Below are 72089 nucleotides of genomic sequence, written 5' to 3' on the forward strand. Positions count from 1 at the left end.
ATAATTGATGGTAAAATTAAAATAAACTGTAAACACTTCGTGCGCGAGTACAACTAGTATTTGTCCGATTTTTTGGTAATTTTTGCCCGATATCAATAATGGCAACTTAAATAATAATTAATAAACTTAAAATAAATAAAATAGTTTAATTAAAATAAAGAAGGCTCCTATATAAAAAAAAACCATATTTGCCTATTTTGTCTCTATGTACTATAATACATAGAGGCAAAATAGGCAAAAATGATATTTTGCTCACTTATAACATGTTAGTTTATCGATTTCCTCGACAAATATCAACCGAGTGTCCCATCACTATAGACCGCCATGTTTAGTTCTTGGCAATATGGCGCCGGCCACACGTCTTTGTAGATATGTCGCCTCATCTGTCCTTATTCATTGATACGTACACATATTTTTACACACAGATGAAACCAATTTCGGTTTCGTTTGACAGCTCGAGATTGTTGCTCTATTCCGCTAGGTATATTAACTGTATGGTCCCTGGTAAATGCTACTGTCCTTCTCACACATAAGATTTCTTTCGCCTCAAGTTTTCAATTCAATCCTCAACTCAAGTTATAAATTACTGTCTCAACTCTCAACATACGATTTCGCGCCTTGCAAGTTTCAATGTTTAGTTTTATGATTTATCTTATTTAACACTGCCAAGCTATAATTAAATATTGTACTTAGCTCGACAAGGCTTTAAATGAACGTGGGTGCCATTGACGGGAGCGCTGCTGGTAAAGGAAAACTGTCAAACACATGTCAAAAATGACGTTTTTGTATGATAGGTCATAGAAGCAAGAAACTTAGAAAACACGATAGAAGCGTTTAGTTCCTTTTCTCGCCACGTTCATATAAAGCCCTGTCGAACTGGAGTGAACAAGACTTGTCAATATTCTGCGCACCTAGGATTCGGAGGTTAGGGTTAGGGAGCGAGCTGCTTATTATTTGTAAATAGTAGGAGTCGAGTCGCGTAATGCAGCATTATCAGGACAAATACCTAGAAACTAAAGGGGACGAAATAAAAAATCATGTTTTGTGAGAAATATTTATTTGTAGTCGTAAAAACTGTACAAATCTTAACAGACTTATATATTATCATCTATTATGGACCTTCACATGGCACTGCTTATTACAAAAACCATCAAACATGTTATGAAAAAAAAAATTCTATATACACGGTGTAGCCATACAAAAAATCAATAAATATAAATTAAAAATTTGTATGTAAATAATGTTTATTGTAGGTAGGTTTAAAAATTAACATGTTTGAAAGGTTTTTGTTCACCACTATTGTTCGATTTTCGATCACACCATACATTTATTTCGATCTAAAAGTGAGCTTGGAAAGGAAGAATATGTTACGAATGGGTCGATTGCTTACGTCTACCGAGTGTATATGTTAAAATGATTATGTTTATTATACATTTTACAATTATACATCCAAAGCACCGTTTTTGACACATTAACGCAATCTTTATAGTCACTTCCAGTACGACCATATACCTAAATGGTTCCGAAATTCCTCGTTTTTCATATTATATTTAATATTTCCTTTGAAAAACGAAGAATGCCCAAGAATTATTGGTTTAGGTGTACACAATTTTTTATAGTTCTATTTGGAAATAGCGTTCGTATTCAACATTAACAAACCTCTTAGTAAAAATTTAAGCATTTCATATTAATACATTAGTTAAACAAAATAATTAACCTAAAATGTGTTTACAAATGTTTACATATAATGTTAAGTATGTAATAACAACTTAGGGTCAACAAAAATCCACTTATTTACACTAGAAGATAAATAAACAGACAGTACACACGGGTATATTTCCATTATATTATTTGAATATTTCAAATAGACAAAACGACTCAAAAATCAAAATGCAGTCACACTATAAATGATGAAATGCAATCATTTCTCAGTTAAAAGTTTTATCATGACTATAATAAACATTTTAGTTATATTTTTTTGCGATATTTATTTTCTCATCACGTTGCATTATATTATTTATCCTTAAAATATTAATTTTAAATATAATAATATGGTAGCCGCTATATATTTTTTTCAATATAATATAAGACCTGTTTAATACTGACAACTCAACTTTTTTAATACTGGCAACCCAAACAATAATATGTCAAGTTTATTACAGTCATGATTTAGTCGGCTTGAATTAAAGATTATTTTGATCTCCAGTATCTATTCATTTCATAACTTTATATTAAGGACACTTCCCATTTACATTATTTAACAATTACGACTGAGCAATAATAATTAGAACATCGTTATAATATTTTATCAAAATTTCTTTCAAAAATATACAACACGTAAAAAGATATGTGATTTTTAAAAATACCTACAATTCACGATTACGATTTAGTGTATCGCGATACGTTTTATTTACAGATTCAGTGTTGCCTTCGAAAAAAAATATTTAAATAAAGTAAACGGTAAGACAGATTATAATTCGTTGTAATATAATAAATAATATATATCTATCAACTCTCAACAACTAAGCACTAGAAACTGAAAACAATTCGGAGTGAATCTACACGATGAAAACATCTGGGCGAGAATCGATTGACTAAAGATGCCCAGATGTCGCCACAATGCTGCGTTTGGCGGGAAAGCGATCAATCAAAGTGCGACAGCTTTTGACAGTCACAACTGTCAGTTTCTCTGTCAAAATCATCGCCATTTTCTTTAAATTCGCAACAAGATAAAATGGCGTCGGGTGGTCACTGGTCATGCTTTTTCGCTCACACGCATCACATCATATTATTCGCTCGTACGTAATATAAAGTGTGAGTGAGAAAACATGGGAACCAGTTGCTATTTCATTTCTCAACCTTTCTAGATTGGGTCTGAGACAAATATATCGTATTTTTGTCTCAGTTCCGCATAAAACCGAGTCGCCAAACGTTCACTCCTGAGTCCTAATCGAGAGTTTGAGGGTTTTGCGCGGGTAAAGCCCTGAAACTCGAGCCCTCTGTTCGGTCAGCATCGCTGTCTCAACTGACGGAGGGGTGCAGAGAGGGATGGTCGCTCAGATGGGACGCGTGAAGTTGGCGGGGAACATGCCTTTCTCGTTCGTCGATTCCTTGATGCCCATCAGCCAGCCTTCCTCCTGTAACGGGCAGTTAACACGCGTTGTTATAAGTATAATAGAAATCTCACCACTAGCCGTACCATTGACAGGAGTGAAAAAATCACGTTTGTAGTATAAGAGATAATTTTTTTTTTAAATTCTGGTTAAATACATTTACAAAACATAATATACACTCGGCTATTGATTACACGTGCCGTGATTTGTCATCTTCTCGAGTGTTAATATTTATATTATGTATTTAGACCGGGCTGTACATCCAAGTCCCAACCTTCATACAGCCAAAAGCGTCTAGCCCCACTGTGCCTTCAGCAGGCACAGTCTAAGGGTCTGGTCACACTGTTCTATGAAAAATCTACGCCATGGACTGTAACACAATTATTATGACTTTTTATTTCTACATACATTGTTATTATTAAATGAAACTCCCCCTGCCGTTTGGTTTTCATCAGCCATTTTGAGACCCAAACAATCGAACAAGAATGCCGCGTCCCGCTCTAACGACATCATTTCACGTTTGTTACAGTAGGACGCGGCATTCTCGTTTGATTTTTTGAGTCTTAAAACGGTTTCTTGGCACGGCCCCTGGCCCTGACTTTACAGTGACAACCTCTAGGACTACACCAATATACAGTAACAAATCAAAAAACAACGTCACATCACCTGTTCATCGGGATCGTCGTACTCGACGACGCGGATGACGTCGCCCACGTCGAAGCTCAGCTCGTCGCTGTCCTCGCGCGTGTAGCGGTACGTCGCGCGCACGCGGTACAGCGTGCCCGCGGGCAGGCCGGCGAGCGTCGCGCCTGGAATATAATACACTCTTAACCGACTTACCAAATAGGAGACGGTTCTACTTAATAATATTATAAACTAGATAACGCCCGCAACTCCGTTGCACCAAAACTGGTTTATCGCGCCGGAACTGTACGTTTTTCCGGGACAAAAAGTATCTCCATACCAGATTTCAAAAATAGGTCCAGCCTTTGGCACGTGAAGAGGTAACAGACAGACACACTTTCGCATTATAATATTAGTATGGATTCTTTTAACTGACTTCCAAAATAGGAGATTCTACATCCATACTAATAATTAGGGCCCGGAAAAATATGTATTAAAAAGCGTGACTTTTTGGGAATTGCGGATGTCATCTTTTGTATATTAGTGATATTATATTCGACAGTATATTATATTATTATAATCCCTCAATTTCTTTCATCCTTTAAAGGTGAACACTTTTATCCTCATCCCCTAGAGTAACTAACTACCTCAAATCGTTTCATTCCTCTAAGAGGTATTCCACTTTTAATCCCCTTAGCTCTTTAAAGAATTTAGGAAAACTTTAATCTACTTAGCCCCTTTAGGCAATAACAACTTTCGCCATCATGTTATGCCGTTAAGCTTAAATTTTCTTAGCTTTTTCGTGGATTTTAAAAAAGCCTATGAGTGGCGGTAATAGCTTATCAAGCTAGCACTAAAACGTAACTTCTCATTTATTAGCAAATTGTCCTTTTGCTTATTTGAAGTTTTACCCACCCCATTTTGTACCCCTGTCTCTTATATGGAAAATTATTGTAATAATGTATTTAAATACAATTTTAGTGCATTTCCGTTCGTATGTTATTGTTATCATTTCACAATGATACATGCAAAGCTAGCGATCTAAGGCGGTGAAAGCCACACAAAAACCATTTACATGAATATGTACAATATCTCCGGTCTGAAAACAAATATAAATATAATACAAAATATACAATATCTATACATACATAATATAAAGATAATAATTTTGTCATACCACTCATATACTCCTTGCTAGTAAGCAGTAAGCATTTTTTCTGATGTTTTAGTTTATTATTTTTTTATTAAAAATTAAGTAAGTACTGAATTATTTAACTGACCAATAAATATTATCATTGTTTAGCCTTTGAGTATACTCTATACATGCAATTATCGATAATTTAATTTTATGCCCAAAAGAAGGAATAATATAAAGGATTTTCAGATTCCAGATTTCATATTCGTTATTATAATTAATAATTTTTAAATTATTAAATGATCATACATAACACAATTACATCGCATCTTGTAAGAATTATCTCTTGTTTAATTTTTAGTACTGATATGGACTGTGTAAAATATCATGTCATTTTGATTAGAACACATGAAATACATTAATTAACACAAAACATGATTGAGAGTGACACAAAAATTTACGTTACATTATCAAGTTCTAAATCTACACAATCTTGCATTATTTTATTTTTACAACATTTTGTATTTTTTAATGTAACATATTCTAGCTACTAATATTAATTTGTAATTCAATTTATGAAATCACAAATTATAATCTGCGATTTTTTTATATAAAACATAAAACATACTTAAATACACATATAAAAACAATAAAAAAGGATATTTAATGTAATTTCGTCAATATTGAAACCTGAGCAATAATATAAATATCACGAGATCGTTGTTTTTGTCACAAAACTACTTTAAAAAAAACTCAAAAAACAATGGTATATTTATACATAATTTATGTTTATTTATATTTTTGGTCAGGCTACACAATACACTATTACCCCTAAAACAATGTGCACACTTACCCACGGGTATATCATACACTTCATCTTTTTGAACTTGGTTATCTGTCTCTTTCTGCGCGTCCTTTTCTTTTTCGCTTCCCTTCTCTTTCTCTACCGCGCTCTGATTGTCGACCAACTCTTTCTTCTCAACGTTATTGTTGGCTCTCTCCGGTGTGACGGGGGTCCCTGAGGGAATTTGGTGCTATTGGACCAGAGACTACACTAGCTTATACTACACTAGCCAAACCGTGGACTTTACATTTTGTCAGCGGAATTTATTATTCAGTCAGCGGAGTTTACAATTCAGTCAGCGGAATTTATTATCTTGTCAGTCAAATTTACAATTCGGTCAGCAAAATTTAGAATTTTGCAAGCGGAATTAACCATTCGGTGGAAATGTACATATGTGTGTGTACAGGGAAAAGTTATACTTATATGCATAGTAATTATATCCACCAGTTGGTGCAAGATAAGTGAGTATGTGAGAATAGGGTTGCCACTCCCTTAAACTACATTGAAGTTTTGCATTTAAAAAATTGTTGGTTGGATAAGTGATGTATTTCTAAATTCAGTTTTTACATTAGTAATGCTATAGCAGAATACAAGTGAGTACATTACAGGAAAACGTTGCAACGAGCAATTTAGTACATAAAGTAAATTCAACTTGGCATGCTAACTTGACTATACACAGGGTTGCCAATCGTAAGAGGTATTTCATGTGAAACCTCCAACCAAAAATTAATATGGAAGAATTTTTCACGACTAACAACCCTACACACAAACCTTTAAAAACCTTCCAGGGATGCCATGCAGATAATGGAGAGGAAATCTACCTTATCTCTACTAAAACCATGAACTAGTCTTATACCGTTGACAACCCTAATCGTAGGGTTGTCAAACACAAATACTGGAGGATGTATCACTAAACCAGAAGGGCGATTCACGACTTCCGTTCAACACAGATTCGGAAAGTTTACCGCGCGGTCATTGGTCAATGCCTAGCGCGGCGAGCTTTTTTTGGATGTCACGCACTGAAGTTTTCGAATGCGTGACTGAGGGCTCTGATATTTCTCCGAACACTAACCTGCTGGTACATCATACGTATCGTCCTTGGCTTCTCCGTTGTGTCGTTGCGGCGAGCGCGGCGGCGGCGTCGCTTCGCCGCTGTCAGTACCGTTATCCGCAGCCGCAGTGCCGTTGGCTGCAGTTTCAGTACCGTTGGCAGCAGTTGCTGTGCCGTTAGCGGCCGTTGCGTTGTCGTTGGCTGCAGTCGCGTTGTCGGCAGCGCTGTCGGGCGACGGCGGCGCGGACGGCAAGTCGCCGTTGGCTGCACGCGCATGCACACACACACACGGATGCGGTCAGCTGGTCACACTTATGTGCTCTCATGATAGAAGTCTCATTGTGATCGATTATATACCTATTTATGTATTAACTCTTAATCCATTGAAAATGTATACCAAACTGTAGTCAGTTGGCTATATTGTTCTTCTAAAATATATGTACAGTAACGTATTTACGTTATTATTATTAAAATCTCGATGAACGAGAGTTTAGGCAGTTAGTAGTTCCTATATTATGTATTACCAACTATGTATTAGGCCATTTCTTGTAGGTATAACTATAAACATGAGAGCACATAAGTCGTCCAAGACATTACATAGAGCAACAACTCGATGATTTTAGGTATTAAATTATGTTTAACTAGATACAACATTTGGACTACTGTTATTCTTATAATGTTGATTGTTATCAATGACGTCCACTATCACGTTAAACATACAGATGCGCATAATATAGCTAGGAAAACTTTATATATAAACTAAAAAAAATACTATTTAATTATGTATATAACACATCGGAGGGATCACCCCATATTTTGATAAATTTTTGTTTAGTTTTTAATAGTTTTAATAGCTTTATTAGCGCTGGGTTATAGTCAAAACGACAGTAAGAAATGAGGCGTAAGTAACAAAACAACAGTCACTCCGTTAACATTAAGACGTAAAAGTATGTAGTCAAAACCGTGAAAGAAGTCACAAATAAATCTAGTTCCCTGGCGCGTAAAAAAGGTTTTGACTATAAAAAAATCATAAATATGAGACTTATGACATTTCTAACATAAAAATGTAAATAAACTTTGCCAGTTTGCTTGACAAAAGCCAGCGGTAGACAACAATTACCATTATCACACTGGTATACAAATCGGAATTCGGAATACACTCACGACTGTCAAATCTCAAAACTGTCAATTCCCACACTGTCATTATCAAAAAATTAATAAAGTTTGAGTATTTTTTTTCCTTTTGTCAATGCTTTTCGTAATTTGAAGTTTAACAAAATAGCTTTCAAAAAAATAATTGAGTAATTCTTCAGTCCAATCCGTAAACAATGTAGTGCCAGCTTGGCGTATAATGGCGTATAAAAATGGCGTAAAATGTCATTATGACAGTTGACAGATGACAGTTGGGCATGTTACAATTTCAAAATTTACCAGCCGCTTCCGTCAAGCACGTTGACAAAGCGCATTTGATTTAGACTCACGTTGCACGGTAGAGTTGCCGTTGTGCGGCGCGATTTCAGCCTTGACGTTGTTGGCGATGGGCTTCTTGTACGAGCCGCGCTGGCACTCCGTAGCCAGCTTATCTGTAATCGCTTCCAGTTCCGCGTACACCTGGAATATTAATAAATTATGGGTCATCAAACAAATATGCTAAAACACAAATTTTCATTAAAAAATTACTTTTAGAATTGTCCTTAACGTTATTGGTCAAATCAAGCACTGACCCGACTATAGGGACCCCGCGTTAGAAACTAACGGGGTTTTTTATGGAGGTCAGGCCATTTAGCCGAAACTTTTTCGTATTCGCTTCGTTATAGAATCGCCGATCAAAATGTATGGAATTGACATAAGACGAGTCGAACGTCAACGTCATATAAACGAACGCTTATGTCAATTTCATACATTTTCATCGGAGGTTCTATAACGAAGCGAAAACGAAAAGATTTTGGCTTACCCCCCAGGAATGGCATAGGATAGGTGTTGGTTTAACTGGTCTATTCAACTAGATGGCTGCGACACATTCTATAAACGTACTTTACACGACTTATAGCAAGTACGCTATTCAATTTTTTATTTTTAAATTCAGCCAAGAACTTGGCTAGTAGGACGATAACTGCTTCTGTTGAGCAGTTTGGTCATAATGATATGACATCTAATGACAGCTTGGAATATGTTCCAAATAAAAATAATTTAAATTAGACTATAAGACAACAGAGGATGTCTCTAGCACTGTAGATCTAATTCAAAATAGTAAACTTAGTTCACTTACGCTGGTGCATCAAAATATACAAGGAATGTCAAATAAGGAACTAGAAATTGATTTATTTTTAAATAACAATAATGTAGATATTTTATGTATTACTGAACATTGGTTCAAGAAAAATGAAATAATGTTAAATTATAGTATGCACCAGCTGGCAAGTTCTTTCTGCAGAGAAAAAGCCATAAGAGGTGGTTCACTCATACTAATTAACAAGAATTTAAAATATAAAGAACGTAAGGACTTAGTGAGCCTCTCTACAGAACGAACAACTGAAATAGCCTGCGTAGAGGTGGGAAACTTTATTATTATATGTGTATACAGGCCTCCACTAGGATTATATGATATATTTGAAAAGGACATGGAGATTTTATTAACAAAAATAAGTGCATCTAACAAACACATTTTACTTTGTGGTGATTTTAATATAAATATTTTAGACAATAATTCAACCACTGTTAGATTCACTTCTTTGTTAAGATCATATAATTTGACAAATTTGTTTTATGAACCCACAAGGATCAGTGGCAACTCTGCTACATGCATTGATAATATTTTTACCAATATAGACTCCTTAAAGAAAGAAGTCTTAAACATACTAAGCTCTGATCACTGTGGACAACGAGCTATTTTCCCCATGAACAAGAATTTCAAAAAAGTATGTAAAAACAAAAGTACTTGTATTCCAATTAATGATAAACGTATTGAGAAGTTTAGGGGTGAAATTATATCTAAGATTGGAAATTTAGAATATCATAGTAGTCCAGATATGACATTTGGTAATCTTTTCAAATTAATTAAAAACCATTTTGATACTACCTTCACCTCTAAGACAGTTGGAAAAAACAATAAGAGTAAATTTAGTGAATGGGCTACACCAGGTATTATGAAAAGCAGATTAAAACTGTATGACCTTTATAATGAAAGGACTATAAATCAAAGTGAACACTTTATAAACTATGTAAGATTATATTCAAAAATATTTAAACAAGTCTGCAGGGCTGCCAAATCTATTCACATTAGAAATAAAATTAAGAATTCAAAAAATAAAGTAAAGACAACGTGGCAAATAATAGCAAGTGAAACTGGAAGAGTCGCCAGTCACAACTCAGATTTTAAATTAAATATAGATAACAAAAATATAACTTCCGACAATGATGTTGCGACTGCTTTTGAGAAATTTTTCGCTGACATTCCAGTTTCAATTACAAGTAACCTAAAGGACTCTCCTGATGATGCTATATTGTTACTTAAAGAAAATGTAAATGAATGTGATATCGACTTTAGATTTAAAGAAGTAGGTCCTGAAGACATTTTAAAAACTTTCAATTTACTAAATATTAAGAACACTACTGATTTGTGGGGCCTATCAATGAAAGTTATTAAATCTATAATCGATGTTATCGCGCCCTACTTAGCGACTATATTTAATGATTGTATAAAAAGTGGCGTATTTCCTGATTTAATGAAACACAGTAAAGTTTTACCTCTTTTTAAATCTGGTAGTAAGTTGGACCCGTCTAATTTCCGACCTATATCTATTTTACCGACATTGAGTAAAATTTATGAAAAGATAATACTGAATCAATTACTAACGCACTTTAATATAAATAATATTTTACATAATAAACAATTTGGATTTACAAAGGGACGATCTACTACAGACGCAGGCGTTGAATTGATCAGTAGTATTTTTAATGCCTGGGAGACGTCGCAGGATGCTCTAGGAGTTTTTTGCGATCTCTCAAAGGCCTTTGATTGCGTGCAACACAAAACATTGGTCAGGAAACTCTGTCACTATGGCATAAAAGGCACAGCACTCGCCCTCCTAAAATCGTACTTGTCAAATAGAACTCAGAGGGTTGAGATAAATGGTAAAAAATCTGCTGGTGCAAAAATTGAAATGGGGGTCCCACAGGGGTCTATATTAGGACCCTTCCTGTTTCTTATTTATATAAATGACCTGCCATTCTTAATTAAAGATAAACATGGGATAGTATTATTTGCTGATGATACATCTCTTACATTCAATATCAAACGGCTTAATGCGTGTTATGACGAAGTAAATAATGCTCTCTCAAAGATTGTACATTGGTTTAGTGTTAATAATCTTTTACTTAATAGTAAAAAAACAAAATGTATTAAATTCAAATTGCCCAATGTAAGGCAAACGGAAACCAATGTGCTTTTAAATGGTGATGTTATGGAGCTAGTGGATACAGCTGTATTTTTAGGTATTACACTAGACTCCAAGCTTCAGTGGGGCCCTCATATTGCTGGGTTGGCCGACAGACTCAGTTCAGCAGCATATGCAGTAAGTAAGATTAGACAATTTTCAGATGAAACAACAGCACGTCTAGTGTATTTTAGTTACTTTCATAGTATTATGTCCTACGGCATTTTGCTGTGGGGCAATGCTGCAGATATAAATACAATTTTTGTGCTGCAGAAGCGAGCTGTGCGGGCAATCTACAAGTTGGCCCGTAATACTTCACTTAGAGAAAAATTTAAGGAAACTGGAATCTTAACTGTTGCTTCTCAATATGTCCTATCAAATGTATTATATGTTAAAAAGAATATATATCAATTCACGAAAAAATGTGATACCCATGGGAGAAATACTCGTAATAAACATAAGCTTGAAATTCCGGTGACTAGACTTACTAAAGTCAAAAATTCTTTTAAAGGTCAATGTATACGCCTATATAATAAGATCCCAGAAAGCGTTCAAAATCTCTCAATTAATAGATTTAAAAAAGTTGTTAAAGAACGTTTGTGTACCAAAGCGTACTATAAAGTTACTGATTTCATGAATGATAGTACACCATGGGAATAAGGTCGCCCCCTGCAGAGCTGTTTCATTATAATATGTATAATAATTGTACATTCGTTGTATTTTATTTAGTCATAATGACACTGTTATTTTATAATAATATATTTTTTGTAATTTTCCATCTTTTTAGAAAAAGATGGCCCCGTGCGAGTTTCTTACGCCGGTTCTTCTCGCCGGGTTAGTTCCCGAACCGGTGGTAGGCATCTGTGTAGCCCCGACGTTCAGAGAATATTTGAAAAAATTTATTCTGAATAAAAATTTTTGAGTTTTTGAGTTTTGAGTTTTTTGAGTTTTTGAGTTTTTGAGTTATGTTATTCATGTATGGGCAATACACAACTATAAGATCCCTTTGACGAAGATAGAAGCTTCCCCTACCATATTCGTCAAAGGAGTTTCGGATTTTTAGGTCTATCTAGCGTTGCCTATAGGCTATACCAGCTATCCCATGTACCTTGCTGGTCTCGGCGTGGAACAGCTGCTCGGCGGCGAACAGCGTCTGCAGGTTGGTGACGTAGAAGGGCACGCGCGAGTCGTGCAGCGCCGGCAGCTCGTCGTGCAGCTCCGAGTTGAGCGACTCGTACGTGCGCCGCGCCTCCTCCAGCTGCTCGCGACCTTTGGTGATCTGTGGAGTGTGGGCAGTGGTTACAGATGATACACGCAAAAATATTGGTATCTGGCTCTGGCTGGCTGTATGCGTGGAAATAAAATATTAATATTTACGTTCAATCTTGAAAGAAAGAACCAGTTTTAAGTTTTTGTATTCAGCAATGAGCAATCGGACTTTACAACACTTGGGACCTGCTAGGCTATTCTCTAAGGAACACGTTAAGGTTGTGCTCTCCGCTGTTATCACGGATGTCGGCTGTAGAATTCGTATTCTCTAAGCTCTATTAGCTCGTCGACGATGTCTCGGCTGCGGCTGTCGGCGAGGCTGCGGCTCAGATAGTGGACTCGACTATATAATAGATACATTTTTGTCTTGGGAATTTTAGTTATTTTGTCCCGATAAACTCTATATTATTAGAAATTTTATAGTAATAATCATTTGTAGTACATACTTACTTGAACAAATTTAAAAAAAAAATTAATGCATCGAAAAAATTTCCAAAAAGTTGAAAGTACCAAGATATGAACCTCGTATTCATTGAGTTACTCGTCGCATAAAAAAACTCGCTTGACCTTCTACCGTATATGTAAACAAAATATAAAGAATGTAAACAAAAGTGCAAACCAAGGGACATGAAATAGATTGAACTTCATTTAAATACTTATAGCTTTAGTTTTACTGTTTACAACAATAATATTTCATAAGCATTGAATAGTCTTTGTCTGAGATTCGTGAAAGTTGGATTCTTGTTTCGTAAATCAATGTGGTTTTGTATAAGTGAATAAGTAATTAATATAAAAATCTAAATGTGCTGAGTAAAAATTAACTAATATTGAATACTTGGTATGTAACTATGTACCCGCGTATGTTTAATGTTTTGTACTCAGTGTTCATACAAGCTATAAGTTAAGTGTAAAAACTCGATAAAAACGCCGTTTACGGCCGTTCCCAATATTTGATCTATCTCTGGTTTTGTCCTACTAGAGATAGGAATAGCTCACAATTGACATAAAATATATGTCTTTACGGCCGTTCCCAATATTTGATCTATCTCTGGTTTTGCCCTACTAGAGATAGGAATAGCTCACATTAGACATTAGAGACATATATTTTATGTCAATTGTGAGCTATTCCTATCTCTAGTAGGGCAAAACCAGAGATAGATCAAATATTGGGAATAGCCGTTAATGTCTAATGTGAGCTATTCCTATCTCTAGTAGGGCAAAACCAGAGATAGATCAAATATTGGGAACGGCCGTTAGTATGTAGAAGAAAGTTAGAGACTAGAAAGATTTATACAAAACGTGAATTTCAAGATTTTTGTGTGTGGAGTTACAATTTTGTCATTGTCGGGAGTCGGGACTCGGGGCTCTAGCGACTTTTTGAGGTAAGCCTTAAGAGTTATTTTTATAGTGACTTTGCATTAGACTTTCGGTTTATACGTAAAAAAATTAAAACAGTACATTAATTAGGGTGTACATTCCAGTAAATAAGTACAAAATCATACAAAATCTTTGGCGACAGCCACGAAATAGTAGCTTTACGTTTGACATTAAAAGTTGTAGGCGTTCGACGAGGCTGTAATCGAAGCTGTAGGCTGTTGAGCTTAGAGAATACGATTTCTTACATGAAATGTCAAAAAGTGATTCCATATCACCCCGCTTACAGCCGCGCGGCGCTAGTATCGAACAGCCTAGAAAACATAAACAAGTGAATACCAATCTCGATCTCACGGCTGTAACAGCCGATGTGATTACGGCTGTTTTAATATTTGCTCTTAGAGAGTAGCACTGCTGATTCTGTGACTCTGATCAGACAACTTCACCGCATGATAGCCAATAACGCGTTTATTGGCTGTCATGCCACGCTAAGCGTAAACCAATGAGCAAACTTACACTCTTGAAACATACCTTAACATCATCCCTCCTCTTGGCGGCGTTGGCCTGCAGGTTTTGGAAGTTGTGCCTCTGGCTGTCGTAGTCCACCAGCTTTCTGCCGCGCTTCTCTATTTTTTTCTGAAAATTTTAAATCGTACTCTTTAATAATATGGGTTTTAAAAATGTGTGATGTTCTGCGTGTGTCTGTGAAGAATAGAGATTGCGATCAGTTAGCTCTTTGTAACAGCATTTTGCTGGATTACGCTACTTCCAAAATAGCACGCTTTAACAAGAACTTTGTACAGCAAATTACTTAGAATTAGCACTGTACAGTGTACATACAATCTATAAAACAGTTCAAAACATATTAATGTTGAATGAGAATGAAATGAGAATATGTATTCGAATTGAGAACTCATTCATCTTTTTTTTTCAATTAGCATCATTTTTTGCTTTTATTGTTATAATAATTATAATATTATGTAATTTTAAATTTATAATAATATGGACCATGTCTGAAATAAACGATTTGAATTGAATTGAATTAAGGAGTACTCACCCTCAGCTCCGGGAACTGGTTGGTGTATGTGTTGAGCGGTATGAGCACCTGGTCGCCGAGCTTGTGCGAGAAGTCCTGCCACAGCATCTCCATGCTCTGAGCCTGCACGTAAAGCATGTCGTGCCCCGACCACCCGCTCTCGTACACTTCCGTGATCGCCTCCATTAAGGACTTGGACGCCGTTTGCACCGCTGAGGATAGGTCGAGGGTTAAAGCAATAAGTAATGAGGAAAATACATAGGCTCTTCAGTAAAGCATCGATTAATTAGTATTGAGTATTCATTTTAAGTGTACTAACATAAATAAAGACAAGAAAACAAATGTATTATAATCAATGGCATTATTCACCTCTGATGCATCGTATGTAGTTGTTGAACTCCTTCTGCAGCCGGGTCGCCTGCTGGTGCTGTCGGTTGAAGTTCTGTAGGTGCTCCTCGAATATGTCGTCAAGGGTGCGGTCCACCTTACCCAGGTTCTGGAGGAACTGGAAATAAAAATAATCTAATGTTACTATTTTTTTATTTTAGGTAAGTAAAAATATATTGGAATCTTTGCAAGGAAAAGTGCTTCAGTACAACGGTAGTCCTTATTCAGATACTTCGAGAAGGACATTATTTCCTTCTAGATTTGGAATGACTGCAATATATCCACTAAGTACATGTTAGTTTATTTTGTTTTTTCAGCAGATTGATTGATGAGAGCTAATCCAAACAATACAATTTACACGTTTCTGTGAGGGTTTAGAAACCTTTCACGAGGCCGTCTGAGTAGGGCCACCCTCCGCCCTTCGCATTGGACCGTGAAGTGACATAACATGCAACGACATCGATACTTTCGGTCTCAACAGCAACTGTTGACTTAGGGTGAAGTAGCTAGGGGTGCATTTTTAGGAGCTTTTACTTCCATAATAATCGGCCAAGTGCGAGTCGGATACGCGCACGAAGGGTTCCGTACGATTATAGAGCAAAATTAGGCCAAAAAATCACGTTTGTTGTACGGGAGCCCCCGAGCCCCCCTTAAATATTAATTTTATTTTGTATTTGTTGTTATAGCGGCAACAGATATACATAATATTCTGTGAAAATTTCAACTCTCTAGCTATTACCGTTCTTGAGTTACAGCCTGGAGACAGACAGACAGACGATCAGACAGACGGACAGACATCGAAGTCTCAGTAATAGGGTCCCGTTTTCACCCTTTGGGTACGGAACCCTAATAAAAATGATGGGATTTCTAAATTCCAATTCATTGAGTAGTAGGCTCTAAGCAGTAATTACTAATTGGTTGGTCAACATAATGAAAATGTATGCCATTTCCTTTCCATAAATAAGTTGGCCCTTGCTTAGCTATAAAAACTTACGACATTTGAGAGTAAGAATGCATCTACTATCTCTATTTAATAAGCTGTGAGGTTTTGAACATTTTGTATTTATCGACATGTTTAGATACTAGTTCCCAAGTTAATAACCGACCTTTGCATACAACGAGCCCGTAACAAAGACGTAAAAGGTGTCTGAAGGCTAAATATTCTACTACTCGGAATTTACTTTGCCCTATATAGAATTTATTCGGAGTAAATAAACCAGACATTTAAAGCGATACTGCGATTCATTAAGGTAGCCGAAAATTAAAATTCAAAGACCTACAGCTCGCCTACCAAGTTCAAAAGCTGAATCTTGACCTAAATTTATTATCCGACTACGGAAAAGTCAAAAATTGGCCAAGTGCGCGAGTCCGACTCGCGCACTAAGGGATCCGTACCGTTACACTTACGGATCAAAAATAGACCAAAAATGTGTTTTTTTTTGTATGGGAGACACTCTTAAACATTTATTTTATTTAAATTTTATAATCAATCATTAAAGTACAAATATAAAGTCGAATCTTAGTAATAGGGTTCCGTTTTTAGTTTTTACCCTTTGGGTACGGAACACGGTTTATTTGCACATCGGTTTGCTCATGTCGAAATTATCAGTTCAATCAACCTACTCAGTCTTTTGCATCACAATCACCTACTGGTAGGTGTCAAAATATGGTGCTCCCAATTGGTATTCAGGAGGCAAGTGTGACAAGAACAATGCAGAGAATGTCAACCCAAGGTCACACTTGGCAGATCGTATCTCAGCGAGGTCGCGAGCTATCTGTTCCACTTAACTACCTGATTAAATTCATCATCAGCAGCAATGCTAAGAACTAATAAGACTTTCATAATTTATGAATCCCAGACATAATATGTGCTCGTTTAGCGGCACAGAAATGGCTGACTAAAGATATTCATATAAACGATCTTAAAGCTTATAGTGTTTCGGACCACAATCCTTGGGGGAGTTGGGACATTCGCTGCAAAGGCGAGGAAGAGAAACATTTTTTATAAAACATCTGAAACGAAACATGCAACTAACAAAATGGACATCAATCATCTAGCTTGTCTTGTGCAATTTGAAACAGAAACTATTAACGGAGTAATTTGCATGTTCGTTTAATGCACGCGGATAAGAGCTATTGTGGGTCATCTCGGATCAAGGTCAGTACGTAGATAGAGAAGTTGGTAGATATGGTGTCACTAACAGGTAGATACGTGGCCTGGTAACCAACAAGAGTTTCTGTAACATATCACTTGTTGTTCATAAGCAGTGTGGATTCGGATGGATCTTTTAGACAGAAAAACAGTCAGTGTTTTTAGGCTTTTATAAATCTCTAGCAATTAACAATACCGTAACAAACGTTAACCTTAAACATTTAAATTTCACTCCATATAAGCGTCTTAGAATGTTTGGAACATCTCATGTTTCTTAGCTCTACATTTTGCGCGATTGTTGACATCCTCTTGAATAATTACGATGTAGCTATCCATCTCATCCAATGATAATTTTTTTTTTTATGAAATAAGGGGGCAAACGAGCAAACGGGTCACCTGATGGAAAGCAACTTCCGTCGCCCATAGACACTCGCAGCATCAGAAGAGCTGCAGGTGCGTTGCCGGCCTTTTAAGAGGGAATAGGGTAATAGGGGAAGGTAGGGATGGAAAGGGAACGGAATAAGGGAGGGTAGGGAATCCCAATAGGGTAGGGGATTGGGCCTCCGGTAAACTCACTCACTCGGCGAAACACAGCGCAAGCGCTGTTTCACGCCGGTTTTCTGTGAGGACGTGGTATTTCTCCGGTCGAGCCGGCCCATTCGTGCCGAAGCATGGCTCTCCCACGTCTAAAAATTGATTAACGTTGACTTTATCCGAGAGATTCTTGCAGGTATTTTAATGCTACAGCTCTTCATATTTTTTAATGCATTTTAGTTCCTCAAAAAATAAACTACACATATCTAAATCAAATTAATTTTGAAGAAAAAATAGACTAAACTAGAATAGAACTTAAACTGCATAGTGCATAGTATGTGGCCTTTAAATTCCCCAAATGATAGCCAACTCGTGCCATCTAAAGTTATGTAAGCGATTCTAATCACGAAGTATTTGGACGAATCTATTTGGACAAAGAGCTATTGGGTGGTATAATGGACACCAGTCACCAACGCTTCATACAAACATACAAACCACGCCATGTGGGGACGGGCTAATTCGCCTGATCGTATGGTAATGCGACACCGAGTCATCGACCGAGGCGCGACGATCATTATATTATTGTCAACTGGACATACAGGTGTTTGCTATATATTTTCTACTTAGATATGCAATAACATTCCTCAAAGAATTTTCGATTCGCAGGTTAACCTACAACTCTAAATACTTACTTGAATTAGGACTATCTATATCGGGGAACTACCGACTCATTTTCCGTTGTAAGTAGGGCAGTACATGATTGCTATCTTCAAGAAAAGGGCAGCCGAGCGAATTCCAGTTTTTGTTTCATTATTTTTACAGGTGCAATTTTACAGTTGCAAAATAATTACGACCTAACCTTTAGAATAAAGAATTATAGATTTACAACTGCTGGGAACATCTGCCATCAAAATACCAACAAATATATTTACCGAAGATTCAGATAATGCAAAAGGTCATGAATTGAGACCCGAGTCAGACGAATGCTTGCGCACAGTAAGTGTTATGTCAGCGGTGTATCACAGTGACGTCATTTCCGCCACTGCTTCCTTTCGTTTTCGATTGTCTTTGACCGAGGCCTTCAATCGTATTGTTTTGTTTTCGGGGGTCAATAACTGGTTTCATTTACAGGTTCTTCTCGGTAGCAATTTTCATTATCGTGGCCAACAAGTATCAGAGGAAATTCACGTGCGTGATGACCATGATTCTGCGATCGTGTCGCAATACGAAGATAAGATAAAACTGTTCTTACCAGATCAATGAAGATGATAACGACAAGGTAGTTTTTGTAGCAGCTCTACTCCGAAGTATTAAACAAACAATGCGTTGCTTTACACACCTAGAGGCTAGAACCAGTCGTCATTGCTGGTGCGAGCTCTTTGACATTTGTGTAGCCGTCAGTTGTAGTTATTGTTTCTGAGGTTGCCCTATTTGATATTACATAACTTAGGCTTAGTGTTGCAACTTTTACACCTCAAATGGCAAACGGACCGACTCAACTTCAACCAGAGAAGAAGAAAACTCTTTCCCTACTTCTCTGGTTTAAATATCTAAATTTTGGTTTCTACGACTAATGTCAATAGGGCCAAATATCCTTTCATTATGATCTTCGGTGGATGTCTTATATCCACGCCCATTGTTAAGCATTTATAGCTTGTCGTAAACCTTTCGACATTGTTACATTAGATATGGAAGGTCGCGGTTACATATTGTTCAATAGCTTATTGCTGCGTGGATACGTTACAAAATAACGGACTTGTGTCAAATATTTTAGGTTAAACGTAAGTGTGATCGTCGTGGGTAGCATTAATATCTATTTCTTTTCCGTTCCCATTTCCCATTTCATAATTCCTCTCAACTTCATCCTAGGCATTTTTCGGCAGTGTCCTAATTTAGTACTTTAATTAAAGAAATTTATGGTGAATGAAAAAAAGAAAGTGGAAAAACGAGACACAATAGATATTCTATTGTGTCTCGGTCACCGGTGACCGTGTGGGGCTTGATGAATTTGCAGATAGCAAACATACGTAATTGCAGTTTATATCAAGCCCACCTTGATCACGACTAACATAACCATATTAACCAAATTATGAAGCGGGTTTTTTTTTTCTATGAATCAATTTCTGTGATGATACAATTTCGTCATAATATTATGTATTCGTAAACGATGGGCGCGTGGAAAATATACCGGCAGCTAATAATAAAATACATAAAAAAGAGGATGCGGCTGGCATTAAGCATCCTAGCATCCACAATTGGCCAATAGCGCGAAATAGGTAACAACTAACATCCTAAGTCAACGGAACACGTGGTTTCTCTGATTTCTAACGGTCGGCGCGCACAATCACCGGAACGGACAACTTATTAATCTGTATGGAGAAACTCTAATTGAGCGTAATATGTAATTGTGCCGCGATTAACGCGGGCGCGTGCGAAATTTATTAGCTGTGTAACAATATCCGACAGACTTGGCGATAAGCATCGTAGATTATCCAGTGACTTGAGGTTCTAACATGTACATTATGGTGAATTGGAAAATAGCTGCAAAGTAGCTATAATAAGACCAGGTTACGCTCTACAGTAGTCTATAGCAAACAACATTTTAACGAATATAAGTACCTACGGAAATGTATTAAATAACAAAAACAACAAGACGGTAGACGAAATTGCATAAACCTTTATATTATAACTTCCTCGTACCTAACATGGTAAAATGTATATATTATTATATAATGAACGGGTTATTACATTAATAAATAAATGCGAATATTTAATAAATAAATGCGAATATAATAATCAACGTAATACTAACAAACTATTACAATTGGGATTTCCAAATAAGATCAGCCTCTAATCAATGATCGTGATATAATTATTGTCCAGAATGTCCAAACTCTTTATTTATTTATTTTATAGTTTCTGAATAGATGATCTAAGACTTATGACGTTGTTAGATGATCCTATCAGAGCTAAAACAGCGCTGTGAGGTATATAATAATTAGATCATGCATTATTGTGTAACATTGGTATTGCTGGTGAGTGGTGACGGCGACCGCAAGCAATCTGCGGTTACAGGAACCTGATACATAACTATAGTCTTAAATAATAATGGTCTAATAAGGTAAATTGAAATAGATTTTAAACACAATTCGCAACAAAACTCTAGCTTTATGACTAAGAGAAAGAGCTACTCAAGAAAATAATTAAACATCCAAATTTCAATCTTTATCAAACGGTTAACATAAGATTTCTTTAAAATGATCACTGCAGGTTATTAATAGATATATTTAATTTGAATGAATGGCCGATACCCATATTATCTATGATGCTCTCTATAACATCTATTTTGAAACCGTATCCGTACGATATGTGTAATGAATGTTTGAAACTCCCACGTGTCTACTGGCCTCGTGAACGGACACATTTTCACCATAAAAAGGAAAGTTGTTTTTACTTTTAACCAAATTAGGTGTACACAACACATGCTTATTTCGATTTTGGTCAAAGATACACGATGATAACATGATAAGTTGCTAAGTAAGTAAGCGAAAAACAAGCAGAAAACTTAACGATAGAGGAGTTTACTGACAGAAAATAATATAATGTAGTACATATTTTTACATTGTACAAAATCTTCATATAAAGCCTTCTGCTTTACTTCTCCAACTAAAGACGATCTGTGAATATAATGTATAAATGAGTTAAAAAATATTACTTTAAGCAAAAATGCTGAATGGAGTAGCTTAAAGTTCACCTAAAAAAATTTAATTTACTATTCACCTCCTTCAGCACTAACTAGTCTTATCGTAACAGCTTCTAATTTTTAAGTCAGCACTAATTTCTTCAAGTTTTACTATCCAGTTATCTTCCATCAAATCTTTTATTGCTTTAGCGGGTAACAATTAAGGACGCATTAAGTTTTTATCTCTATAATGGAAGTTGCTATTAAATACGCAATCAGAGTAGTAAATTATTCATTTTTTACTCAAAATCATTATCTTACATCAACTCTGCACCTTTATTTTTAATCAAATTTGTAGTTACTGGAATTATATTTAAAGCTTTATAAGATATTTTTATGTAATTGTTTCTACCATAGAATAGAATAAAAAGTACTGTTACATCGGTTTTAGTCTATCCATCTTACTTTCATTCTTACAATAACAGTTGTGGTCTCATCAAATGTGTTTACAACCACAATTTTTAGTAGGCCACGACTGGACTGGCAAGCTTTTTTCTTACTATCTCAGATTCTTTACAAAATAATACAACAGTTTCTGCTGCACACCCTATATCTTACCGCTAGACTGACAATGTAGTCATTAAGTAACATTGTTAGTTATTTGACATCGTTGTCGCGGAACGTGTTTTACCGTTCGGCCTCAACTATTGATATTAATAGAGCTTGTAATGTATTCGAACACTCCATATCATTAGCATATCCACTCGGAAAATAAACAAAATAACAGAAAATCTGTTCAAATGCGGTAAATTCTAACTTCAAATTAAATTTATAAAATTAAAATTCAAAATAAGGAAAAACGGAGAAGATTTCAGGCTGGAAACCTTCACTGGGCTGGCTGGAATTCCTATCTAAGTAGATAAGCAAATTAGGTCATTGGCTTGCCTATTTTGATTAGCTTACCGTTACATGATCATTTATGCGTTGGCTATGAAATCCGCACGTTTGACTCCTGACCTTATAAACTAGTTCTCACACACGGGCTCGTTCATCTAGCAGTTTAACCTTTATAAATCTGCTTGTTTTAAACGAAGATACAGGTATGCCAAAGGTGCAAGTCAGTGTTCAAACGAAAACTTAAGTAATGAAAATCCATTACATAAGTAAAATTGTATTATCATCTGAATATTATCTACTTTTCACAAACTCTCCAAAACTCTTATCTAGATTTAAATATGACTTTAACGCATTCTATTTTCAATGCGTGAAAAAAAATATCAAATACTTTTCAAAGACACCGTTGGAGCTGTTCCAAGTCGAGCAGATTTTAGATTTGACTGTCAAGAGACCGAATTGCTTGGCGATTGTGATTATTTATAAATCGATCGGATCGAAAGCGATGATCAATTCTAATAGATATCGAATCTCTCATCGCATTATTTATAGATTTACTGGTTTGAATTGTTAACGCGTAGTGTCTCCTTAAATCGTATCTCTATTAAATCAGCACGCAATAACACTTCTGTGATATTTTGAATTACTCCATGAAGATCAAATAAGATAATATTATAAGTGGCGAATGGAAACTATGCTTGCATATCATTTGTTTTGTCCTGTTTTGGAGACATTGTTTGTTGGGTAACTAACTGTCTTTCTGCTTTGTGACAGCTTGGTGGTGATAAATTCCTATCGATACTTTTAAGAGGATTCCACACCGCCCTTTTTTCCATACAAACGTTGTCCCCTGTTTCCTCCCTGGATAATGCTAGTAGAGTTATAATTTTTTTCCTGAATATCTACGGCCACTAATACAATGTCCCTATGTTTTCTTTTTTTTCATAATTTTATTATTAAATAAGATATGAACATTCAAAAACCCAAAAAAATGGCCAGATTTTCCGCTGTGTTCAAACGTCCAGAAAACAGATTTGGATAGATTATACAAAAAAAAGCAAAACATAGGAACACAGCTCAAGCCCTTTTTTAATCTTTAATGAAAAAAGTACTTAAATCGGTTAAGTTTTGGAGAAGGAATCAGGGGACAACGAATCGTTGATTTTGTGGATTTTCTGCAGTTGTCTCTATCACGTTCTGCGGTATAGGCTTGAGGTAAGGGAGACAGCTATAGATATTACACGTACTTTTTTTTCATTTCTCTAGCCCCTGGTGTATCCTCTTAACTAATAGCTTTACTAGTAGAATCCGGGTTAATTAGTCGATTGGCAAACACAATAGTCGTAAATTCAACTATACTCCGTCCACAAGTGCACACCTCTCGAAATAGTTTCTGATTCATCTTTGGTCTAACCGTGTCGTGTCTAGCGGTATTTTAAAATATACAAAAAACTTATTGCTACGACGAATTATATCTGGCAGCCACACCTCACTTTAAAAGTTTACGAGCTTGAAAACAGCAATAAATATGCCCATGGATGTGGTAGAGTCCTACTCTACCACATCCATGGGCATATTTATTGCTCCTTTACAATCGTCTTACTAAATCGTTATCTGTTGAGTGCTTTAAATTGATTATTTTTTGTCCTTTTATAAAGCTTGTCACGTGTGCAACGAAGATGCTGCTGTCTTCAATCCGAAACTTCTACTCTATAATACTTTACACATGCTGCACAACCTATAATAGTTTCTTCAACTTGCAGATTTATTCAAAACGTATTTCCACATCCAAATCAAGTCCCTTATCTCAATTCGCTAATGCAATTACATTGTTTTTAATGCGCCTGCTGCTGCGAGTATTTTAAGATTGTTTGGAGTCCTCCGCACCGCACAGGATGAGTACAAGTGATTGACGTCAGAACACTCGGATGTTGTGCATAACTCTTAAACCAATCTTGCATTTAATGCAAACTGCTCGTTAAGATTGAATCATAATCCAGCATTGAATGGATACTTAAAACGATTTGTCTTAAGACAGATTTGATGACTTTATAATCTTTGAACCATTATATTATGGCCCTATATTTTGCGTAGATGAAGAGATAAGCATTGATTGCAACCGAAGTTTTCACATAAAGTTTAGCTCCATAAGTTTGTAGAAGCAAAGCATGGAGTAGCTAACGAGAAACATTCAGTATGTCCAAAAGTAAAGCCGCAATGTGAATTGTCTTCAAGTGATGAAGGGTTCCTTATGACAATAGTCCTTCAATAGTAAGTGGAACAGCGTCGACCTTGGCTCTATGGAAGTGCTAATTACGCGGTACAACTACACTGTATGCACATTAATAGCAGCCACACAACACGTACTAGCATTGTTTGTTATCTCACTGAAGTAAAACGCGCTATTATCTTCGGTAAAGTCTGAATATAAGATTCTGATGTGCCGAGAACTTTTAAATGATGTTACTACGAGATGAGTATTGTGGTCCAATTATAAAACCTTAACAATTGCAAAAGATTATGCGACAAATAGAAATCAGTCTAGCACTAAAATCTCTCCCAAATATTTTCAATTTGGAGCACTTGATAAATTAGCCACGTTCAACAATATTTAAAAGTTCAAAGTGCCAAGATACCATGATGGCTATTCCAATACATAAAGGTAAGAACATTGTCCAGATCAAACATAAAAGAAAGCAATAAAGACAAAAGAATTTCGTGTTAGGCACTTTATGGGACAGACATAAATAGGAAATCTCCTCACAATTAGGTCAGAGAGAACATGAAACAAACTATAAAAAGATACATTTATTACCCGCCCATGACCCGTTTAAATTTATTACGTATGAACACTCACATATAAATAAACTGGACGATATTATGCTGTTTATGCATAAAACATATAGTAAAGGAATTATGTTCTATAGATCTAGGCTTATAGATAATGCCATCCGATAGATTTGTATTTTCTGCTAGGATAGCCTTAATGATATCTCTTTCTTCATCTTCATAAATATTCATGTGATCAAGTATTAACATGAAACTTTACGTATTCCAACAAAAACACGGATCACCTGACTATATACGCAGAACCTGCATGCATTTTTTAGCCTGCCTTGCGATATGGCGTCGTTAACCCTTTCCGCATTTCTACGGTTTCTAACTTGTTTTAAACCTTTTCTATTTACCTTGGTATGTACTTTATCATTTATTTAAAACTGTTTTTCAATTGTACGTATGAAATAAATAGAGCAAGCTTATTAATTTTTAATAAGTATAATATACTTAAAATGTTTACTTTGACTTTTGCACGCCGCCTGGATGGCAGAATGTTTAGTGTTGTATTTTATAATTTGAAGACCTATGTTATGCACTACATTCATGCAATAAATATATTTCATTTCATAAGATGAATAAATTTAACTTAATCAGCAAACACAAATTAGCAATATAAGACTTTGGACGAACAGTTATTTTTTTAGTTGAGCCCGAGGCACTGACTGTATTCAGACAGGTAAGAAGAAACAATGCATTGCAAAAGATATTGTGACAACAATTCGTATGAATATGATGAAAAAATTTCGTCGTAGACGTACAAAATATCATTGTTACTTGGATGTATTGGAAACACGCAATACTCGATTTGGAATTTCCCAATAAAACAGATTGGTAACAGCCTATATCAATTAGATTTTGTAATTTACGAATTACGAACAATATTTTCCGTACAGAATATATTTAACACAATTTCGTATATCGTTACACGGTTATAATTGGTTGTTACCAATATGGACTAGTTGGTATTTCGACTTTACAGTCTGCAATATCCATCATCTATTATGTTACAAGTTACAACTCCAATAACTTGCGTTGCAATATACGTGGGAGAGCCATGCTTCGGCACGAATGGGCCGGCTCGACCGGAGAAATACCACGTTCTCACAGAAAACCGGCGTGAAACAGCGCTTGCACTGTGTTTCGCCGAGTGAGTGAGTTTACCGGAGGCCCAATCCCCTTTTCCCTTCCCTTCCCATCCCTACCCTCCCCTATTACCATATTCCCTCTTAAAAGGCCGGCAACGTACCTTCAGCTCTTCTGATGCTGCGAGTGTCCATGGGCGACGGAAGTTGCTTTCCATCAGGCGACCCGTTTGCTCGTTTTCCCCCTTAATTTCATTAAAAAAAAACTTGTTCTTATTTTTAGAAATGTTCGTTCCCTAATTTGTTCCAAACTAAAAATTGGGCTGTCCCATGTATCTAATACTTTTGAGTTGATAAAATAAATTCTCAACTTCTTCGATAGACTTTAAGGTTTAAAGTAATATCAAACAGCTAAAGATCTAATACTAGAATAACAAGTGAACTTAGAAGCCGTAGATTGAAGGTATTGAAGAATCGCCCTTACACGGAGATAAGCGAAATTAGAAAGCAGCGGAAGACATCGAGATGTGTGTCAACAGGTGAATTTGAGGGGGGGAAAGTGTGCGACAAGGACAAGAGATAGCCGGAACTCGACTGACCAACAAAAGGAGAGAGACAGAAAAAGAAAAGTCTTATTTCTGAGGAAACTGACGACCTAATTAAAGAACAATTTATATCAGTGCAGGATTGTGGCAATGTTTGAATGCATTTAGTTTTGAGAAATAAAACATTTAGGGTTACATATTTACAACAAAAATAATTAAAATTCCTGATTAGTTTATATAATTAAGATTTAATTATATTTCTAGAGCACGCAAATGTGCGACGAAAGTTTGAGATTAATTTTAATTAAATTATTATCTTAGAAAGCTCATTACGGCGTTCGCGGTAGAGTAAGTAATGTGAATTACAAAATTTCGCAGAGATCACGCTTTTGTCTGCGGCATTAGGCAATGGAGGCAAGTAAAAGTTCCTTTACAGCGAAACAATTACCAGAATAAAACATATCTGATGTTTCTTCCATTAAATTATTATAGAACTAGACGACGCCTGCACCTGTTAACTTCGTTGTGCCGACATCATATTATAGAGCCGTTTAAAGATCGTACATTTTTCCGGGTTAAAAAGAATCCTATGCCATTTCCCGCAATTTAAAGTATCTTCATACCAAATTTCAGCAAAATCGGGACAAGGTAATAGACAGACAGATAGACACACTTCCGCATTTATAATATTAGTATGGATCTATTAGCTGCTTGCAAATTTCTAGAAAGTGACAAAGCTCGTAATGTACAAATTGTTAATGTTAGTAAAGATTCACATAGCAGCATTGTACTGAGCTTCGTAGCGATTAACCACTACAATATTTATGGTCGATTGTGTAAAACAGCTATAAAGTCTGACGCGTTGCATTCCGTTGTTCTAATACAATGAAAGTAAGCTATTACCACAGAATATATATTAAGAAATAACTGTGGTGTTTGTAAAAGTCCTCGGGTTAATATTTTTCTTCTAAAGATTTTTAAATTTTCATGAAGATGAAATATTTACTGTTGACGGAGAAGACTACGAACATGCAACTTTTAAGGCGTTGATGCTGTTTAGATGCGATAGAAAATAAATTATAGGAACCGAAAGAGCCGATGAAATATCCAAAAGACCCATGATACTGCTAAAGTGGGTACCAAAAACTTTAGAAATCTGTACAGATTAATGTTGATTACTGAATATTCTGCTTTTGAGAAGTCTTAAGATTTAGGAAGATTTAACAAACGTTAGATAAAATTTATTAAGACACGGAAGTTAGCGGACAATGGAACGACGACAAATCTATGCGACTGTCCCGAACAAAACAATTACCTGCGAGATTAGAAAAAATGGTAATTGATAACCCAAATATTCGTGGTCCGTGGTGACCTTGTTTTCGGTTTCGTTGGAGGCGACCCACGGCTGGGTTCGACGGTCACAGTGACATAACAGGCTGCAATTGTAATCAGCAATTATAAGACAATAACGAACATCGGATGCGAGGTCAAAGCAAAAAAATAAACAAGAACAAAACAAATGTATGAATAAATTAAAAGTAAAACAACAAGTGAAAGAACAGTAAAGGGACAGTAAATATGAAAGCAGTATTTAAGAAATTGCATTTTGAAATTGGAAGTAGGACCACTAATCGAAACGAGTTTAAACAATTTTAATCCAATCAAGCAGGCGATGAGGTCACTATCCCCAACGAATTGGCAAAGGTACATAATATAGTAACAGCACGAGTCACGACATGTAGGTGTCTGCATAGGCGGCATTATATCGTAAAAGGTAAATTTTATTATCGTGTTTTTATATTTAACTATCAGCATGGAAACCTTTACACGGCCCCTTCAAAACAACTATTTAAGAAATTGTCTTTTCATTGTAACTATAAAAAAAAATTAAATTAAGATTGCCTAATCCCTTCGGTATAGGGAACCAATGTTATAAAAAAGTTCATGTAGAGCCGGAAAGAGAAATAAATCTTGTATCAACTAAACGAATCGCAAACAAATCCACTGACATGGAACCAAATAAAAAGTAACAGATGCACAAAACATCACAAAGCTGCGATTACGAATGAAGACCTTTTCAATGACATTTTTTAGAAATCCCCCAAGGTTTAGCGGAAAAAAAGTAAAGTTTTTGCTATTGTTAGAATGCCACTGAGAATTCATATCATTAACGTTAACGTTATTGTTTAGATGTGACTTGTGAGCAGTACTCTGGTGTGCTATTGTAGGAAAACAAGTACATTTCCACTATCATGATGTATAATATTTCACAAGTTGTTTGTTTTCCAAGCCTCTGTCTGTTATCTATCGATAAAGCCTACATTTCCAGATTAGAACTCACTAGAATTTGGGTACTCAATTTTCTCCTTATAAGGTGCAAGCGAGTTTCCAAATCTATTAGGCTTTAGGTGTGCGTGATGAACTGAATTCCTCGGACCCAATCAACTGTGTATTAGAAGATACGTTGTACCAACAAAACTCGTTCGGTCGGTTCACAGTTACCGTTGTGTTGACTCTGGTTATGCATACCAGTCAAATAGTCGTAGGATACTTCGTCGAATCCGGAAGAGAACTGGTTTTTTCAAAACCTTCAACTCACTAATCAGTGTGATTTAAAATTACTTTAATAGTGATATAAGTATAGTCTTATTTATAAGGCGAGATTCAAAAATTCATTAGGATAAAAAAATTATATAATTAATTTGTGACGAGCCTCGTTGCTCGGATCACATTAAAGTATGCATAATATAACAACTAATTAAAAATGCTTGTTACCAAATAAAACAATAAGTCGATGCCAACCAAACAACACCATATTAGCTGAGTAGGTATTACCGATGCAATCATAATGACGCAAATCCTTCCCATATTAGTTTGAGTGATAATAAAGTTATTACTGTAACTTGGGAAGAACTAATGCAATAGTAAATAGAGCACAACAGCTGAATCGTAATAAAAACAAAGATCCTAAAAATAAGCTATTAGGACAGACCATTAAAAATGTAAACCATCTGTGCCACAACTTTCATAACTCTAAGCATTATTATTATTAGTTTATAGGAATATTTAATCGTGATTCGTGACAGAGACTTGCATTATAAAGCTATTTATATTTTAAAGCAGGAACTGGCTGAGGCGATTAAAACTATCTACCAAACAAAACAACAAATCAATCGCTGAGACGCAACCGATGAATATTTAAATCTCAATGAGCTATCGGTTCTCACAGCAAAAATAACCGTTTCGGTGACCAGAAAATTTGACTAGTCAGTTAACTAGCACCAAACGGTCGCAGATATCCAGTTCCCAGACGGGAATAGTAACATCCCTGGCCTGGCTACCGTCCATACGGCGTTATGTTTTCAAATGTCCTAACTACATTAAAACTTTCTTCAATACTAAATCTTAATCGGTCGTATTTAGGTCGTCGTTCCGTAGACCGGGGACAGAAATAGGTGCAGAGCGGACGGATATATGCCGCGTCTGCGCCGGTCCTTACGTAACTGACGAACTCAATACGTCACGTCCACGCTTCCGTGTGACGGATGGCTTCTGCAGGCATTCTAGTCATTATATCCAGCAAGGTTGCTGTGACCTTGTGTACTGATAAGACTCTTGATTAAGAGTCTCAGTCTTAAAAACAACCGTACCCTAGGACGGGGACTTATAATAAGGAAGGACGGAAAATGGCAAAGAAAATCTGTCTTTTCGACAAAAGGTGTCTGTGGTCACAGTTATTGTGGTTATACAGAAAGAAACCTGACAGAAAACAAAATATAACGAATACAAATGAAATGGGCCATGAATCAACACCCATATTTATCCAAGGCTATAAAATACAAAATTTACAAATATTTAGTTAACGTGATTGCTGGTGTATATGATGAGTCAACACGCCGAAGGAAAAATTATTTTAAACAAAAAAATATTTTTATCATCAGCGTTTCTTAGCTTGAAGTATTATCAGATTCTGTTATTGTAACAGGAATTGGGATTAGAAAACACCTTGAAGTCATTTCTTATATAAAATGGTACAAAACTTATTGTTCAGCAAACATAACAAGGTCTTCTTTAGTGGTTTTTGTAACATCAATTACCACCTAACCACTAACTGGACATGCATTTTCGTCAGCACTCGTGATAACCATATTAGTATTAATTATTTAGATGCTGAAGCAATCTGTCGTTAGTTTCTTTACTTACGCAACAAATGACAAGTTGGTGCCAAAGAAAGAAAGCCTTTTTATGCAGTAACTTTTTCGTAAAGGAAAATTTTCAGCTTTTGTTATAATTATTATATCTTCTGGCTCCTTACTTGGCCGATGACAACTGTGTTCATCTTTTAATCCAAAACCTTTTAAGCTTGAGCTATATTATGTTTGTTACATGTTAATGCAAGATTACCTATTTTGGTCTGCGTGGGTCATTCAGAACGTTGACTCTACATTTAATTTGAGATTTGATCACAACCCTAATATAGAAATACGATCATGATTAAGCGATTAAAATAAAAGTTGGTTTCATTTAACGAACCTTTTAGACACAAAGAAAAACGATTCGTTATAATTATGTGAATATGGATTAAAAAATCTAGTTATAAAACCCATTCTAAAGACATTGTAGATTCAACAGAGAATTCGCGAGCAGGTACCAGTATTGATAAACATTGCAACAACACAATAGCGCCGTATTGAAGAACGATGATATTTTTGCAAGAGTCGAGTGCCTAGAGCACTCGCAACAGATACTTGATAGCAGAGCTACAAACACTCAACACAGTTACTGGGATGACCTAAAAATAAAATAAAAAGATATTTCCTTTCATTAAAATAATATCATTCAACTATAATTGACGAATGAACTCAACTTAATTAGGTGTCGATGAGTCAATCATCCTAATTATATTATTGATTGATATTGGATCTTCCATCTTTAATTGGAAAATTTTGAAACCCAAAAAAATAATTTCACTAACGCGTATTAATATGCATTACCATGTACCTACATGTCTGTATATACTTAGATTATAAAACTTACCTAAGTTTTATAATCTAAGTATATACAGTTCAATTAGTCGAACAATTTTTTAGCTTGACCACTTTATGATACAATAGCCAAGCCAGAATTGCATGATTGTAAGCCATTTGCTCGCATCAGAGGTCACTTAGAGGTTTCATTGATTGTTAAAATCCATGAATCCACGAATTTTATGAGTCGTAGATGTTATCAGTGCTTTAGTGTTTTATTTATGAGCACTAGCTCATATTGTTTTAGTTTTGTTGGAAGTTGGAACTATCGGACAATGCGAGCGTGATACACGAGAGGATTGATTTACCATTGTTATTATCGGTGTTCGGTTACACCACGTTCCACGATCTTGGGTTATTTTTTATTTATATTGATGACCTGCTGACAATATCTACGTCAGTCCTTTAATAATTTCGTGACTTGCTGGTGGTTAAAAATGTGGACAAAGTACAATATAAAGTATAATACAGTTCTAAGTACTCTTCAATATTAGGTTTCTTTAAAACATTACATCTCAATGGTTTAAAAAGTAAATTTTGTTAGCACAAAACTTGCTAAATTGGTTACTCTGTGAAACATATTTGAATATTTTTCAATGCTGGTCTTTCAAAAAGGATTAAGGTGAATTTGCTTCTAATAAAATACTTTACGCGGTATTATGAGCTTGCTGCTAATTAAGAGCATATGCTTGCAGCTAGCTGCTAAATTATGTCTTCTCAGAAAATTTATCTGATATTATTGAATTACTTAATTCTCTGCATAAATAGAAACTCCACATAAATCCGACTACTATAGTATATCAGCTATATCCGCGTTTCCTTGTTGCCGTCCCTACATGTTTTGGTATTGGGCAATACTTCGATTTTTATGCCCACTGAGTTAGAAATTCGAACATAATACCTTCCCTTGGTTTTATTTCTTATGTATGTGTTATATGTATGTTATTCACTTTATTTGTTTTAGTCTATATTGGAGCCATTAATTGTTTGCTTTCCTTCTCAAAAATGTATATAAAGGTGTACTTTTTCGAATTCGTTTCAGTTCAGATCACAAAATTACTGCAAAACTTTGCTTTTTTTACCAGAAAGTTAAAATATCGCAAATAAAATCCAGAAATCTTAAATTAAGTACGTTTGTCATTGGAATTAATGTACATTGCCATATACAGGGTGTAAAAAAAATAAGTGATAATACTTTAGGGTGTGTTATGGGGAAACTCGTGACGCTCGGGCCCTTGCCCATACAAAAGTGAAAAAAATTTTTCGTCTTTCAGCGCGGCTGCTACTTTCACAATGAACTCTCTACAAGGAACACGAACAGACCCTAAAGTATTATCACTTATTTTTGTTACACCCTGTATTTTTACGCACTATGACCATAACGACAATCTAAAGAAGTCAAAAAGTCTTCCGAAAGATTTATATCCATAGATTAGTTGTATTCTAGCTAGAGGTAAGATAGAGCTCAAATTAATTAATAAATTAAAAGTACAAAATTCAACCACTCGTAACTCTACTTACGTTACAACAATTACCAAAATAAACCAACTTGTAGTAAACATGTAACGTTCATTATTTAAATATCGAGTTACATACTTTCGTAGTTGAAAGTGAATTTGTTTAGAAAGTATTTTCTCTATTCTAACACAAAATTTATTACGCATCATTTTTCATTGACGTGATGTGGTTGTAGAAAACTGAATAGGCTTAGTAAATTATACTATGGTTCCAAGGTAAATTATCCATAAGAGGAACAGATTATTAATATTATTATACAGTAAACGTAAAAACAAAAATGTAACAGGCTGTAAGTGTAACAAATAATAATAATGTAAGTCACGATTTAGGAAATTGTAACGAAACATCTTAATTCCCAACATGATCACCAACCAAAGTAACACAGCCTGACACCATAATAGAGTAGTCACGAAGTAATTTGACATGTAAAGGAATTAGAGAATTAGATAATAGATCCTTTTTAGACCGCATAACTGAGGCCGTTCTCACAGTTAAGCGTTTTGTAATAAAATTACCAAGTAAAGTACACCATGTTCCACGGAGCGAAGACGAAGCAAGGTTAGACGTGTTCCAAGTAATAATTGCCCTTATAGTGATAAACATAGAGCAGACGAGATGAAATTGACGAAGCTGATAAATCATGCAATGTCATTTTATCAGATAAAACCAAGGTTACAGTTATATCAAGTACCTAGAAAAATCAAACAGGTAGCTATTATACAAGTAGCGTAATACCAAACACGTGTGACAAATATTTTTCAATTCAGTGAAAATTTAAAATTGTGTAGGTACCTACCTATTGTCCGAAATAACTTCGGACAATAGGTACCTACACAATTTTAAATTTTCACTATACTTAATACTTGGTATTTAGTATTATTAAATATTATTTGATAATTTTTTTTAAGGTTTATGTACGAGTTTGTCGATATAATACCGATTGCTGTGGGTTGATTTGAGGTTTTACTTTATTTATTTAAATGGTGAGTCTGACGAGGGAGGAGCTCATCTAAAATGAAATCATGATGACGATGCAATGTATTAATATAATATGTACGAGGAAGTAATTTATTGAAATGAACGGTTTCCGGGAACAATAGTTATTATAAATTCATCAATCATTATTTAGATACAGCATTTTGTTCCAACAAAGATATGGCTGCGAACGGATATTAAAATATAGAAGATTTGAGAAAAAATACATGATATCAAGACTATTGAACGATACGAAACAACACTTGATCTGAGGTTTAATCCTTTATCTGCCAGAGACAGATATGATACAGATTGGACGCATCAAAAACAACTATGTACTAACCTTAAGGACTTGAAAGATTGTATGAAGTACAGAAGATTAACTCGAATTTACCTGAAAACAAAAAGAAAAACAATTAAATACACAATAACTTCTAGAACTGACGTCAAAAAACATAGTTTTAGGCTACGAATAATAAAAACCAGTTTTAGGTAATAACACAACTCCCCATACACCGAACACTTGGCATGTAAGCATACTTTCTAGTTTCTATCAATCAGAGATCAATGAACGATCAGTTACGAAGGTAAACAGTACCAGGAAGACGTAAGAAACTTCTCGACAAGTGCAAACACTCGAGACAAGGCCAGCGAGAAAGTATAAGAAAGTGCGTGGACGCAAAAACACGTTTGCCCGCTATCAGTTGGAATTTAGCGCGCGCTGGCCGGTGGTAGAGCTTCGTAAGCTTGATAGTGTCACGTACTGCGACACTTTTTGCCATCGGTAAAAGCAAAAATTGCAGTATAGTTAACTCTTTGTAGTAAATAAGCAATTAACAATTGGCTTTCTACATAACTGAGCGTAAAACTTGAAATATTTAAGAGAAATATTGTAATTTAGTTAAGATTGTTAAATTTTAGTGATTTTTTAACCGACTTCCAAAAAGGAGAAGGTTATATGTTCGGCTGTGGATATTTTTTATTTTTTTTAAATAATTGATATTATTGGAAATGATAGAGAAACAATTATTATTAAAATATAGAGATTAGGAGTGATAGAAGAGAAAGAAAATATACTCAAAAAATTAATCTATGATCCTTATCTACTGATAGAAATTAATACGAATTATAGCAGCAAAATACGTTGCGACGACGACGAGAAGTACTTAATGAATTTAAAGTAAAAAATATTATATTTTTGCAAAAATAATAATCCAATCATGTCTAATCTTGGTTGCAAGTAAAGAACACTAATTGTAGGAGAAAAAGTAAGCTAATAGATGTTAGCAACTCTAATAAATGTTGTTAACCGCCGAGTGATTGCAACACTCCAGATAATTTATTAACAGGCTGTTAATACACGTAATACACTTAAACGAATAATGATAAGATATTATCAAAAATATTAATAAACGTGTGAATACTAGATTTTCAGATCAATCAAGTTGATGAATGATGTACCAACTAAGTAGTGATTGTTTTGCAATATGTATTTTAAGGTCAAGGTAAAGGCTATGGCTGGCTATATGGCTTTTAGCACACTTTTAGTCTCTTACTAATAATAAAAGATACACACTCTTGCAGTTACTACTTGTCTGACTGTCAACTTTAGACAAGTGCCTTGTCAGAAAAGGAGAAAACATTGAATACCCATAATCTCTATATAAACAATGTGGATCTTTAATATATTTATATTTAATTTTTTGTACTAACTAAAATGCGGGTACAAATCCTGATATTTAAAATATGCATTATGACCTAGATTGTACACGAGAGTTTTTCATGCGGCGCCTAATTCTATCATCGTGAGATCATTTCGGGGTTTTAGATCATCGTACATTGGCAATAGAACCGCAATTGGCTCACACAATAGCCAGCTATTTGGGTATGTCATTCATTGTACCATTTGGCAGCGGCGGTAGGATGTGACGTAGGCTGCGACTCGCAGAGCGCGAAATCAAAGATATTTTTATTGATGAATTTATGCACAGTGATCGTGCTAACCGCAGACGATCATTAAATTGGTTCAACTAGAATTTAGATTAAAAAATAATCTTCTTGATAGTCATTTGTTAAAAGTCTCTAAGCTTTCTTCAAAAGAGGTGGAAATTCATTTAAAGACTATAAGACGACTTACAAGTCACATCGTGTGAATTGAAAACGCAAGAATGCCCTGAAATAAACACCATTGAACCAAGCGAAGCTTGGTTAAGCGTGCTCATCAAAAGCTATATTATGTGGATGGTGAAATTAAAGTAGCTGTCGTTATAGAATCAAATAAAAACCAAACTTACGACATAATCACGCCAAATAAACTAAACGTTGGTCTCGAAGTGGGCTCGGCAAGAATGTTACCGACGTTGGCCAATCAAGACCTTTGATATATAACAAGATTCCACAAGATGCAACCTCATTTTCTTGCAAATTCTAAATATTTAAGACTTGATGACTTGAAATAATTAAGTGAGAGGATGTGGCTCCAGTATCTCGTGCATTCAGTAATGGAATAAAGAAATAGCATTTTGTAGTAATTTTAATTCCTCCGAAAGAGTAATCTTTCAACTATCACAGAAATAGGGTCAAGACTTAAGATAATCTAAATTGGGTATTCATTAAAATAATTAACGTCAGATTAAAAGAGAAATCAAAAACATGGCGCCATATATGATAGATGTTATTATAAAATCCTACGCACCGATTTAAATCAGGCCTATAAAAGTCAATCGTTTAGGCCTTTGAACTCCCGAATACATGGCATAATCCAAGTAACGCAAGCTAATTTCTAAGTTCTTTGTGGGTGGTGCCCACACTGGTACCCGAGTCGTGGGAGAGAAGGCCAACACCCACAGTGAGCTGTCTCCGCACTCTCTAAACCCTTTCCACATGTGAATGCATGAACAGCTAATGGCAGCTAGACGACATTACTTTCAAATATGGAAGCTTGGCCCATGCCAGACGCGTGTTGCTTCAAATGCGTTGCACCTTTTGCATACATGCATCATCATTAGTATGGTTTGGATTCCCTACAATTGATTTTTTTCTAGAGTCATCAAACAATAATTTATGAATTATGCATTCTTTAAACAATAGACATATAGGAAATTATTATTTTAAATTCATTTAACCATTTCCTCTCGTTTTTCTAGCTAATGGTTGTAATGATTGAACGAATAAGTAATAAATTAGGAAATTCCATCGTCCTTTATCTGTAGTAAAACAAAGCCCCTTATCGTTGTGATATTTTAGGAATTTGCCGCTTCTTAAAAAAGAGTCAATACCCACGCATAGAAGTTACTGTTGGAGAACTAGAATATTTTTAATCAACTTCGAAAAATTAGGCTTTTAAGGACGAAAAAATAGAAATTATGTCAGAGCTCCGAATACAACAGAATAAAGTTTTACATAAGATGAATAAGTCAAGGTTTTGATTCAACAGGAAATCGAATCGAAAACTTGTAAACAGCAAACAACGAATTTAGCTTCAATTAATTGTTGTAAATGTGACAGAGACGACACAGTTGGGTCAACAGCCCAATCATTGTCGTTCTTAAACACCTGCCGTACTAAAATAGACGCAGCAAGCGGCTCGGTTACAATTCTCTTATCGATACTTCCACTGCTGCACTGTTATCATTTAGTTCATGACTGGACCTTTATCTTGTACAGAGTAGAATGTTTAGCCCTAGCTCCAACTTTGGCTGGATTGCTGGGAATTTATCATTATTCTTTCGAGCTTTGAGATTATTATTTTCGCTCGAAATATTATGATATTTACTTTGCTCTACATTGGATTCATCTGGTTCATCTATCAAGCTTATTATATGCCACTGCTACTCAGAGCTATTGGCCAGTCATCAAGTTGTTTTCGAACCAATCCAAAAAAAGGGATTGTCTGTTCAAATAAGCATTGCACACACCTTGTTCAGTCATGTCACAACGTACAAAGCGTGCAGTTGAACGTAGATGACCAAGAATGTACGTTCTGCTTGACCGGGGACCCACATTTTATTCACTTGTAATGCAAATCCACGTATGGTCATTTTAGCTGAATCACTTTCTACGACCCGGATTATCCTCTATTGTTGGTTTAGAAAGATGTTAAATTGTAAGTGTACTTTTAGCAGGCTTGGTTGAATTTTTGTATCCTATTTAGTACGTATTGGCATGTATTGGATTATTTTATCACTTCAACACCATCTGTACGTCTCAAAACTGCAGCACTACTAGTGAAATGGTCTTGAGGCCTCTCTAAATCAAGACGATCACTAAAAATAAATATAATTAGTAATGCGTAATCCAAACTTTAGAGCCGAGTTATTTATAGTAGAATGTCTCTAGGCGTCTAATATCATAACCTTGTAAACTTTAACGGGATCACTACATAATGAAGACGTAAGTGGATTAAGTAGGTGACTTACAATTTGAAAATTGTCGTTTTCTTGCATAAATGGATAGTACGGGATGGTACGGGAGCCCTAGAACATTTTTTTATTACTATCAAGCTAATTTTTTGTGAATAGCTTCATTTCGATAAGACGAACAACGTTTTTATCTGCGAAAAATCTTGAAAGTGGTAGCTAACAGAAATAGAAAGGATTTCATACTTTGACTTGACGGTCCTAAAATATGGATTGTTCTATATTTTGTAGGACAATGTTACCTACTGTTAAATTATATAATTACTATTAGCCGATCAATATATAAAAAATCAGCTTGTTAGGGTTCCGTTTTAGGGTTCAGCTGTAGTCAACCAAGTTTTGTTGATTGTATATTATGTGTTGTGGGTTTTATGTTACATAGCTAAATATATATACCTATTAGATAGATGGTGAAGTAGATAAGTTACAAGGTTTGTTCAAATTATAAGGCAAAAATTAATAATTGCTCTTAAATAATGTTATAAAATGCTAGTTACCCACTTCATTCACTTACGTCTTCCATTATGTTCAGGAATCGCTCCAGTTTAACGTTGTTTACTTGAACACATCAAAGAGTCATTAGCCTTGTTTAGGAATTTGCTAAGTGACTTTTTTAATCACGATTAGATGTTTTTGTCTACTTCTGGAAACATGTTCTTTCATCGTAATACTTTCAACTTGGGTCATTATGGCAAAGGCAAAAAACATAGTGTTATTGATGTCTTGATTATATTTATCTGTGATCTTGACATAGTTCTTCCGTTTTAGCTACGTTCATATTCTAAATCCATATCCATACTAATATTATAAATGCGAAAGTGTGTCTGTCTGACTGTCCGTCTGTCTGTCTGTCTGTCTGTTACCTCTTCACGCGCGAACCGCTGAACCGATTTTGCTGAAATTTGACAAGGAGATACTTTGAGTCCCGAGAAAGGACATAGGATAGTTTTTATCACGGAAAAATGTACGGTTCCCGCGCGATAAACGAGTTTTGGCGCAACGGAGTTGCGGGCGTCATCTAGTCAATTATACTTTGTTGTTGCCATAATATTATATCTAGCCTCACTGTAGAAGTTTAAATATGCCTTCAATGACAATTCCACGGTGCCATGAATTCTCTTCATTTTTCCTGAGAACTTTCATGTGATTAAAAAAAGTGTGACAGTCTTCACTCTTCACTCATGTATCTTCTTATTATAAGTATGGGCTTCATGATAAGTAAGATGAACAATTTAAAGAGGACACATTGCGTCCGAAAGAAATAGATACTTACCTTATACTTAACTATACCTACCTTTAATACCTATGCACATTCCCAGCTTCGAGATAGGAAGTTTCTTGAAATATCTCAACGTATTCCTGGATGGGAAGTTTCTCTTGATATCTCAACAAACTCTTGGATACAGACTTTCTCAGGACATCTCAACAAATTCCTTAATGGGAATTTTCCTTGGATATTTCAACAGATTACTGGATGGGTTTCCATGGACATCTCAAGAGATTCCTGGATAGTATGTTTCTCTAGATATCTCAAAAGATTCTTGGACGCAAACTTTCTCAGGACATCTCAACAGATTCCTAGACGGGAAGTACACGACATGGAAATCATAGCTCGCATATCAAGCCACTAATTAGATGTATTGTTAGCTGAAGAAGCACACTCCCATGACAGTTCTAGTTCAGTGTCGCGTACGATCGTATATCTCTGAATGCATTGTGACGTGAATTGAGATTCTAGAAATGTACGCGAGATACAAAACCTTCTTTGGACAGAAATACCTGATGCTGTTGAAGTATTTTGTTGAGACTTGAGATTGAATTTTCTTTGGTCTGAAATACCTTTATCTATTGATGATGAATTTCGTTGAAATTGAGAGCCCGATAATTTATCCCAAGTCTTAGATTATACTTTGGGTCTCTAATATAATGTCGGTCAGACTTTGAGGAATTTATCTGTGTAATTTCATGTTGAAGGTTTCTCAATCTAGCATACGTGACTCGTGAGCCTTTATTTCGCCTAGATCAAAGGCCTCCTCTATCAACTATGACCACGAATAGAAGAAATGGTTTTCGTTTTAATTGTTTAAATTAGCTTCAGACAACAAAATCCCGAAAAAATGAACTTATAGGTTAAGAGCGTCCTGTCAAATTTTGCTGTGTTTTCTAATAAGTATTACGATCCCGGAAGACGATTGACTTAAATGAAATTGAGATTTATTTAATCATTGTATATTTATCTGATGTTTAGCTAACCGAAAACACGATTCACTTATTTTGACTCGATAGTTTTATTTTTTGAAATTGTGAATCTTTCTGGGCTTTTTAACAAATATCTGTTATACTCGTACTTATTGAGTTAATATCATTAAATAACTTGCACTACTACAATCACACACTTTATAAAATAATAACTAAAGGAAATATTAGTATTGTATTTAATTTTTAAGTAATCGTCAAAAACAATTTTAGGACTTACGACCTTTACTTTCGTGACCTTTACTTAAATCGCGAGATTTTGCTGGAATAAACAATATACTTACTTAATTTTAACTATAGGTTTCCGCAAAGTAACGACTGAAATTATTACCTATTTTCATTTATTTACATCCATGTACTTTTTTTACGTCCGTGCATCCATGCTAATGTTATTTAAAATGCGAAAATGTGTCTGTCTGTCTATCTCTTCACGCCTAAACCGCTGATCCGATTTTGCTGATGGAGATACTTTGAGTCCCGGGAAAGGACATAGATTGGACATATATAATACTTTTTATCCAGGAAAAATATACGATACCCGGGTGGAGGCGTGTACCTATGAGACATTTTCCGATTTCAAGTACATAATACGGACGCTCGTACGGTGAAGGAAAACATCGTGAGGAAACCCGCACATAGTTGGTCCCAGAGATATTGACTAGTTCTTTCCTCTGGACTAGGCCGACTATGATGTGAGAATGCTGTATGCGCTTGGGCAACCATACGGACATTAAAAATCTTGTCCCAGGCACTACAGCATTTGAGGAGTGGTTACTTCGCTCTGAAAAATACTGTATAAATCATCTATAACGGATGTAAAGGCCTAGTTTTTTTCTATAAGAGACCGGCCCGGCCTCTCATAGAAAACAAGAAATGGAACAGCAAGAAATGGAAAGGGTGTAAGCGACAAAATGGTTTTTGTCGCGTAATTTAAAAACCTTAAATATATTTTAAGGTTGTATGCTTGAACCAATCTATGTACAAAATAAGCTTAAATACAGGTGACTTAGCAAAACTACGCGACTGTTGCTGGTCGTCCCGCGCCTCCCCCGCGGGCGCATAAAAATGGGGAAAATGAGAGCCGTAAGGCTTCGGAGAGTCGCAAGACTACGGAGAGCCGCAAGGCAATATCTTCATTTGTAGCAGATAAATCTACTTCGAAGTCTTCTGATGAAGGAAAGACCATTTATGGTCGAAATTCTGCATCACGGTTTTTACTAGCACTGCCTGTTATATCATTACTACTTTCATCACCCGACACATCTTCTTGTATATCCATAAATCGCAACAGTTCTTGTTCTATTTGAGAACTTCTGATGCAGCGACGCATTTTTTTATGACTGCTCGAAATCAATATTTACTATAAAATATAAACAAGCTAGGCAGTAACAACTTACTCAGAATTCAATTGAACATAAACAAAAACAAATATTCCCACTTCAGTTTGAAGAGATTGTTGTTCACTATTCTCGCTGCCTCTATATAATATGTATGCCGTCACATTGACGGTGCTCAGTCTTAGTAGGTATTTGTGATCAAATCTCTTAAATAACATATAGGTATTTTTTCTAAATAAAGATCTAGCCTAACAATAGCAAATTAGGAAAAGTCATAAAATATGAAAAGAAACAAAAACATAGTTTGTGAAATATTTAGGAATGAAATTGCCTTGCAGTCAAATTGACTGCCTTGGTCTTTCTAGTGTTAAAAAAGTATTAATTAGTGAGACCAATATATATAATGAATTGACCCACTAATCATACATTGAGTAATTCATTTAAAACAATATTATAAATGCCAAAGTAGGTTTGTTTTTCTTGTATTTTCTCACAATCATACTGCTGAACTGATTTTTATGAAAGGTATGGTAATATTTTGAAACCAGGGACAGGATAGTGAATGGTCTTATTACATATTAAAAGTCTAATGTACGATGAAGAAATTGAACTGTAGGAACAAAATCCCGCATATAACATCTAATAAAGTTACATTTTTAAAACCTCTTTTGTGAGTTCCTTTATTGGTCAAACTTGCAAGTATTTCCTCAAGCAGCATATAAACAGCATAATGCACATACAATGGGCGGCCTGCCAGATCGGGTCAACATCCTATTTAAATAAGCTGCACTGTACAATTATGTAGTAGATGATAAGATAAATGTTTTCATGACTCACTAAATGTACTATATTCAATTTACTTTTTTTATTAATTTTAAATTAAAACAATATAAATGGATATCTAACTAACATTTTGTGAAAGTTTGACTATTGTTTGTTATAAACTTATATATTCCATATTTAAATTTATTAATTACAAGCATATTATAATAATTTCTGCATACCTAAACATCAATTATACAATACAGATGTTAAAATATGCAAGGGAATGGCGAATTTTTGTACTGGTCACTCGTCAACGGCTAGCGAGTTATTTATATCATTGGGAACACCTTCTCAGAATTGAATACAAATATACATTTAGAATGTATAGTGAGATTAATAGTAAAGTTAAAAAACTATAAAACATCTTTTTTTATTCTGTGTACTAAACACTTAGAATGAATACTTAATATTAAAACATATTTGAATGTCACAGACTGTACTATTGGTGTTTTTAGTAAATTCCTGTTTTAAGCTAATAGCACCAACTTTAAATTATACTTTTTTATGACATTATGGTATGTTAAAAGTAGGAAGCTCGGAATATCAAGTGCAACAGGTATTCTTTGAACACTTCAATATCTAGACATGGGTACTACATAAAGCTGTAATATAGATTGTCGTAGCTGTATAGTAACTGTGTATGGTACAGAGGAAATTTTAAAGGTTTATTTAAGTAATTCTCCTACATTATCACCAGTTTGTCCCACTAACCACAGGAGCTACATAAAATACCAAAACTATAAATACCTTTTCCTTCGCTCGTCCTGCATGTTTTTGCACTGATTTCGCAATAAGCGCACCTTTACTTTCTGCCATTTTATCACAATTTCATTACAGGTTGTCTTTATTTTATATCACTTTTATTGCAACCAAGTTGCAATACTGTCACAACTCACACGTCAAAATCGGCCAAATCCAAGTGCAACACCGACTGTGAACACCGAGGTGACAAGCAAACTATACAGCGGCGAACGACAGATTTGAGATTGAGTTTCAATTCTAGTTGCCAGCCTAATAATTTGTATTACCCAATATTATTGAAAAATATTAAAACGGTCGCCTTATATTTTATGATGTAGGTAAAATAATAATTTTAATAATTGCTTATTGCACTTGTGTTGACGTGCACACGCACATTCCTCTCCATTAATGTGTTATGCGGCTAAATATTGAACACTTCGCCAAGCCATCTAAACAAGACCTCGGCATATAGGCAGGGCCCGATCTAAGGGGGGGGCGAGCCGGGCATTTGCCCAGAGCGGCAAAAATGAGGGGCGGCGAAATTGACTTATTCCTATCTTCCAACCTAGCCATCCACCACTTAAGTTTGAGAATTTTACCAGCTAACCTACCTTAAGTTTGCTAGTGAAAATATTTGAGTATTTTATTTAAATATTCCTACCATTTTCCCCCAACAAATATGTTTCCTGTATATGTAAAGGGCGGCGAAAATGATGATGGTACAGTAAACCAAGTATTTTAAACTTGTTAATTAAATTGATATTATTTAAATAAGATAACTCTTATATTATAATAATAATAAACGTTCAAGCTTAACAACAAGCCTTGAGAAAAAAATAAATTAAAGTTAAAAATATCAAGGATGATTGTTGCTTAATATGTAATAATGATTATTCCTTTTAACGAGTTTATGGGGCGCTTACGTACGTAGGCACATTATTAATATTTTATTTTCTTCTCTGGTAGACATATAATTTTTCCCTACAAATTGGGAAAAATGAGTACCGTAGTTCAAGAAATGCCCAACAGGTAGTGCTATTTTGACATTTCCACAAAACACAAAACTGAGACTGAAACTGAGCTGAGAAATAGAAAGTGGTGCCATCTTTTAGTGAACAAAATAATGATTATTACACACTGTCAGTATTTTTAATTTATTTTTTATAATAATATGTTCAGCTAATCAGTAAGATTCACTTCCATGCATCTTCCATGCCTATTATTTAAATAGTGAATATTGTGTAGGTATTCCTCGTTGATGCAGATGAAGGAAAGTCAATGAGGGATTTTCATTTATATTTTTTAATTTTAACAATCTTAACTAGATGGCGTAAGGATAGACACTTCTAGATTTTCTATTGGTTCCTCACCGATCTGAAATTATCTGCAGGTTGGCATCACTGACTACATATGGGTTGTGTTTCCAATAAAATATCAGTGTAGACTTTGACTAGTGACCTGTCACCTGACAATATAACAAAAAGGATGCTGAAAATTCACTAACCTTCCAATATACAATGTATAATGGAGATCAGTGTGAAAATTGTATTAAAGAATATTGTTTTCCAGTCATAATATTATAGAGTTAAATCTATCTTCTATCATACAAAAATGTCATTTTTGAAAGTTCTCCTTTACCAGCAGCGCGCATTGACTGACATTGACACATTCAATTAAAGCCTTGTCGAAGTGTAGGTACTCGACACTGGACGAAGTGTCATAATAAGAAAAAAATTCTCAAAGCCACGTCAATTTAGTTTTGTCGGGAATGTTCAGAAAGAGTGATGTTGTGTTTTTGTATTATTTTCGTAAAATTGTGATTTAATGGGGTTTTTAATATTGTGTAATATTGGTAGCATATTACCATTAGATATTCGTCATCGTGCACAAGTGTAGGAAAGTGATGCAATATTCAGAAACGAGTTATTTTGTGTTCCCTCCAAAACTCCATCGAAAGTTTCAGTAAAGCGTCTACCACTTTACTTGACTCCTTGACTGTATTGACTTTATACTTCGACTTTGACTAGACTTTTGACCTGACGATATTAAGAAACGATGCTGGAAATTGTACCGTATGCAACAATACTGTTTTCCCGCCATTTATAATACTTGACACTGGCCATGGTTATATAGCCGAAGTGCCATATAAGAAAAAAAAAGTCAATTGTCAGTTGTCGCAGAAAAATAATTTCTTTGAAATTTGAATATTTTGAAAATATTCTTTTGTATTTTGCGAATAATTTTACTATTTTAAATTGTGTTTTTGTTATTTAATTTCACTTAATTATATAAATCGCTGTGCTTGTAAAATTATTTAGATCTTTTTAATTATAGAAGCTTAAATGGTATAATATGTTTTAAGTGTAGTGACAAAAATTCTACAGCATTATTATTTCTTATCATAAACCAGAAATGGACTCTTCAATAATATAATATTCTAGGAACCTAAGACTGAGTTTCAAAAGAATGCAATTTCAAATGCTATCAAGAAAGAGCGGGAAACGTATCAAAGGGCTATAGACATGCAGTGGTTCAACAACAGAATCGAAGATAGCAAAATGAGTCGCTGTCTCGCACTCATTAACAAAGAAACAGAAATGGAGAGGAATTTTAAAGAGGTATTTTAAAAATGAAAATAAAACCTACAGTCTAGACTAAATTATGAAACTTGTAGCAGCGTGAGCTCCCTAATAAGTTAATTGCTATCGGCTTTGTTTGAACATATAGAATATAGAGGCTAGGGTTTCTCTTTGAAGAAGAACCCACTGGCTGCTAGTAATGCAATGATTTTCAAGATAAAGAATAATGTTATTTATGTTAATTATTCAGGCCCGGATCTACGTTTTAAAAAGGGGGCAGCAAAATCCCAATTTGCCTAAGCAAAAATAGGTAATTAAGGTAATTTTCATGGTCACATAGGTTTTAACCGCAGAACGAGTTCTACGGAACTCTGTTGAATTGAAGGGGTGGTGATGAGAAGTCAGGCCGAGGTCCCTGGTGACAAGGGATGCCTCCAAGTCTTTTAACAACAGATATAATTCTGCGAAACAACATTGACGGGGTAGCGGGGTGAGCCAATGGTGGCGCACGCAGCAGTGAAGAAAGCAGCAAAAGATTGGGAGGTGGCCTCCGGCCGCCCTCCAATCTTTGCCGCCCAGGGCACGTGCACCCTCCCCCCCCCCCCCCCCCTAGATCCGGGCCTGTAATCTTATCTTATATATTTAAACGAGCAATTCTTGTATATATATATATATATATATATATATATATATATATAATTGGAATCTCGGAATCGGCTCCAACGATTTTCATGAAATTTAGTATATAGGAGGTTTCGGGGACGATAAATCGATCTAGCTAAGAATCATTTTCAGAAAATGTATTTTTATTCATGTTTTATTGAAAATCGATAAACTGAAAAATATGACTCTTGCTGACATCTATTGGCGAATAATAACTATTTTGTTAGCAACTAATTATTTTAACGACCAGCAGATGGCGTTATTAAGTAACACAAAGTCAATGAGTATTTGCTATACTGAGCAAAGCTCGGTCATCCAGGTACTTATTAATTAAAACCAGCAGAGATACTTTAATTCTTGTTACACTTTTAATAGAAGATGAGGTAGCTAGCTGAAATTTTCTGTGTGGGGGAAAATAAAACATTATATTGTGTTATTAAAACATTATAATATTAATATGTGTGTTTGTACTGTATACCTAGGTAACTTCATAAATCATAAATTGTCTATAATTTTTCCAGAAAACAGACCATGCAGCTATTGTTGATTCCCAAGCTGATAAAGAGGTGTCCCTAGCATATGAAATATCTAAACAAGCCAGAGATGAGGCCTGCCAACTTCTCCGAAGACATCACCTCAGGGAAACTGACCCACAGCTTCGTGAGTTGACGAGGAAACTCCGGAATGCGTATGTCCAGAAGGACCTTGAACAGCAGATACTTCAAAATGAATATAGGAGGCTACAGGATAAGGTAGTGTTCAGCTAATATTTTATATTTAAAAAATTTAAAATATTATTTGCAAAAAAAACATAAACACATAAAACCTAGTAGTTAGATGTTTTGTAATAGTTAAAATGTTACTTAAATAAGTAGCCATTTTAATATCTTTTTATGACAATTTTCTTATCTTTTTTTTTTTTACAAACTGGAATATAAAAAGATGTTCTGTTAAAGATAAGTTAAACTATGTAAGACACTTTTATTATTATTTATAACTTAATCAGTAAAGGACAAAAAGAAAAAAGGAGGAATGTTAATTTTATATTAGAATTACATTTTCTCCTTGATTTTTGTCAGTTTTTCTATTCTATTGTGACATAAAAAGTAATAATGACGAAACTTGTCTATAAATCCAGATAGAAACTGCTAATGCAAATAAAATAGTTCAAGACGCAATATATGATAGCACAAAAACTGAGGAGAAAGACAAAAGGGAACTTGAAAAGAGACACCAGTACTGTGCAGAATTGAAGATACAAATTGACAATGACAAAAAACTTAAACAGAACACCCAGAAAACTGAAACAGCTATACAAAGAAAACAGATAAATGATATTGTTAAGAGTATAGAGGAAGAAAGAAAAAGGTACTTAAATAATATTATTGTAAGATATAATATGGAAGTGTTACCGCTTACTAGAATATTCTGTGTGTGTTCCAAGGACTTATCAAAATTGATGTGGAGTACAGAGTTTTATAGTCGTAGGCAAATGTGGTACCAATCTGTCCACTTCTTGGCCTCTTTCTTCAGATATTGAGAGCTGATATGTAGTCATTTGTAACCAATCACTACTACAGTAGGGCCTCAATAGTCCAAACCCCTGCTAATCCTAATACCTCTATAATCCGAGCGACCTCACATCCCCGCGCAAGTCACTCCCGCAGCCGCGCCGCCGAATTCTAGTGCCGAGTTACACGTCCAAAAGTACTACGCGTAATGTTTTTGACCGCCTGTATTTGTGCTTTTTATCATGGCTTCAACATCCAAAACATGCCTTTATGTCTACATACTATAATCCGAACGCTGCGTACATCCGAACAATATATTTTGGGTGTTCGGACTATCTTCTACTACTGTATGTCATGCTAATTGAGAAGAGAATCTGTAGTCAACTTATCAATAAGGCTAAAACGATAAAACAACAGTTAATATCTGTATTCTGCAGTAGTATTATGAAAGCTCATATATGAATTCAGATATCATGATAAAAGTAGATGACGCCCGCAATTCCGTTGCGCCAAAATTAGTTTATCACGCGGGTACCGTACATTTTTCCAGGATAAAAAGTATGTTATGTACTTTCCCGGGAATCAAACTACATAATATCTCCATACCAAATTTCAGCAAAATTGGTTTAGCGGTTTGGGCGTGAATAGGCAATAGACAGATATACAGATAGACACACTTTCGCATTTATAAAATTAGTATGGATATTGTTCTAACGTTTTTCTATGACTGTAACTTTCTTCAACTTTCAAACATTTCAGAAACATCCAGTTGAAACAGAAGAGTGTAGATGGAATTCGACAAGAGATGCTGCAGTTTGGGGAGGCTCGGCGGGTGCTGCGGCGGCGCGAGGCGGAGGCGAACGCGCGGGAGTTGCAGCGAGTTGCGCGCGAACAGGCCGCGGTGACTGACCGGACTTCCGCTGTGTGAGTTTTGAATCAAAGTGTCTAAAGGTACAGGTATACACGGAACAATTTGTCGTTTCGATCGATCGTCAAGAAAATCGTCCAATCGATCTTTTGAACGTAAAATAGTTTGCGATATTGCTACACACGTTTTTAACATCGATGAGATAAATCGTTACGATAATTGTTTCGTGTATGGCCACCTGAAGGCTGCGTTTCCACCAAAGATGTGTTGCGAGGAATGTGTTTTTGAGAACCAATAGAATCGCTTCATTGACGTGAGCTTGCCGTGACATCGCTCAGCGTGGCGATGCTATTGGATCTTACAAACACATTCCTCGCAACACATCAGCTCTGGTGGAAACGCAGCCTAAAGCTGTAATCAGCTTGTGAGTCATCTCACTTAGGCTTCTTACAGACGAACGGCACGCGACGACGGTAGTTGCTGGATTTTTTTTAACGGCGTTTCTCGTTAGTGTGGCCCGAACATAAGAGCTCTTAGCAGTGTTGCATGTTGTAGGTATATCAGATACTGTATCGACTGCAAGTGGGAATAGTTTGTCCACGGTCCACCACATATCTACAATCTGGCAGATCTCGCCATATTGGGCTATGATGAATAACTATGATTGTCAAACGGATTATGAACATTATTATTTAAAACAAATTATTAGTTTAAAAGATTAATGACTCTATCATAATGTTTCAGAATACAGGAGAGGTTGCAAAGGCAGCGCGCGAGAGAGGAGTTGAACCAGAGAGTGGGCGAGCAAATTGCAGCCGCTGAAGTAAATATTTTAAAACAATTGAAATTTTTAATTAAATCAATTAGCTAATAGTTTTCAATTTTCATAATTTTGTTATGAAAATGTTAGCAATATAATATAGACTGTGCTCTCCAAGCTCCACTGTATCTTTCTAATCGCTAGCCTTCTTAAGTGTCTATGATGTATCGATTTTGATGTAACTTTCAGGCTGAACGTTCAGAGCGCTCGGAACTGATCCGTCAGCTGCAACATCACGAGTATCTGGAGCGCGGCATACAAGAGGAGTTAGCGGATAAGGTGAAGCGCGTGACCGTCGGCGCGCAGGTGCGTGAGGCGCTCGACGCGCAGGCGCAGGCGAGAGCGGAGGCGGCGCGGGCGCGGGAGAGGGACGATCGTGAGCACAGGGCTTATGTGAGTACCACTACGTAAACGGATTATGTCGATTTAATGTTAAGGTATCGTTCCGATCATAGACATAATATATACTTAAAGACCAACATAGAGTGCGAGAGAGAAGAAAATCCTTTATGGAATTATAACAAGATGAAAAGAGAGAGGCAGTCTAATGAAAATTGTAACAACTTTTATTTGACAGGTCGTCAAAAGTCGTCAATCGTTTTTATGCCCTTTCGGTATTTGCAATTTATTATTTAAATCGTATGTTATTTTCAACAAATACTATTATATATAACAATAATAACTTGTGCTGTGAGTGATTGCAGTGTAAATCATAGGAATAATCCTGAAAAATATACATTTCACCCGTAATTAATCTTCATGTTCTAATTGCTATGATGTGTTTATTTTTGCTATATTCTGGTCTTTAGTTCTCTATTTCAAATAAAATATTGTGAATCCTCCCTTTTACTTTCATATTTTGCGTAACTAAAGGTACTATTGTTCCTATATTACACAAATTTTGAAGAAAAATTTTTCATCAAAATTTCTTACATATACGCTAGTGCTTGAATCAAATTTATCGATATGCTTATCGATATTTTACAATAACATAAATCTAAGATAAAAATCATTTACCTTTATTTATCACCTTAAGCCCGGCCGCACATTATCTGAAATTTCTGATCAGAAAAATTCGGACGCCCGGCGGAACGCACTCTGTTCATACATTTTGTTGTAGACCCATCATACTAAAAGAATTTCTGACGTGTCAAAATGTATGAGCGGGGCGGGGTGTCCGAATTTTTGTGATCAGAAATTCGGAAAATGTGCGGCCGGACTAAAAAGGACATATTATCTTATTTTAACTAATATAATATAGTATAGTATAATATAGCTAATATAATATAACTACTATAATATAGAGTGACTCTAAAACTAGAGGAAGGTTTATATTTATATATCATAATCATTTGTTTTACAGATTCCCTCAAGATCCTCTAATAAGAGGAAAATGGCTGAAATTAATTGGGCGTGTTGGTTAGAATCCCAAGAAAAATTCAACAATATGTAGCAAACTTTCATTGAAAATTTTTAAAGAAAAATTAGAATAAATACTATTTTGGGTAAAGGAGCTATCCCAACTTTATTTGTGCCAGTAAGTTTGACATACTGTTGCACTTGTTACTGAAGCAATTATTAAAAATAAGCAATTATAAGCAATTAATGCTTTTTAGTTCATTTAAGATTATACTTATATGAACTAAAAAGTATTAAATAATCCTTATTCTGTACTCATTCTTCATAATTTTGAAGTCGGTGCCAGTCCTAAGTATATAAGTTAATGTTATACCTATTCTGTCAGAGAACTGGCGATTAGGTTAGCTGGTACCGATTGCAAAATAATGAAGATTGAGAACAGAATTAATACTGAGTACAGAATAAGAATTATTTAATACTTTTTAGTTCATTTAAGTATAATATTACTATTGTCATTGCCTTGGAAGTCGGTTTTAATTTTTTGTTTAAAAATAATAATTCTACTCATTTTAGCTGTCCTTAACGTTTTCTATACTTACAGTTGGTGTTTTAAAAAATCAAAATCAAAATTGCTTTATTTCTGAACAAATCTAAAATAAAATATATTTTCAGAATACATGGTGCCTACCACCGGTTCGGTAACTAAGCCGACGAGAAGAATCGGCGTAAGAAACTCGCACGCCCACTTTTTACCAAAAAAAGTGAGAAAAAAATAATCTTTTAAAACAAAATTTACAATGCTGTAACTAAAAATTAAACTATGTAAACATAGATAGATACATAATAATTGTAAGTCATGTAGAAGTAGCCTTGCAAGCAGTCATTCAGCATTCTACTCCCAAGATGTGCCATCAATTATGAAATCATTTTGGCTTTGGCACAAAACGTTCTTTGACTACTTTTTTAAATTTATTAATCGAAAGATTTTGAACGTTTTCTGGGACCATATGTTCCCATTTGAATATCAAGGAGTCACCTCGATTTCTCATGGTTTCCATCACCAGACCACCACTTTTGTGAACATGATACCTACTCGGAACAATACAATATACAGCAAAAGAAAAATTTGAAAATCGGTTCATAAACGGCGGAGTAATCGTTGAACATACATAAAAATATATCCACAGGCGAACGTCTAGACTCCTCCTGTTTGGAAGTCGGTTCAAAATAATTGTAATAAAATATTATGATATTTTATAATATGTATTTAATTTAAGAATAAAATATAATATACTATGTGTGTTGTTTACTTTCAACTTTTAATTTCAATGTAAGGACTGATTTACCAGATTGATTTTACCTGAGTAATAAATAAGTAACTTTATAATGTGTTAAGTGTAAATTATTTACCCCTATAAGAACCTCATGTCATAACATATCCGACGATTGAAAAATCATTCCAAAAGAAAATGTGTATCTACTTTTCAATCGTCACCTTTTTTTGGCAATTAAAATTTATGATACCTAATTTGAAATACAAATCTATCAAAGTTGCATATTATTTATTTCTTATAGAAACTCAGGTAAAATAACTCGAACGGACTAAACTATCGATAGCAAAATACTATACTATCGATAGTAAAATATACATCACTAGCACACGCACACATTGACAGATCGAAAATGGTCACGCATTTTCGAGTTGTCAGGTGGTCTTTACGACAGTATATATTATGTCTATGGTTCCGATCAGTGCCGCGGCTAACCGCGAGTGACAAAGATTCAAATAAAATGCCACCTTATGACAAAGGCTATAGGTTTCATTTTACTCTACGCCACTAGCTTTTACGCCACAAGCGGCGGCAGCATAGGTCGCCAGTCGCCACACAAATGTCAGTAGAAAATGATACCTGTAGCCTATGTCATAAAGTGGCATTTTATTTGAATTTTTGTCGGTCGCGCTTAGCCGCGGCAGAGATCAGAAAGTCACTTTTAGCTGTGATCTCTTCTAAAATCTGTGGATCGGACGGATGGGTTTGACATAACGCGACCAAATTACATAGGTCGGCCATCTGCCTATGAATCAACTTCTCCGAGGTACACAAAGTACTATTTAGTACTAGATGCCGCCCGAAACTCTATTACGCTAAAATTCGTTAATCGCACCGAAACCGTACATTTTTACGGGATAATAAGAATCCAGGTCGTACCAGTTCGTCTGGGATGGATCGAAACGATCGATCGCAACTGAATAACCACTCTAACTTATACATAATACCTCGCGTGATCAAAAACAAGGTGAGCAGTCTGTTGATACAAAGAAGGGACAATTAGCTAGAAAATTACCTAGTAGTGTTAGCGTGTTTAATAAAGGCAACTCTTTAACATTCCAGTTTGAAGCAAAGATAGCCGCCGAAGAGGAGAAAGAGAGGGAGAATATGCGGCTGAAGCGGGAGCGAGCGAGACGACATGCGCTAGAGTTGAGAACACAGATGGAGGAGAGAAGACGGCGTAAGGCGAGAGATATGGAGGAGAGACGAGCCGTGGTCACTGAACATCAGGAAAAATGGTGAGATTAGCAGTATCCATACTAATATTATAAATGCGAAAGTGTGTCTGTCTGTCTGTCTGTTACTTCTTCACGCCTAAACCGCTGAACCGATTTTTGCTGAAATTTGGTATGGGGATACGTCTTTGAGTCCCGGGCAAGGACATGAGATACTTTTTATCCCGGAAAAATGTGCGGTTCCCCCGCGATAAACGGATTTTATCATCTAGGCTCTAGTTAGTAATAAGGTGTGTCCATGGGCGACGGTAGTTGCTTTCCATGTGACCCGTTTGCACGTTTGCACGTTTACCATCTTATTTGGGGGCACGGTAGTGCCCCAGCCAAGCTTTTTAGCAAAGGCATGGCCATACCATACTTTTCTAGAAGTGGTTCGTGGCTATTTTAGACCTCCTCTATCTTCCGTGTTAACAAAGCTAGGGATTTAGAATTTCGGTGACTAGGAGCAAGTATTAAAACTAGCTTAACCTCCAAATAACATGACATTTTGATAAATAGTTTAATAGTTACGCATGATCAAAGTTACTACATTTTGTCACTCACTGACTGACAGATGATCAAAATTCTACGGTACTTCTAGCAGCAAAGTAGACCATTAATAGTAGATTGTAAATATGTAACTCATTTTATTCAAAACCATAACCGAAACGGATAATTTGAAAAAATAAATCTGAGATTTTGAAACAGCGCTTTGAATCAACTATGTAGTTTCTTCCTTTGTTTTTGTATTTTCCTCGTAAAAACAATGGTGACACGTATAAGAATATATAATTTAGAGAAAATAAAGTCAAAACCGGCCAAGTGCGTGTCGGGCCACGCGCAATATATGAGGTTCCGTACTCCGTAGTACCGCTAGTTTTTGATATTTTTTGAAAGGTATAGGAATGTACATTTTATAACGTGTTATACATTACTAACAACATCATCTCAGTTACGTTTTTAAAGGAATTTAAATTATAAGTCCCTTAAATACTTTTCCGAATAGTTACTTTTTTTAGTTGATCGACTTTTACTCAATAACTTATGAAGTCTTCTTAGCCGTGATAGTTTTTCTTTTAAATTCAGCATATTTCATACTCCCGTGAATATTTTTCCATAAGCAACCGTTTAGCTGGTAGAAGAGGGGACACTGCAGGACTCTAAAATTATTTTTTCCACTTTAAAACTTCATATTTCACATCTCTAAATCGGAAAATGATATATTATACTTATAATATTTTTAAAAACCTATCCAACGACATCTCACACAGTGGGGTGGACGCGAAAAAAAAATTCATCACCGCTAAAATATGTGTAGGGGAGGTACTTACCTTAAACATTTTTTAAAAGATCTTATAAACCATTTTGTCTTCATCATTAATATGTGCATTCATGCCGAATTACAGCTTTGTAGGTCCTATAGTCTCCGAGCAAAACCGCGGTCCGCGGACAGACAGACGGACAGACAGACGGGCGGACGGACAGATGGACGGACAGATTGAAACTATAAGAGTTCCTTGTTGATTACGGAAACCTAAAAAGAGATGTCACCGTACGTTTTTCGGAAGAAAGCGTATTCCCTCTTAAACGCACCCGTAGCTCTACTAATGTTGCGAGTGTCCATGAGTGACGGTAATTGCTTTCTATCAGGTGACCTGTTTGCTCGTTTGCCCTTTTATTTTCGAAAAGACGTAGATAGTTAACTGATTTCATGACGTAATAATCGTAAAAATACATTGCACAGATTATACCATTTCTATACAAATCTGACATTCTATACTTTCAGGCATAAAAGTGATAAATATTTTAATATTAAATACATGAATATAAGAATCAGTAGACTAATATAAATGTGTTTTTACTCCATACTTATCGTCACAATATCGTTTGTAGCATCATGTCGTCCTAAATATCATAGATTCCTATAAGAAAAGTCAATTGGTTACGATCGTTTTTAAAGTGCTTGGTGATTGTTTAATCCAAAAAGGACATTGTATTTGGGATACCGTAGATGTAGTCTACTATGCCACATATAAATTGTTTTAATCGATTACGGGTTTTTGGTCCATACATTTTTGGGCATTCACCTTTTTATGGGATACCCTTAAATAATAAGTTTATTTAATTTTTATTATTTATTCTTAATGTTGAAATACAATTGAGTATTTTCTGAAATTTTCGAAAACCTTACTATTACCATTATGAATATAGAGCAAAAAAGGGCAAAAAAATCGTGTTTGTTGTATGAGACCCCCTATTAATAAGTCTCAAAGAAAAAAAAACAAAGGAGACAGAGAATGGTTGCTAAGCTAAGTACAGAAAAGTTTTAACGTGACCTTAAATGAAAAGTAACCTTAAAAAAAGAAATGAAATTCCACCAAAACACATGAAATATAAAAAGGAGCTAAGCAAAATATTGCATAGCAATGCAATATATCTATCGTAAAAAGTTTTCAGATCACATTCAAGCCAAGCCTTTAGCTTATTTTGTAATTTAAATCAACATTCAGTGAAGGTATCAATAGCTTTCTTTATTTTATAATTATTATAGTGGCTTGGCAATGAGCATTGAGCACTAGAGAAATAATCAGTGGCTAATTGGATTTATTGGATATCATCGACCATAATATACGTCGTTACATACTAAAAAAGTAAAAACACTTTACGTTTGCCGTCTGTGTATGTATGAACTCCTCCAAATATGCAGTTTTATATTTGTTTCTCTTGTGCTCATTGCCAAGTCGCTATAATAATTATAAAATAAAGAAAGCTATTGATATGATACCTTCACTGAATGTTGAGTTAAATTACAAAATAAGCTGAAGGCTTGGCTTGAATGTGATCTGAAAACTTTTTACGATAGATATTTTGCATAGCTATGCAATATTTTGCTTGGCTCATTTTATATTTCATTTTTTTGGTGGGATTTTATATAAAAAAATTATGACCAGAGGGCACTATTTCTACGATTTATAAACAACCAATCAAATGCTAGTATGCCACACCTGTGATCCGTCACACATCCACATTTACCTAATTAACATTTAAGCTGTGTGTTAACTAAGTAAAACGGTCGAAATTGATGTTTTATAATAACTAGCTATTTGACTGATAAAGATATAAGATTACGTTTTGCGATATTTTAAATAAAATAAATTATGAAACATAAGATGAAACGCTTAAAAGTTTTATTCCTGCAGTACACCACTCTAATGAAAATGCTTAGCATCATCACCATAGCTCGTTTTCCATTTGTGTAAATAAAATTGAATATTAATGAGCATATTTTAAACTTTTTCAGGGATGCAGAGGCGCGCACAGAAGCTGAATTGATTCTGAAAGAACACGGACGAGTTTTGACCAAAGAATGACAGCATTTTACTTGCCTACTCATTATTATTGAAGAATATGTATATTTTTTTAATTACAAATATATTTTGATTAATACATATGTACTCGTTTTACATAAAGTTTTTAGTACTATCACAGAAAGTGAATCATAGGCAGATTGCGAATTTTCGTTATTTGTTCGGTGTGCCGAGTCACGAGTGTGAGTTTTTTGTTTGACATTCGATCGTGAACGCGTTTGGCGTTTACTAAGATTTTGTATGAGATTGCACAGCGCCACCTAGCGATGCTCACGGGAGCATCGCTAGCAAAATCTTAATTTTGTATGGGATTACTCTTACTCACTGGGCTGTGCTCCCGTGAGCATCGCTAGGTGGCGCTGTGCAATCTCATACAAAATCTTAGTAAACGCCAATCGTGTTCACGATCGAATGTCAAAAAACTCACACTCGGCACACGGGCGGGTGTGGGCGACCGGCGGCCCGCTGACACATTGTGACTACTTTGACATAACCCGACCAAATAACATATTATTATATGCGGCCTGCGGGACGTTTTCTCTCTCATTGGTATTTTTTTTTTTCTGTTGGGTTTATTTTTAACAAATGTTTAGTTTATTTTCTGTACAATGGTTGTAACTGCAACATCGGAGCAACACGACAGCGACACTTCAATTTCGTGATGCAGAAGAGTGGAGGAGATTATTATTATTCTGTTCAGTTATTTCTTATTCTATTTATCAAACGATAAATCCTACTAATATCATAACTGGCGAAAGTTTGTTTGGATGTATAGATGTATGGATGTATGGATGTTTGTTACTCTTTCACGCAAAAACTACTGATCGGATTTTATGAAACTTTATAATAATATAGCTTATACATCAGAATAACACATAGGCTACAATTTTAACCGACTTTCAAAGTGGGGGAGGTGTTATGTTCGTTTTTTTATGTTCAACGATTACTCCGCCGTTTGCTAACCGATTTTCAAAATTTTTCTTTTTGTATATAGGGTATCATCCCAATTTGGTATTATATTCACAAAAGTGGTGATCTGATGAAGGATCCATAAGTAATAATCGATGGAACTCCTGAAAATTTATAGGGAAACATGTGGTGACTTCGGTTTCGTGAGAAGTATTCTAAGCATAATATGCTACCAACAAGTAAGATTCTGCACCGAGGTATACCTGGTATACCGTGGTTCGGAAGGTGCTGAGAGAACTCCTGATTCTTTATAAATACAAGTTTGGGAGTTTCGGCGTTGTTTTAAGAACGGAAAGCATGTTATGCTACATGCAAATTACATTTATCATCATCACTATCATATTATACCATGCATCGTCCCATGATTATGAGCCTATTATATTATTGGTACTTTTCATAGTCTTTTAGATCGAGAATCGAGTTTGTCAAGCGATAATTTTAAAAAATCTATAATACTTATATTATAAACCTGAAGAGTATGTTTGTGAAGAGTATGTATGTTCATAACGCGCTAATCTCTGGAACTACAGGTCCGATTTAAAAACTTATTTCAGTCTTAGATAGCTCATTTATCGAGGCGATTAATATTTAATAACTACTATATGTATGACACTGTACGAATAATAAAAACTAAGGAAAAGTAACTCCGTCAAAAAACATGTTCCACAATACTTGTCAAAAAAGTGTACCTTAGGTACACATTTCAATACATTTACAATATTTAGGTAACCTTGAGCGGTATTAGGCTGATGTTACATGTCAGATCGAAAGGAACCAAATTTAAAACGGTAATAGTATGGGAGTTACGATTCCTTAGTTTTTATTATTCGTAGATGACACTATTATATGTGTACTTTAATATTTAATAATAATATTAAAATAAAATAAACATTTAAGGGGGGCTCCCATACAAAAATCACTGTAGCGATACGGAACTCTTCGTGCGCCAGTCCGACTCGCACTTGGGCGATTGTTTATTTGTATTTTTTTACTAATCGGACTCGCTCATGAATACACATACCGTTATTTTTTTATGAAATAAGGGGGCAAACGAGCAAACGGGTCACCTGATGGAAAGCAACTTCCGTCGCCCATGGACACTCGCAGCATCAGAAGACCTGCAGGTGCGTTGCCGGCCTTTTAAGAGGGAACAGGGTAATAGGGGAGGGTAAGGATGGGATGGGAAGGGAATAGGGGAGGGTAGGGAAGGGAACAGGGTAGGGGATTGGGCCTCCGGTAAAGTCACTCACTCGGCGAAACACAGCGCAAGCGGTTTTCTGTGAGAACGTGGTATTTCTCCGGTCGAGCCGGCCCATTCATGGCGAAGCATGGCTCTCCCACGTCTAAAATAGAGAATATAGTTTATAGAGCAAAATAGGCCAAAAATTGTGATTTTTGTATGGGAGGCCCCCTTAATTTTTTATTTTATTATAATATTATTATTAATTATTAAAGTACACATATAATTAAGACCTTGGTGAAAATTTCAAGTGCCTACCTATTGCCGTTGTTGAGATAGAGCAAAAAATCACGTTTATTGTATGGGGCCCGCGCGGCCGCGGGACTGTTAGCGGGAATCGATATTTTTCGAAACTTTGAATCCCTATAAAATCAAAACTACTTGGTATTTTTGACTGCAACAACTAGTGTATTTGTATACACACAGGCTTTACTGTGACAAAATTTCAAGCAATTTGGCATACCTTGTAACATTCTCCATTACACAGATGTTTCATAACAGGTACGGTACATCCATATTTCCATACTAATATTATAAATGCGAAAGTGTGTCTGTCTGTCCGTCCGTCCGTCTGTCTGTCTGTTACCTTTTCACGCTCAAACCGCTGAACCGATTTTGCTGAAATTTGACATGGAGATACTGGAAGTCCCAGGAAAATGTACGGTTGCCGCGATAAACGAATTTTGGCGCAACGGAGTTGCGGGCGTCATCTAGTAATTTATATTTAAAAAACTTAAGGCCTACGCACATGAAAATGTATTTAAGAGGATTTCACACCGCCGTTTTTCCATACAAACGTTGTCCCCTGTTTCCTCCCTGGATAATGCCAGTAGAGTTATGATTTTTTTCCTGAATATCTATGGCCACGATTAGCATGTCCCTATGTTTTCCTTTTTTTCATAATTTTATTATTAAAAAAGATAAGAACGTCCAAAAACCCAAAAAAATGGCCAGATTTTCCTCTGTGTTCAAACACCCAGAAAACAAAACTGGCTAAAATATACAAAAAAAATAAAACATAGGAACACAGCTCAAGCCTTGCTTTAATTCTTAATGAAAAAAGTACTTTAATCGGTTAAGTTTTGGAGAAGGAATCAGGGGACAACGAATCGAAGATTTTCTGTTCTTTTATTAGAACTTTTGTCGTGTTGTCTCTATCGCGCTCTGCGTTGGGAGACTTGAGATTGGTGAGACAGAAATACATTTTCAAATACCTATTTTCAATTTCTCTCGCTCCTGGTGTATCCTCTTAACAAAATGAAATAAGTATATTTACTTTAGAGTTTGACCAGAGACCAGATTTATTACTCTACGGTTTGACCAAAACTAAGTAAGTTTTGATTTTCAATAAATGAAACCCCGGGGCCCCAATGTAGACATCTAGATCGCTGCGCCATCTTGGTGACAATCATAGCTAATAGCTATCCATCATGACAAAAGGTGAAGAGGAGACTGTACAGTCTCCTCTTCACCTTTTGTCATGACTTCTAGCGCAACATATTTTTTACAACAACAAACAAGATGGTAAGATAAATTATAAATAAATTGTTTTTTGACAGTGTAGCTGATGAAGGTAAAAGCTGTTTATAGGCTATCATTAGCTGTTTAATAATTCAACTGTTCATATTCAGCCAAAATATTTTTACATTCAGATTTCAGTGTTTCTATAATGAGTCCAAATTGTTTAGGGTGAAAATGCTTACGTGGCCCAATCTGTTCACAACACAACAGCAACCTATTTTGTCGTGCATATTTTATGAGTAACTGTCTATCTACTTACAACAAAAAAGCATTTACTTATTATGTTTAAGTATAAATAGAAAAATAAACGGTTTTAATTTTCTACAGGTGTGTTGGCGCGTGGCAAAAATCAATACCAACACGTCCATATTGTAAAGTGTCACTTAAAGCAGCTTCTACACGTTGGCCGTGTTTGCCGAACAGAAGAGGACGGCGCTATACTAAAAAAAGAGATTGAATTATTTGCGTCTTTCTTTCTGGTATAGCGCCGTCCCCTTCTGTTCGGCAAACACGGCCAACGTATAGAGCGGCCTTAAGAGACACTACATGAAATAACCTGCTGCCTGCAGTTATTCAAGTAAAATATTTTTGACTGTAGTCGAAATGAAAACTAAACGCTGGCGCTATTTTCATCGACGAGCCAAAACGTACCAAATCAACCTTGTAAGACTATAAGGCTGTTTTGGCACGTATCAATAAAATTGAATGCGACTTCTGTTAGCTCTCCTAGCACCAGATTTATGTACAAATGAGAAATAATGGTGCGAAACATAATGTGGCTAAATTGTTTCGAAATCCCCTCAACGGATACCACATCGAGTAACTCAGATTATTAAATACAATAAAAGGGGGCAAACGTGGGGCAAACAGTAGGGCAACAGTCATTACGCGTTATCGCCGCAACAGAAAACTTCTACGTCATCCTCAATGGGGCCCATAACCTATTCCACTTGACAGTTACGATCTTTTATATCTACCCTTCGTACGCTGACACTTGTTTTTCAATTTTCAACCTTAAATTAATCCCAATAAAGTTTACATTACCCTGTCGTGTATAATATGAACAAGCTGATGTAATGTATAATGGATGTAAATTAACGGTACTGCGCTCTATTTATAAGCAGATAAGTATCATTGTCGAGTGCTAAAATAAAATGTGTACAGGAGACGACGATGTAGCGTAGATTCGTGTCTCAAGAGCCTATTTAATAAGTGGAGTGGGCTTAATCTGCCATTATACCTACTGTTATACTGTTAATTACTGTAAACTGTGAAGTATTAATGTTCTGTGGAACGCGAATTTATTTGCAGCTTTTCTTTTATAATTAACTCTTATTAATTAATTGCTTGTCTCTTGTATATTTTTGTATACGATTGCAAAATCGTACATTTTCTCGCGATAAAGATGTCCATTGGACTGTGATCTACGAGCTATTATATCTATAACTCTATCTCTAGGTATGCCAAATTGAATCAAAATTGACCCAGCAGTTTCGGTCCCTACAATAATTAAAGACATGAGTGGCAAAGCAACTAACATTTGACAACACAAGTACAATAATTACGCATCTTTTCCCTTATAATTTGAACAAACCTTGTAATTTAATTGCTTTATCATCTAAGCTAATATATTAAGCTATAAATAGAATACACATTTTTTGATTTCAAATCATTTTCCCGGTCCTATAAAAGCCGACGATTTCAGTTTTCAAATTGTTACTTCCCTGGTTCATCCACTCATGTCATCAATAATAATTATTAGTACTGTCATACAGATTTTTATGTTGGTCATTAAAGTCATAACGTCTCTTCTTTTTCCCGTCAAAAACATTTTTTTTGTCCGTGAAAAGCCCTTCATCTAAACTTGTTTAGCCCGCCCTTCCCGGTGTTTTATCGCGGCGGTTCGTCAGTTCCGGTGCGCGCCGGAAGTAGTAAAGCCTCCGCCGCCCGCCCGCCCAAGCGCCCTGTCACCGGTCCAGGGCGGCCTTTGTTTCTGTAGTATTTTTTTATTTTGATTCAACTCTTTCAGATTTGATTTCTTTCTTTTAGATTCGAGTTTTTCTTCTCTACTTATATTTTTTAAAATAATTGATTCAACTACCACCACAGAATATATATTAGTAGTACCAACTACCACGTAAAGAAGCTACACATTTATAAAATTAAACCATAAGTTTCTTGAAATAATTTTTCTATTATCAGGTAATATTCTATTTCAAGATGTTATATCGACATTCGATGCGATAATGGATTTTTTGTGACACGTAAAAAGATATACCCCTGGGGTCATACAAGGGAGATTAACATCCACTTGGTATATCGTGTACTTTGTAACAAGTATTGTCTTACCTGCTTCATGTCACGACCTATAAACGACAACAACAACGTCTTCACAAATATAGCAACTTTGTGACATAATGTCGGAGTTTTTTTATGGTTAAGAAAAAACTAAGAAATCTCGGTTTTTTTTCTTAATAAGTAGGTGTCTCGGAGGAATGCTTTCTACCGGACGTTTAAATAAATTTTATTACATTTCCACAAAAGTGTCGTTGTTAGTATTCCTGGGCGTCAATAGATGACGTTTTTTTAAGAGCTCACCTGACTCTAAAAATCAAACATCGTCCTTCTCTCTTCACACTTACGCCCGTCTTTCATATGCCAGGTGAAAAAGGACGGCGCGGAATCATCGCCGAGTTAGTTTTACTTGAATAAAAGACGAACTATAATGATTATGAAAAAAGTGTTTTGAGCAAATTTAGGTTTTATCAATACCTTTTTAGATATTAAAAAATATTAAAGAAAAGACAGCAAACTTCGAAGATCCAAGCAAAAATGTGTCTCAAACAAGGTTTTTTGTAAAAAAGAAACTATCGAGCATTTTTTGAGTAATCGTGTTTTCGTCTTGAGCATTTAATCTTTATGAACTGAAGTTACTTGTGTCAAAAAATCAGTTTTCTAGACCTTACAGATTTTGAGATCTAGGTTAAAGTATGTAGTCAAGTTAGGGTCATATGGGCTCTTAATAACTTCGTTGATCGTTCCATCCGGGTGTCCCTTGACACCTCTCAATTTTTTTTTTAACTGAGTATAAACTTCGTTCCATCCTTGACACCTCTCAAGTTTTGAATATGATGATGGTGATGGTGGTGATGGTGATTTTTACAATTCCTGTTATATCTACTTACGTGATAGACGTGTAACGTTGAGTGTAACTTGGCGTACCTATTTTCTAGGCAATATCTCATCTAGTCTAAGCGATAAGTTGAGAATGGCGAAATATAGAGATAAGGGTCATAAAAATACGTGCGATAGCTCATTAGATTCGGGAAGACGTCTAGAAAAATGTATCGGAAGCGTGTATTGCGCACAAAAAATTGCAAAAGTTATAAGCAAATTAGGTTGCAAAAAAAAAGGTATTATGTTTCTTGTTAAAATCTCCGAAACTATTAACATTTAAGAAATTTTAAAAAAAGATTCTTAAAGAAGAGGATATTTCCATAAAAAATGCCAACTCCCGGAATTCTATCTCTATTATTTATAATTCTAATTTAACGCTGAAAGTAAGGCTCCGCGCGGCATTTTTAGGTAGCGCGCGTGGCTTCAAAACCGAGCACGTCACACTGATTGTTTTTTTAAAGGTATTAAATATTAATTTAAAATTTTCAAAAACTTATGGTGTATTCCAAACACTTCAAAGAATTTGCTTCCGTTGGGAATTTAACTTAAAGTTAATTTTTCAACAAATTAGACAAATGTTAACTAACGAATTTTTTTCGAACTTCCATCGTCATTGTACATTAAAGAAAACGTTTAAATAATTTTTTTAGTTAATACATGTCCTTCATTGATATCAAATCAATTACGTGATAATAAATGAAACAACTTTTTTTGACAATATTACGTGGATTTCTAGTTTTTTGTTCAAGTTAAAAAATGATTATAAACAAAGTATGAATTTTTTTTTAACTTTTATGGCGTGATCTTGTTAAGTATGTTTATATCAAAGGCTCCACGAAGTGAAAAATTTTACGAAAATTATTTAAACGTTTTCTTTAAAGTACAATGAGGATGGAAGTTCGAAAAATTTCGTTAGTTAACATTTGTCTAATTTGTTGAAAAATTAACTTTAAGTTAAATTCCCAACGGAAGCAAATTCTTTGAAGTGTTCGGAATACACCATAAGTTTTAGAAAATTTTAAATTAATATTTAATGCCTTTAAAAAAATAATTAGTGTGACGTGCTCGGTTTTGAAGCCACGCGCGCTACCTTAAAATGCCGCGCGGAGGCTTACTTTCAGCGTTAAATTAAAATTATAAATAATAGAGATAGAATTTCGGGAGTTGGGATTTTTTTATGGAAATTTCCTCTTCTTTAAGAATCTTTTTTTAAAATTTCTTAAATGTTAATAGTTTCGGAGTTTTTAACAAAAAACAAAATACCTTTTTTTTTGCAACCTAATTTGCTTATAACTTTTGCAATTTTTTGTGTGCTAATACACGCTTCCGATACATTTTTCTAGACGTCTTCCCGAATCTAATGAGCTATCGCACATATTTTTATGACCCTTATCTCTATATTTCGCCATTCTCAACTTATCGCTTAGACTAATCCCATGTCGAGCGACTCCCACTGTATTCAATGTTGACTCAATATTATTGATCTTCGACATTGGACACATAATATTGGTAACCTATTGATCTTCGACACCGTATAGCATTAAAGTATGGCTAATGGCTACCACCATGTTTTCGTGGCTGTCTATACTTCATAGTCTAAATACTTACTCTGTTATCTGTAGCGCACATTCAACGTCTATCTTGGGCAATCATAGACGGATGTGCCTCTACACGTTCTTTAATCGCTGGGGCTGAAAACAAGGCCGTGTTACGTAGAGTTTTAGAAAAACTTTTCTGTGCTCTGAATTATTGTTCGCTGCGTTTCAGATTCCGACTTTTGGGTTAACACTACACGCAGAAACCATATAAACGCTTATGATACACTTCGACACCTAATTAAATATTTACAAGGCCATTACGAAAACGGAAATTTGGTGGAAAACAGCAATAAAGAGACATATCGCATATATATGCACGTCGGGCGGAATTAACTTCCCTCGTAAATTGGCCACGCAAACAAGTTTCAAATTGGCCCGTGGGGGCGACGCTTTCGCTAAATACCTATAAAAATGTCTGCCCTCCGTGAAATATTGTCACTAATAATGTGCCGCAAGTATTAAAAGCAAGGCGGATTAAAATAAGGCACTCTCTAACCATTTGGAAGGTACGAATTCTAAAGGAGCCTCTACTTTTTAAGACCTAATCAGTTAATCAATCAGTCGTGAAGTTGATAAACCCAAAATTTTCAGCACTCATGTCAACTTCTCGTCCATCTCCATCTCATTGGATGCTACGATGCCACAAACAAACGGATAGACACGTCAAACTCATAAGTTATAACTTATAACGCACCTCTTTTTGTCGAGGGTTAAAAATAGAAAAGTGATAATCAAAGCGACAGACCTACGCGCTGATCGCCAAAAACCATGAATTTGGCAGAACTTGTAAAGTTTTTTTTTATGAAATAAGGGGGCAAACGAGCATACGGGTCACCTGATGGAAAGCAACTTCCGTCGCCCATGGACACTCGCAGTATCAGAAGAGCTGCATGTGCGTTGCCGGCCTTTTAAGAGGGAATAGGGTAATAGGGGAGGGTAGGGAAGGGAAGGGAATAGGGGAGGGTAGGAAAGGGAATAGGGTAGGGGATTGGGCCTCCGGTAAACTCACTCACTCAGCGAAACACAGCGCAAGCGCTGTTTCACGCTGTTTTTCTGTGAGAACGTGGTATTTATCCGGTCGAGCCGGCCCATTCGTGCCGAAGCATGGCTCTCCCACGTATAAAATGATATTCGAAAATTGTACGTAACTGTTATATATTTATATGCCTATACGACTGGAATCCTGTCTGTCAAAATTATCACCCCTCGGCTACCCTCTAGGGTAGCTGAGGGCCTAGAGCCTAGAGTCAAAAGTACTCGTTCCGCTCGCACCCTGCGGCACACAACAAAGTGGGAGTCTGTATAAATTGTAGCACTTACCGCGTCGAAACGGCACATTTCGGCTGATACCGCACAGATACAGAGCTGATGTATCGCTGGATATGCCCGGAATATTTACCACCTAACTTCACTCGTAAAGATAGGCCACATTTCACATACTCTACTCGCGTTAAAAACTCGTTGAGGTTTCTTTATTGCCAGATACTGCTGTCCTTGCGGTATTGTTTTAACACGTGCGTGATAAGTTTCGGAGTTCCCGACATAATATTATGACTAACCTACATTGTATCTATAATCTAACCATCGAACATGTGACCGTATAATAGTAAATGTGGCCATTAAATTTTCGATAGTTTCTATTAATCCTGGAATGAACTGGAAAATGACCTGGAATGAACTGGAAAATGATCTGGAATGAACTGGTTTCGAAGATTTCCATGCTTTAAGACTAGTTCATTTGCTATGGATCAAAGAGATTAGCAAATAAGTAAACGCTACAACTTCTCCAATATGGCTTTATTCTTATTTCTTATTTACATTTAAACAGCTTTGATTTCAAATGAGCTTATAGAAACCTTACTGGCTGTCTCAATAAAACGTCTAGAATAGATCGTAACTCCTGTCTGAACTCTGATGTATATCTAGCGGATAGAGATAATTCTACGTGCTTGAGAACGGCGGATGCTGAATGCATTTGTATGGGAATTAGCGAGCTTATGTTGATATTAATCTTATGTAGTTAATAGAAGAGTCATAAGTATCGTTACCGGTTCCATGGCAGGCAGTGAAGCCTTTAAGCCCACGCCCTACGCACAACCTTAACAGTTACTTACCACTGATAATTTTTTTTTTCTTTTTTTTTAATTTACTATATTCTGATTTCTGACCTATCATGCCATGAGGCCATCATGAGGCATGAGGAAATGCGACATAATAAATATACTAGCGGATTTCAGCCACAAATTGACAGATTTCCTTTACTAATTTCCTGCTTTGTCTATTACTTCTGGTGAATTAAACTGTTTCTGTGGTTGTCTTGCTGAGCCGCCAATAAAGTCGAATAGTGGTAAATCATCTTCGTTATTCTATGGAGAGGAAGACGATGGAAACGGTTGCCGAGAACTTAAACATGTCCTCGCTGTTACCAGTGTAACGTCTGTATTTATGGCGGGGTGTCCGGAAGACGTACAGCTTCCGTCACTCGGGCCGGGGCGGTTTTGCAGAACTTGCCCTTGCCCTTTGCTGACTAGGGTGGAAAGGGTTAAGGGTCGAAGATTTTATGTCTTTTATTGTGACTTGCCTGACTATTTACCGGGTACTTTTCTATATGCTAGTAGTTTTGAATTCCTTTGGATTGGACTATATTATTAGTGTGGTGTTAATATAAGTAGATAGATATAATAATTATACATAATAATGTATTGTGTCGTGTTTTTCTTTTTATGTTAAATGTAAGTACTTACTTTGTGTAATGTTCAAAATTTCGTTGAATAAACGTTCATTTATTTATTTATCTATATCTATACTTACTGATATTATAATTGGGAAGAGTTTGTTTGTTTGTTTGAACGCGCTAATCTCGGGAACTACTGGTCCGATTTGAATAATTCTTTCAGTGATAGCCTACTTATCGAAAAAGGCTAAAGGCTATATTTTATCACGCTAAGACTAATAGGAGCGAAGAAATAGAGGAAAGTGTGGAAAAAACGGGGGAAATTATTTGAAAGGGCTTATTTGAACGTACTGGAGCAATTTTTATGTTATTTGGCACACCACGTGAAAGGACATAGGTTTCTTTTTTTGCGGAAAAATGTACGGTTTCCGTGACATTCCCAAATTACGCGGGCGAAGCCGCGCGGAACATCTAGTTTATTTAATACTAGCGACCCGCCCCGGCTTCGCACAGGTATAAAATATATTACAACCTATGTCACCAAAAAATGATTTAAATCGATTCAGTAGTTTAGATAAATAATTTATATTCATTACTACCCGTGGCCCGCATTGGTCGGTACTGCCGCAAAACCTACGTCCCGCAATTTTTTAATCTGTAATAATATCTTCGAAAATATTAATTTAAAATTTAAATCATAATATCTATGCTTTATACGCTTTCATACGTGGGAGAGCCATACTTCGGCACGAATGGGCCGGCTCAACCGGAGAAATACCACGTACTCACAGAAAACGGGCGTGAAACAGCGTTTGCGCCGAGTGACTAAGTTTACCGGAGGCCCAATCCCCTACCCTATTCTTTTCCCTACCCTCCGCTATTCCCTTCCCTTCCCTCCCCTACCCTCTCCTATTACCCTATTCCCTCTTAAAAGGCCGGCAACGCGCCTGCAGCTCTTCTGATGCTGCGAGTGTCCATGGGCGACGAAAGTTGCTTTCCATCAGGTGACCCGTTTGCTCGTTTGCCCCCTTATTTCATAAAAAAATGCTGTAAAGGGCCATAATTAATAATGTATTCAAGAGGAGTCCACACCGCCGTTTTCCATACAAACGTTGTCCCCTGATTCCTCCCTGGATGATGCCGGTAGAGTTATGATTTTTTCCCTCAATATATAGTACAAGTCTTAATAGGCTTTAATAGGGATCGAATGTTGTATGCCAGAACTACTAGCGTGTAAAGACGTGGTATAACACTAGTTATACAATAAAAATTGTAAAACAAAAATAATACTTGAGCACCTAATTATTTAAGCTGTGGCCAACAATTTCTAACTCGAGATGCGTTTGCCGTAACAAAAAACCAATTCGAGCAGTTTCTTAAAGCGCATTTATACGCCCATATATCTTGTTTACTACCGGTTTAAAGTAAAGAATTATTCAGAGCAAAAAGATAGCGATCGCAGGGGTATAATTTCCCGGTGAAATATGTCGACAAATCCCCAGGGAGTCAACATTTTTGCCGAGCAGCCGTAAATCTGGGGTCGGAGGTCGGAGGACTCGTCAGCTCCTCCCAGAGGAAGTGTAAAGATTAAGTGCAAGTCACATGTGACAAATCATTTTCTGCGTATCTGTGTTATCACTTATTATCACTATGTTTGGAGGGTGGTCGCTGATTTTGTTTCGGAAAGTGGACTCATTATAGTCTATAATATTACAAATTTTAAATACCATCACGTTTGGAGTGGTCGTTGATTTGGTCAAGAAGGAAGCAGTGTATAATTTCGAAGATACAGTTGCTGCGAACGCTTAATTATCACTTTTTGTTATAAATTTATGAATGACTTATCAGTTTAAGCAATCACGTCTCGAAATAAGGAAGCCATTTTCGGCTGAAGTTCCTAAAAATCTTCGCTATGTCGAAAAGTGGGAAGAAATACCTAAACCAATTATGCTCAAACTAGATGACGCCCGCAACTCCGTTGCACCAAAATTCGTTTATCGCGCGGGAACCGTACATTTTTTTGGGATAAAAAGTACCCTATGTCCTTTCCCGGAACTTAAAGTATCTCTATACCAAATTTCAGCAAAATCGGTTCAGCCATTTGGGCGTGAAGAAGTAACAGACAGACAGACAGATAGACAGACAGACGGACAGACAGACAGACACACTTTCGCATTTATAATATTAGTATGGATATGCTCAGGAATTCAAACATATTCAATAATGATAGAAAATATTCAATTATGAATATTATTCAACTGAAATCCACAAAACAAACTGCTGATGTTGTGTGTGCAGATCCCGCGATACTATACATCACTACAAACCGCGGACTAATCTCCTCTCCCGCTCGGCGCCCATATATCAGAGCGAGACGACGTTTTTACGAGCTCTTAATCAAGAAATATACGATTGCACGATTAAGGGGCGCGATTTAGCGTCACGCTAATGCAGATCGCTATGATGTAGAGCTGGCTTAAGCCGGAATGGTCCTCTGGCCGGCTAACGAAACCTGCTTGCTTTAGGTATAGGTGAGGAGTAGGTAAGTTATAGCAGATACTATGACACAGGTGCTTTTTGGAGGTTACCGAGAGACCAAGATCTTTCTTGGTCGTCTATTGTAGAGTCATACTCTAAGGGTTTCCCTAGATTTTAAGAGGATACACCAGGGGCTAGAGAAATGAAAAAAAAGTACGTGTAATATCTAAAGCTGTCTCCTTTACCTCAAGCCTATACCGCAGAACGCGATAGAGACTCTAACTGCAAAAAATCAACGATCGTTGTCCCCTGATTCCTTCTCCAAAACTTAACCGATTTAAGTACTTTTTTCATTAAAGATTAAAGAAAGGCTTGACTTGTGTTCCTATGTTTTATTTTTTTTGTATAATCTAGCCAAATCTGTTTTCTGGATGTTTGAACACAGCGGAAAATCTGGCCATTTTTTGGGTTTTTGAACGTTCATATCATATCTAAATTATGAAAAAAAAAAGAAAACATTGTATAAGTGGCCGTAGATCAGCGTTGCCAGATGTCCCGATTTTTTCATCAAAATTGAATGTCCCGCGCGGGACAGGCTCAGTCCCGCTTTTCGGGGAAAGCCCGAA

General features: G+C 35.7%; 2 protein-coding genes across 5 annotated transcripts; one reads left to right on the top strand and one right to left on the bottom strand.

Moving 5' to 3' along the window:
- Positions 1 to 2046: 2046 nt before the first annotated feature.
- LOC121726822 (myc box-dependent-interacting protein 1) lies at positions 2047 to 44346 on the bottom strand. Of its 4 annotated transcripts, XM_042114377.1 has the most exons (10): positions 44100 to 44346; positions 15252 to 15387; positions 14904 to 15094; positions 14378 to 14482; positions 12312 to 12482; positions 8249 to 8378; positions 6789 to 7031; positions 5726 to 5890; positions 3780 to 3922; positions 2047 to 3137 (listed from the first exon to the last, which is right to left on the bottom strand). In XM_042114377.1, exons 1-10 carry the CDS (start codon positions 44166 to 44168, stop codon positions 3057 to 3059), a joined length of 1434 nt encoding a protein of 477 aa, XP_041970311.1. In that variant the 5' UTR covers positions 44169 to 44346; the 3' UTR covers positions 2047 to 3056. The 4 variants fall into 4 exon arrangements, with proteins under 4 accessions (XP_041970311.1, XP_041970313.1, XP_041970312.1 ...); XM_042114379.1 differs by lacking the exon at positions 6789 to 7031; XM_042114378.1 differs by lacking the exon at positions 5726 to 5890.
- A 1953-nt stretch (positions 44347 to 46299) lies between these two features.
- On the top strand, positions 46300 to 57889 carry LOC121726886 (meiosis-specific nuclear structural protein 1-like). Its single transcript, XM_042114520.1, has 9 exons — positions 46300 to 46438; positions 46535 to 46711; positions 47857 to 48087; positions 48474 to 48703; positions 49606 to 49770; positions 50459 to 50537; positions 50724 to 50927; positions 54287 to 54462; positions 57740 to 57889. Exons 1-9 carry the CDS (start codon positions 46436 to 46438, stop codon positions 57807 to 57809), a joined length of 1335 nt encoding a protein of 444 aa, XP_041970454.1. The 5' UTR covers positions 46300 to 46435; the 3' UTR covers positions 57810 to 57889.
- The last annotated feature ends 14200 nt before the right edge of the window (positions 57890 to 72089 follow it).

This window comes from Aricia agestis, chromosome 5 (genome assembly GCF_905147365.1).
Source record: "Aricia agestis chromosome 5, ilAriAges1.1, whole genome shotgun sequence".
Lineage (NCBI taxonomy): Eukaryota > Metazoa > Arthropoda > Insecta > Lepidoptera > Lycaenidae > Aricia > Aricia agestis.

Coding starts and splice junctions, on each gene's coding strand:
- LOC121726886 (XM_042114520.1), top strand. Junction 48,704..49,605: donor ATAGAGGAAGAAAGAAAAAG/GTACTTAAATAA, acceptor CAAACATTTCAG/AAACATCCAGTTGAAACAGA. Junction 54,463..57,739: donor ACTGAACATCAGGAAAAATG/GTGAGATTAGCA, acceptor AAACTTTTTCAG/GGATGCAGAGGCGCGCACAG.
- LOC121726822 (XM_042114377.1), bottom strand. CDS start 44,168: ATGGCAGAAAGTAAAGGTGCGCTTATTGCGAAATCAGTGCAAAAACAT. Junction 15,388..44,099: donor CAGGACGAGCGAAGGAAAAG/GTATTTATAGTT, acceptor TTTTATTTCCAG/TTCCTCCAGAACCTGGGTAA. Junction 8,379..12,311: donor TCCACGCCGAGACCAGCAAG/GTACATGGGATA, acceptor TTAATATTCCAG/GTGTACGCGGAACTGGAAGC.